At 39.6% G+C, this 63,887-nt stretch overlaps 3 protein-coding genes across 4 annotated transcripts in view; 1 reads left to right on the forward strand and 2 right to left on the reverse strand.

The window, feature by feature from the left end:
* The window catches only part of KIAA0408 (KIAA0408 ortholog), a 23,567-nt gene extending 23,406 nt beyond the window's left edge, over positions 1-161 (reverse strand). For both annotated transcript variants that reach the window (XM_007421002.3, XM_007421001.3), the window contains exon 1: positions 1-161. This exon is cut by the window's left edge and continues 452 nt beyond it. The gene's annotated coding sequence lies outside the window, so the exon portion shown is untranslated.
* Positions 162-12,552: 12,391 nt separating this feature from the next.
* MTCL3 (MTCL family member 3) lies at positions 12,553-22,815 on the reverse strand. Its single transcript, XM_025168903.2, has 6 exons — positions 21,836-22,815; positions 20,187-20,411; positions 17,782-17,940; positions 17,112-17,180; positions 14,684-15,859; positions 12,553-12,663 (listed from the first exon to the last, which is right to left on the reverse strand). Exons 1-6 carry the CDS (start codon positions 22,763-22,765, stop codon positions 12,553-12,555), a joined length of 2,670 nt encoding a protein of 889 aa, XP_025024671.1. The 5' UTR covers positions 22,766-22,815.
* Positions 22,816-40,410: 17,595 nt separating this feature from the next.
* On the forward strand, positions 40,411-57,310 carry CUNH6orf58 (chromosome unknown C6orf58 homolog). Its single transcript, XM_025168900.2, has 6 exons — positions 40,411-40,772; positions 47,687-47,773; positions 49,156-49,340; positions 51,405-51,535; positions 52,372-52,610; positions 56,729-57,310. The coding sequence occupies exons 1-6, from the start codon at positions 40,412-40,414 to the stop codon at positions 56,833-56,835; spliced, it is 1,110 nt and encodes a 369-aa protein (XP_025024668.1). The 5' UTR covers position 40,411; the 3' UTR covers positions 56,836-57,310.
* The last annotated feature ends 6,577 nt before the right edge of the window (positions 57,311-63,887 follow it).

Genomic DNA, 63,887 nt, shown 5'->3' on the forward strand with positions numbered 1-63,887 from the left:
CGCTACAGCATGTATATATAATATGCTTTGTTGAATCAAACTGCACAAATGCTGCTGCTGCCGCTGCTTCCCCAATATTGACAAATATTAGCAAACACCGGCTGACAGAACGATTAGTTTCAAATGAAAATCAAGCCCAGCTTTCTTCTTGCCGCCTATGCAGAATGAATCCTACGTATGCCTCTCTTTAAAGGCAATTCAACAGCTGCAGCTGCACTGGAATGCAGTGACCCCACCTCAGGATGGGGGCGGGGCTTCAGCCAGAACACAGAACTTTTCTGGCTGCCTTTGGCCAGCTGCATCAGCTCAATTTGAAAAGACAGCATCGATACCCAAGGAACCAAGCAGTTAGGCCTCTACTTTACGGGCAATTTGTAGATCTCATTTTGGAACAACAGTTTTATAAGCGAATTACATGCTATCAAGTCAGGACCAACTTCTGGTGATGACAATGACTAAATGCCCTCCATCTTGACCTGTATCTAGTGACAATCACACCTGCTCCAGGGATATCCCTGTGATATCCCTAGTCTTGTCAATCAATCCACGTTATCTGTCATCTTCCTCTTCTCCCCTTAGCCCTGCCAAACTTAGTCATTTATTTTAGTCTATCATCTACTCACAATACATGCCCCAACACATAAATTTCTTTTTCTGATCATTGCCTTTACTTCATTGATTGATTCTTCTTGCAGTCCATAGTATGCTTACTAACCATCAACTATTTTTCTCTTGTTCTCAAAGTCCAGCTTTCGCACTGGGGAAAAACATTTATTTAACCATTCTGATATGTTGTCATGGAAATACCCTTATCCTTCATGCTCTTGTCTAAGTTTGTCATTGCTTTCCTTCCTAAAATTAATTTCTTTACTTCTCCAGCATATTGCCAGTCTTAATATTTTCTCCAGTTTCAGAAAACAAAACTATCTACTACTTTTACTTCTTCACCATTACTTATGAATGCACTAAGCATGCTAATTAACAGTACCTTTGCCTTCTCTGTATTTAACATTAACTGACATTTTACATTCCATTTTTATTTTCCTAATGTGCTATGTCTTATTTTCAGCTAATGAAGTAGTATCATCTGCATACAATTTGCCAGTGTTTCAGCCCCCCTGCTTTAATTCCAGCTGTCATCTCTTCCAATTTTAATCTATTTGCTGTACATTTTAAAAAATATGGAGACAATATACATCCTTATCTCGGATCTTTTCCTATTCAGAATCACTGGTTCTCCAAACTCATTTATTACAGGAGCTTCTTGTTTATTGCAAGGGCTCCTCAAAAGAATAATCAGAGGTTCTGACATACAAATTAACCTTAATATGTTCCACATTCTGGAATGTTTGATACATCAGGCCTTGCTGTAGTCAGTAAAGCAAAGGTAAACTTCATTCTTAAATTCTCTTGCTGTCATCCTTATCCATCATTAACTATATCATCCTGTGTCTTTTTGAAAAACTGCTTGTTCATTTTGCATTTCTCTCTCCATATATAAATCATTCCTTCTTTGTAAACTTTTAAACAAACTTTTGGTTGTGTGAAGAATATGAGAGTTCAGTAAATTGCACATTGTCTTGCATCTTCCTTCTTTATGTATATGCTGATTTTTTCAAATCTTTACGCCACACAGTGTTGTTCCATATTTCTCGACAAAGAACTGTTAGCACCTGCTAAATTCTAACCAGAGAACCTTCCTGATTGTCCTCTATCCACAAAAGGAAGGAAGGAAGGATACAGAGAATATTTTTGTTACTGTTCTTAAGCCCTAGAAATCTCCCTCTCATTATCACTGCAAAGGCCTTGGCATTTTCAACAAGCAGTGTGAAGTTTTTTTTAAGCAAGAAATTATACTGGTCAGGGATAGTTCTGTGTGTGTGAGAGTGAGAATGTGTGTGTAAGAGAGAATCTGTCTATCTATTTCTTATAAGTTGCTGGACTAGAGACTGGGAGCCCATGAGTTCTAGCCCACCTTAAGGCAAGGAAGCTGGCTGAATGTTTTTGGGCCAGTCATTGGGGAGAAAATAGAGGCAGGAACACTATGTACCCCACTTTGAACTGTACAAAATAAAAACACAGTATAAATCTAATAAGCGCTCATTCATTCATTCATTCATTCATTCATTCATTCATTCAATTTCTGCTTTAGATCCAGCAGATTTCCATCCTTTTTCAGCTGCTAAAGAAATCCTAAGCAATGCAGGGCATTGGGAGCACATATTCTAGGATAATAATTCACTTTCTTCAAACTAAGGAAATCTGTTGGACCTTACTCTTGCCATGCACAAATGGGACACTGCCATTTTCTGGTAAATTTATTTGTCAAGAAGGCTATATAACAGAAGTCCTTGGACCTAAATCACAGTTTGAAAATCAAAGTGTTAGTAGAATAATTTCAACCTACATTTTAGTATGCTTTACAGTTTGGCCTTTGAATTATTACTTATCTTCCTATGACAAATAGATAGGTAAATTTGAATAATAATTACCATTTTAACAATACATTGTTTAAATATGCAAAAAAATGTTTGTAGAACAAAGACAACATACATTTATGATTATATAAAGTTGTGGTCTATAACCATTATCTCATGAATGTGATTAAGAAAACTGTACTATAATATTAATATTTAATGGACTATAACACTTTGTCGGTTTTGCTGCCTACCCCCTGAAAATCAACATATAAAGTATGTAATATCTCTACTAGAGGCTCCTCAGGATTTGGGGACTTACTGAAAATTATGGGTCAAAATATCATTTTCTTATTTTTGTGACTCAGTTCTCCTATCTGTTAGTTGCCAGACATTTTGTCAATTATATACCTCTTGGAACAACAACAACAACAACAACAAAGTTGTTAAACTAGCTGGAAATAATTAGAAGACTTGTATTTTTGGTCTGGAAAGTTTTACTTGATTCTCTGCTTCAGAAGAGGGAAAAAGTACATTACAGAATTGTTCTTTCAGTTACTCAAGTCCAAAGAGTATGGAGATAAGAACAGCTCTGCTAAAAATAGCACTTTCCCTTCTACTGATAAAATAATGCCAGTCAATCAAAACAAGTTTTTTTTTTCTCCCGGCACTGTCAGGATTAAGGCAAAAGATGATAAGTGGGATGGCTGTAAACCCATTATCCCCATAAATATCTCCCCATTTGAGGAAATAGGGGAAGAGTGCAAGGATGAGTTTGAGACAAGAAGAGTGTGGGCATAAACAGAAAAGCAGGGTATAAATTCATTAATAACAAAGAATGACTCAAGAGACTGAAACTGGGGGCCTTATATTGGCTTCTCTTCCTTTAAAATAGTAACACTCTGAACATCTAGACTGGCTGGGGAATTCTGGGAGTTGAAGTCCACACAGCTTAAAGCAGCCAAGGTTGAGAAACACTGATCTAGAGGTAGTATGTCACGTAAAAGGGGCTGAAGTCTCTAGGAAAGAAAAAGGGACAACAGACCTTCCAGCTTGGGACTTTCTAGCTCCTTCTGTTCCAAAATGATCAGTCTTTTTGACATACTCATGGGCATTTTGCGGGGGGGGGGGGGGAGGAAGGGGGCAAATTGCAAAATGTACAACTTTACAATGCAAACTCCACTCTTTTCATGAAAATAAGAAAGGGGTGAAATTTGCCTTGTTGCATCACAACACACATTTCATCATTTTGACATTATGGCTAGCTGCAGATGTCTCTGCACTAGAAATCTGCTTTTTCTACAAACATTAAGGATTCCACCTATATTTACCATTTTTTTCTCATACATATCATGTACTATTCTGTGCACTGCATAGCATAAATTGCTTTTTCATAGGCTGACAACCACAGTTTTAATAGTGCCATCTCAGAGTATACAAAACCAAAGTCTATAGCAGCTGAGAAAAGTGTGATACAGACTATCCAGTAATATAATTTTTTAAAATATCTGTGAACTCATTTGAGCTGCCTGCCAATTCACTTCTGGCAACTTCAACAGGGTGGGCAAGCAAGTGACCATCTGGAAGTCTGAGAAATGAACTTTTGCACACAATGCACAGCACCCAAAACCTAGCTTTGTACTAAGAAGAGTGGAAAGGAAAGGATCACCTCAATGCAGGCTGAAGGATCATTTTAATATCAGCAGATTGTAGGCCAGTTTTTTGTCCTGTATTTTCCAAATCTGACATTTCAAAGTTTATGGTGAAAAATCCATGAGCCACAATGCAGCTTCCAAGAATATGGGCTCTTTGGGGAGCATTTTACTCTGCTGGATCCTACTGAAAAGGGATGGCTATTCTTTTCACTTTTGCTCATTTCCAGCCCTTGCAACAGTATCATGTGCTGGTAAATCTTATCTAGATAAAGGATTTAGTCCTACACTTTTTCTCCCTTTGTCATAGCAGCAGCCGAAAGTTAATCATCTCTGTTTCAAGCCAAGGAAAGGAACTGGAGTGTGATGTTCTTAAGGCATTGCGCATATTGTAAACAACTCCTCAAGGTCATCTAGAGTTCAATTTTTTTTTTTGACATATGTTTCTGGATTTTTCCCCCTACTTTTTAGGGACTGATCATATTTCTACTTTAGAGTGGCAGCTATTTTCTTCTGCTCTGGTTCCAAGGGTAGATAGCATATGCCACCAGATCTTGGCATCTGAAACAGAACTTTCACATTGCTCTTTAATTTATGAAATATTATTTCAGCAGTACCTCTATCCTTCAGATTCCCAGTTCCTCTACTGTTGAAATCAGACAGGACTTCCAATGCACGGATGAAGCAAGAATAAGCATAGCTTCCTGTTACTTTGTAATTATTTTGAGATAATACAGTGGTCTAAGCTTGCAAGAAATGGTAGAGAGCCAATGGCTCTGCAGATGTCGCTAAACTACAGCTCCCGGCACTTCTCACCATTAACTGTGTATCCTTGAACTGGAAAGTCTAAAGCTGAGTCAGGCAATGTAATTCTCAAAGGCGCCCAGCTGTCTTCATCCATCTGTGTGTTGCTTCAGTATGAAAAAAAAACAACTTTTCAGCAGCATCTTAAGAGCCACTTAGAAGAAGTATCTTAGGAAGCAAGCAAACATATAATTTTTGGAGGGTGCTACTCCAGATTTGTAGTGACAGGTTTAAGAGCAGCATAGCATGTCTTTAAAACTATCACGAATGTAGCAGTTTTAGACAGAGACTAGACCATAATTGTACTATACAGATATCATAATGCTATATCTTCACAGTAGCCAATAGCTACTGTTGTTTCTGTACAGTAATTTTAATTTGTCAGTAACGTATGTTCCACTTTGCTAGCCACAGTACTTCCTGATAGCTTTTATGAAATGCAGTTTGGCACCATAATACACTTCTCCTTAATGGTTCCCATGCCAATGAGATCCTGAGTGGCCTGCACACTTCCAACTAATGCCAAGTATGCTCTCAAGTATGAGAGGTACCGGGACAAAACTGAGAAGCACAGTCACTTATGACTATGGAGGATCAAGTTCGCCTTTAAAAAGAAGCATGACCACAGAATCTACTTACCAAAATAAATGAAGGTTCCCCACTTTTCTGGCTGATGTTAATGCCCCCAAGGTTTTCTTTCATGTCAGAACCTTCAAATGTACCTCTCAGATGGACTCAAAGGGTATAGATGTTTCGAGGTTAGGAAACATTAGATCATCACATGAAACACTGGTAACTAGTGATTAGAAAGGGAGAAAACCTTGATCATCCAGGAGGACTGAGCCCAGGTGCAGCTGCTTGCCTCTGTAGAATACTGGTTAACCATTATTATCTAACTGTAGAATTTTGTAAATTGTAGAAAATTCCAGAATTCAGTATCATTATGTTCTAGTGTTTCTTTCTCTTGAAGACTAGATTATTTGTTAGCTTTTATTTGTAGCAAGCCATATTGAAGAAAGTATTGCTTTGACCACACAGAGATAGACTGTTCCTCAGCAGCTGTTCCATTCAATCTCTAGATGCAAAGATACAGACACTCCAGATCCAAATGAAGTTCTGGCCCCTGGAATAAAACATCAGATTGTCTTAGCAGACTCCACCAAGGTCCCACATTCAATTCTGATAACTTAGAAGACCGTGGTTGTTGAGGCCCATGAGGAGCTGTCAACCCACTGAGGTAAACCAGGTCAGGAAGCAGACACCACAAGAATTCCTAAAACTCTATTATATTACTCTATAATGACAGAATCTTGAAAGCCTGACAGCATTTCCTCTTCCTTTTCACTTATAACAAAGAGAGTTGCAGGGAGCCATGGAGATGATCTTAGAGAAACTATCCAGAAGCTATTAAGATTCTGTTCCTATAGCTTATCTCAAAAAAATATAGTTCTACTCTTACTATGGAATCAGTTTCCTGATGTGGTCTATCTTGTATGGCTGACAAGAGTCAAGGCAAGGCAACTTTCTCACATGGACTTGTCTTCCTGGACTGAGCTTGTATTTATCATATCTTCTCCAAAGTAATCTCTATTATCTCTCTAGCAGAACTATCAAAATTATCTGGGCCCTCAGTTTTTTCATGCAGACTATATTGCATATATTACAGACTTGGAAGGCAGGGTGACATCAGTGTATCAGTTTCTCAATTGTGTTGTCCTAAAAGAAGTGGGAAGCCCATTTCATGACAACCTCTCAAAAATCTGCAGATGAAGACAGTTGGATACATAACACTGGCTCAGCAAGTTTGCCATGACATTTGAAGTTCCCTTTAGGTATTCTCTGGCAGCACTTAACTGCCTTTGGCTGACCTCAAAAAGTTAAACAAGTGTGTACTTTGATGGGATACCACCAAAAAATCTCAGGGCTGTGCATTAAACTGGGAAGTAAAAATATATCCTAGAAGAATGGAATAGCAGAGCATTTCTGTACTGTTGTCAATGATTGTTGGTGTGCAGATGTCAGCCTTGTGAGGTAGACCAGACAGGAAGCATGGTTAGATGAGCTAATTTTACTTTATTGTAAGGTTACATTAACAGAATCTTGCAAGTCTGAGAGTACATTTCTCCCCCCACCCTTTTACAGCCCAAGAAACTAGGGAGGGTCCCTTCTGAAACACTTGCACTGCCCACATTCTTGCTGTGGGCTAAGCTGCCTTTTATCTGACCATTCCCTTGGCTGTGTCTCTTCTCCCTGTCTCCCAAGGTCATTCCCACATACTGTTACAGTACCTTAAACAAGGATTCCTTGAACTACAGCAAGAGCACAATGAATATGAGATGGCGAGCCTTCAAATTCAGGTGTTTATGGAAAATAGCATCCTGGTGTGATTGCCAGACTTTTAAAGGGTGCTCCCTAGGCAGAAAAAAACCCTGGCATATATAGTGATCTGGGTCCTGTTGGCTCCTTTGGTAGCACATATTGAGACAAGTTGGAGGATATTCGCTACCTCAATAGGGAGGTGGCTTCTGCTACTGATTAAAGATTGAAAAGGAAGAAGCAGCAAACTGAAGTGAAACTGAGCCCATGGGCAATCATCATGTCCTGCAGATAGCCCCATCAGATTTGGCTGTTAATATGAGAGGATGTCTCTGACACATTTCTGTAATTTGATCCATCATTCTTGCAACAGAAATAGTTTCCCCCTCAGACTTGATCAGAACTCCCAAGTGCAGTAGTCATTAGGATGGAACCAAGCAACCCTTGGTCACACTCCCTATAAATCCATACTCCTAGAAACAAAATGGGGTGTGCTGTCCATTGAATAAAAGCTTTGCCTATGGACGGAGCTCTGAACAAGAGACAGTCCAAGTAAGCACACACTCCCTTTGCCCTAGATGTCCTACTAGAGCTGCCAAAACTGTGGTGAAAATCCAGGAATTGAACTGAAACTGACTGTTGTAGACAAATTTAAAATAGCTCCTGTGGAGAGGACAGGTGGTAGCATGGAGATAGTTTTTCCCAGATTGATGGAGGCAAGGAAATGCAATTTCTAGTTGATCTCAGGGTCCATACTATTCTGAGTCTGATGAAATAGCTGAGCGCCATGAGATCCAGGATTACTCTCCAAATGCCATTCTTCTTTGAAACTGGCCTGTCAGAAAGGTCAGTGGGATCTAAACTGCCTCAGCTTCCTCCCTAGTGACTGTTTTTTTTTTTTTTTTAAAGTAAGTAACTCCAGGATACTTGATCTGACAAGAAAAAAGAAAAAAGCAAGTCTAATAAGTTAATGGGTCCTCTTTTGGGAGAACAGATTGGAGGGATTTGGGGTTCTACCTTCTATCTTTCAACTGAAGGAGTTAATACTTTCCTGTTGGTTCCACTTGAACACTGCTGAATGTACCTTTCATAACAGATGCTGCATCAATTAGCTTGTCAAAATTTACAGTAATTGTAAGCCAACCAGTGTTGACATTAGAGATGTTCTACTTGAGCAATTTGTGAATGAAGCTCTAAAACTGCAACACATCTGTCTGCTGGTTTCATGTGACAAAAAGCAACAACTATAACTTCACCGTTTTTCATGTCTCATCAGCCAATGGTGTAACACAAGTACTTCTATTAATCTGCTCCATAATTCTGTCTACAAAATTTGGTATAACCATGATATACATTATTTCACTTTGGATGTATATACTAGTGCATTTGGCATTTTAGGGACCTTTATCACAATTTCTTATAATTGTGACCTTCTGTGGCTAAGAATGAACCAGAACCTGCATCTCATTTGTATAAATCCAACATCTTAACTACTACACACAGTATCAAATGAGGCATTCACCCTCTCTATATCTGACACCTTAATCCAAAATTATGTTAAGGCAATAAGATAGTCAGCATACTATTAGGGTCTTGTACCCATCTGTTTTCATTTCAAAGATATCTACAAGGTGCTAACTGAAATAATTCTCCTGGGGAAGAGAAATTAGATAACAGAAACTAGAGCTCCAAAATTTCAAATGGAGAAGCTCCAGTTTTCCTTTTTAACTGGATTACTCATTAAAATTTTGGAATCTGTCAATTGCAGTTGCCAGAAACTAGCTTAAGCTAAGTTTCATCCAGACATCTCTCAATAAGTAATAAGATGCTAGAAGTCAGTTCAATATCATGCATAATAGTGTTGTAGTAATTAAGACCAATGTACTTCACAAGTGAAGAAGTTTCATGATAACCTCTGTGGGGATCAAAGATCAACATCTCCAGAGGATCAATTCAGAATGAATGTGTCAATGAATTGACACTGGGTATAACACTCCTTCAGGTAAAACATGGATCTGAAGGCCTGAATAAAGTAGTTTCTACATTTTATGCACTGCAGCCTTCAACTCTGTCAGCAACTGCTAAGGAGTTGTATGGAGAACTTCCGGTCAAAAAACACAATAGTGACTCAGACATACTTTCTGGGTAATTGCTCTCAATTAGATCATTACTGAAATCTGATAGTGCTAAAATAACAATAAAGGAAGTTATAGAACTTCTTATGATAGAAAACTATGTGGGGATTTGGGTTTCTGAATCTTGATTTATATCACTATGCATACTTTTCAACTAGTACCAAATTCTAGGCTTCACTTAGTATAAAATTTTCCTTCCTAAGCATGTTTGGAATATTCATATTTAGCACTATTTGGGGTTCAAAATGTCATAGGTCAGATATATCTCTTACTATCATACTGACTTGAACATTGTGATATATTATTTCTGGAAAACTGCATTATGATCCTTTTTCTTATGCAAAATTAATGTGAAGAAATAATCCAGTTCTTAAAATTGGTAAGAATAATTTTTAAAACCTGTTATATGGGAGATTTGGATAGACAATGGAACTTTTACTTTAGATCAACTAGTAGGTGATAATGACGAGTTATCATTTTCTATGTTAAAAGATAAATACCGTTTGTCTGTTGCCACCCAATGGCAGTATTTAGAACTACATTTATTGATGTCTCAATTTGGAGCAGCAACATTTTCAGCTTCAGAGACACAGTATATTACTAGAAGGGATCACTAAATCCCAGAGATGAAAAAGTCCACAATTAATCTTAGTAAACAACTGTTATCAATAATCAATTTGAAATGCTCGTTTTAAAGACTAAATGGAACAAGGAATTGGAGAACCACATTTTATCTACAAATTAGGAAATGGTTTTAATCTCAATAACAAACATCTCAATTTTTGCGGGGGGGGTGTGCCTTCAAGTCAGTTAGGATTCCTGGAAGCTACCTGGATAAATCCATGTAGTTTTTCTGGCAACATTTATCAAAAGTGGTTTGCCCTTGCCTTCTTCCTAGGGCTGAAAGAGAGTGACTGGCCCAAGGTCACCCTGCTGGCTTTGTGCCTAAAAGTCAAGGTCTCCTTATTTCTAGCAAACTATATCAAGCTGGCTTTCTAACAGATCTTCAATTATTCAACAAAAAATAGCATTTCAAGTTTATTGGACCCCATTGCACTTGTACAGAAAAGGAATTAGCAAATGTTTTGGGAGATGCAACAAGAACAATGCTTTGTTAAAACACATTTTTGCAATGTTCTAAAGTTGTTGCACTGTAGGAAGAAGGAATTAGATATATTCACTTGTCTTTGAGATAAAGTTTAATATTTTGGAATGTCCATATTCTTTTAAACTGCATACCTATTACATGAAAATTGACATTTGGACAATAGAAATGGATTCTTTGTGGTCTTTCTTTTGCTAACAGACTAGTCCTTCAAATTGGAAAGACACACTTATGGCCACAATTACTCAGTGGATTGAAAACCGAATGTTATTTGTGACTTATAAATGAGTTGCTTTTAGAGACAGATTATGTATGGACCACTACAATGAAATATGGTCATACTTTATTGAAACTGTTATGCAAAACATTATGTAGGAAGCCCTTATGTATATTACTTTATTAGATTTGTTATGGCTGCCCACTCCAGAATAGTTTTGTTGCTTTTGCTGATTGTTTTCTTTGTTTCTTCATTATTATTTTATGCTTTTTCTCTTTATTCTGATAGATTCATATTTTGTTTCATTGCCTGCCTGCCTGCCTGGAAAATAGGTCTCTGCTGCTGGTGGTTCAATGATAGATAGATAGACAGACAGACAGAAAACCATGCTCTGCTGGTCTGAATGTTGAGTTGAAATCGATATTCAAAAGATAAGTCAGTGTGTTACCAGCAACAATGCCCAGAAGCACTTTTGAGTGATCCTTTGCAATCCCACCTGCACATGGCACTGGATGATGTTTTTGTGTTCCTGCTGGGCTGTATAGGATTGGCTGGCTTTGAGGCTGAACAGCACAGACATGCAACATGTGAGATCAGTAGACTACACAGACAGAACAGGGTGAGAGTGACAGTGACCAACTTTAATTGTCTGCCTGCCTGCTTGCCTGGAAAATAGGTCTCTGCTGCTGGTGGTTTAATTACTGGGGATTTAGTTTGGTCTGTTGACTGAATGAAGTATTATTACTATTACTACTACCATTATTATTACCACACTCTGTTCATGTTTCAGTCTGTATTCAAAAATGCAGGAAGGACCTGCTCAGTTTGGTTAGCCACTGAGTTCCATATAGTTTATTCTACTCAATGTCCTTGCTGTCAGTTTGCATGGCATGACTGATTTCTTTGTCAAGGGCCTATTCTGCCTTAGCACACACCCACATATGCTTACATAATTTGGTCTCTACACTCATCTCAACTTTCTTCCACCTTTAAGAAAGTTGAAGTGAGTGTAGAGTGTAGATAAGTGTAGATGAGTGGACAAAACCCACCATCTTATTGTCAGCATAATTTTATCAATATTTTAAATTGTTATTCATTTTGGTCAGCAATTCTTAAACAGACCTCCTACTCATTATTCCTAATCATAGGAATAAGGGGGAAGGGGGGGGAAAAGCCTTTTGGTTCAGAATTGATACAAGTTTTTTCTATTACTTTTTTGTTTTATTTTGTTTTCCTGCTGGCACACAGAAATCACTAAAAGTACAAGTTGCATGGGGTTGTTGCCAAACTAAACTATAATTAAGAGTTCTCTTGCTTAGCGCACAGTCTGATGTAAAGGCAAGTTCCATGCACGAAGAAGCTAAACGGGTTTTGTGACAAAACCCAGACCATTTCATTAATTATGGATATAAAAAGAGTCTCTGGCGTAGAATGAGCTGATGCTCAAGAAAACAAAGGGGGGCTGAGCATGCTTGTGTTCTACTCCTATGTGGATATCCATCTTCCCAAAGTTAACAATCATACATGGGGAAGAATAGCTCCCCTTCATCTTGCCATCCCACCTGATCCCATGTATTGCAGCATCACACACACGTATCTAAGATGCACATGACTGAAGCATACACATTCTGCAGCAAAAGATTTTACTTGCTTACCTAGCTATTTGGATGACAGTGTTCAGATTCGATTGTGGAGATCTTTTGGTTTGGGCTGCTTGCAACATCTGCATTTTGGCATGTAAAGGTGGTTGGTTTCTCTTCTTCCTATCGAACAGTCTTCAGTGTTTTTATAGCAGTGATTATACTACAGAAACTATAGCTCTTGAACTTCGTAGCTTGGGAAGATGGACAACATAAAACAAACTGAAAATAACTCTATAATGAATGGTAAAACAATTAAAAAATGTCTATAGCACAAAGAACAATGTGAAAAGGAAGACAAGTTTAAATATTGTAGTGTAAGAAAGGGATGAAAACAAGACAAGGATGAGAATAAGTAAAATGATAGGCTGGAACATCTGGGAAAAGTAAATACAAAGACAAGATAATGCTACATTAATGAAACAGCAAACTTGACTTTTCAAGAGGAAAAAAACATCAACAGTTTCCATCTAGTCTTGTGAAAATTGTATATATGAGATCCAAATGCTGGTGCAAAAGAATCTGAGGGAATCTTCACTCCCTGTCTGTTGTAATATTCTCCTGTAATATCTAACAATTTGCCCACCAGGATTGCTTGCCTCTTCCCACCTCCTAGCCCAGCTTTGCTTTTTCTGATGCTGTGTGCCATGTTTCATTTCAAAAGAAAAAGAAAAAGCCAGGCTTTCCTGGGAAATACAAGTGACAGACAAACAATCAGATGCTGCCTTGAAGAGTACAGCAGTGGGCCTAACCTTGGTGCAGTGCTCATTGGATATGAATCTATCCAGGCAGCCTCTGATTGGTTTAGCTGCTTGCCACTTATATGTCTAGGGTCCCCCCCCCCCCAAAATGGTGCACTGCTGTTGCAGTCCTATCCAACTGTTAAGTGCATTAGCTGATTTCTGGAACGTACTCTTGGATCAGTGTTCCCAGTCAGGACCTAAATGTGCCACTGAACATTTAGTAGGACAGAATCTTAAAACAAGCAGTATCATTCCTTTTCTTTCCTGAAAAATAGACATGTATTCATAGGCATGCACATGCTCACCTTGAAGCTAGCCACAGCTACATGATTCTAAAATGACAGCAAAATTTAAAGTTAAAAAATTAGGTTGTTTTCTATTCTTTTTTGGTTAGCCTTTCTCAGAGCTATTTTATGGTTTCATCCACTTTGTTTGCAATAACTATATGGGGGCATGAAAAAGGGCTACTCTTGATGGTTTTTGTGAAGTGATATTTTATATTTTGATGGCTTTAATATAGTTATTTGTCCTGGAAATTATAGGAAGGCAAAGTTTCCCTTGAGTCAAGAGCTACTCCTGAACTACATAGACATGTTATTTTCTTGGCAACAATATACGAGTGGTTCACCCCTGCCTTGTTTTGGGATATTTTTGAGGCTTCCTAGTCTGGTTGCCCATCCCAGAACTAAAGGGTGGGCTATAAATAGAATTGACTGAATATTAAAAAGTGGATTGACTCAAACAGTTGCAAGCTGCCAGTTTTGCTTTTTCTCATCATTCCTAGTTTTGCTTATTTGCCAAAATAAAGATTGACAGGGCAGCAGGCAGGCAGGCAGGCCCTGGCTACAGTTCCTCCCTCTCCCAGCTCTCCTCTTCCCTCTCTTAGCCACAGAAAAAGGGAGGGAAGCAACCCATTCTAAAAGGGGTACCAAAATAAGAAGGGCAGGAAGGGAATCTTGGAAATAAGCCTGAGGTCCCACCACCAACATCGCTGTCATCATCACCCTCATCCTCCCAGGTCTTTGCCCTGGAGTCCCAGCCAAAGAACATAAGATAAGTTGCTACAAAGTCTTCTGAAATTATAGCGCTCTGTTGGCAGAAGGCCCTCCGTTAGGAGATTCACCCAACACCCACTCGGCTATTTCAGAGTCAAGTTAAGGCATTTTCCCAGGCAGCTGGTATTTCAGAATTAAACATTTTAGTTTCATTTGTAAATTTTAAGTGTGTCACATTATGTTGGGATAGTGGCTTTTCTATATTTTATCTTTCCCGTGTTATTTATTGTATATTTTACTTTTTAAATTAGGATTTTTAGCTATGTGTCTTTTTTCCTAGCTATATAAGTTTTATAAACCTATTAATATGGGTGAATGAAAAAAAAACTAGACAGATGACTATCTATTAATCAACTTTTTAACCAACCCAGAGAGCTCTTATTAGTTAAGTATCCAGTAATGTCTTCCTTTTATGTTAGACCTGTACGAACCCTAAGAACCCAATATTGGGTTCAACAATCTGGGAAATTTAAATCGTCATAGAAATTAAACGATGTCCTCTTCATCTCACATAACCACAAGAAATTAGCTTAAGTACCCACCCCTTATCTTGGACTCAAACTCTTTTTCCTCAGTGGCTTTACTAAATAAAAATCTACCTGACTCACTGACAAAGGTTCATCTGTACTTCGATCATCTGAAGACTTTGGAACTTCTAGCCTGTCAATAAAGGCCTGTAGCTCTTTCCTAAATGCCTTCATCTGGGCATTGATCCGATAAAGAAGTTCATGTTCCCGTATCCTACTTCCATCATCTTCACGATCCAGAGGTCCAAACAGGTCCCCATTTGCCACATAAATTCTTGCCTCAGTTATGATAGTGCTGGTGTCAGAAATCAAGCGGTCTATGGTCTTGCTCAGGCGTTCTGCTTCACAGCGGATGTCCTTGGTTTGCTGCCGGTCAGTAAAGCTTTTCTGCCATCCTACTGATGTTGGATAGAAGGATCTTGTGGGGGTCAAGCAACGGATGTTGCGGACCTCCTCTGAGTCACTTTCCCCACCAATGGGCCCTTCTCTTTTGCGGTGGGGGGGACGAGAATCCTCATCACTTTCTTTCTTCCCTGCCTCACTTTCAGCATCGCTGTCCCTGGGACTCCCTCGGATCCCCAAATGAGAGGCCAAATCATAGCGCTGCATGTTGGACATCAGTATCCTGTTCTCATATTGCAGCTGCATGACTTTGCCACTGAGTTCATTAATTTGCATTCGGGCAACCTTCAGTTCTTCCTGAAGTGTTTCTGTCTTGGGACTATCGTGGTGTCTTGAACTATCATGAGCTCCAGTCTTGTATTTGTATTTGTTCAGCTCTGCCGTGACACGTTTGTTTTGTTCTTCTGCATCAGCTAAGTTCCTCCTCAATAATTCAGTCTCATCTTCAACTAACTGCAGATGCTGCCGTAACTCTGAGAGAGATTCATTCTGATCCCCCATGAGGGGGTTGGCTGCTCCTGAGAAATCATCTCCTCTTAAGTCATCAAGCTCTGCTTTCAGCCCTCTGTTTTCTACTTCCAGTTCCACTATTTTCCTTCCGAGGATATTGGCTTCTTCCTCTACTAACCTCAGACGGAGCTTGAGTTCTGCTTCTCTTGTGGTAGGCGGGCCTCCTGCTTCCCCTTTTGGTAGGGGACTGTCTAGATCACCATAAAATGACCGATACTTCTGCAGATCGTGCTCAAATCTGTCCTTTTCCTTGTCAACTTTGGCTAATTTTTTCCTCATTAGAGCAGCCTCCTCTTTGACAAACTGCAACTGGCATTTTAGATCTTCACTGTCCTCCTTAGACAGAGAAAGAATATTCCCTAATTATATTACATACACATAGTGATGCCAACTGATAATTCAGCAGAATAAAACATCAATATATAAAATACCTGCCCCAACAAACTTCGCTGGAATTTCCCCACGATTTTTAAGGGAGAGAAAACTTGAAGCCTTTTTGCAAAGGTCACATATTTGTGCAAAACTTGTAATGCAAAATCTGTCATTAAATTTCTTCAGGATCAGATACATTAGAAATATGACACTTCAAAGCCAAGGCAATCAGTGTGAAATGATGCTCAGCAAAATGAAACAAAGAAACAAGTCATAGTAACATTTCTATGACAAGTTATTACCCCTATTATACTTGCCAATCAATGTTTCAGCAGGTGGCAACACCTGGCTCTTTTTGTCTGGCTCCAAAGCTAAGCAGGGTCTGATCTGAGTATTACTTGGATAGGAGACCACTAGGAAATCCCAAGGCTGTAAACTAGATTGGGAAGTTGAAAAACACATCCCAGAAGAAGGAAATGACAAACCACTTCCACATAATTGACAAAAAACCTACATGGATGTGCCTGTGAAATCACCAGGTGATTTTAAGTCAAAGGAAACTTCATTTATTTTCGTTCAATGAACAGGAGCTATCTGTATTACACATCTGCTTGGATTTGTTGCATTCATGCATTACATTTCAAATGGAAGAAGAGCAACTTTAAAAATGTAATGTGTGAAGGAGCCTTGAGGTTTAGCCATTAGGAACAGTTCAGCCCTCAAGAAAGAGAGTTTGTCTTCTGGCATCATTAAGACAAAGGATGCTATCATAGGAACAAGGCTGGTGACATCTTTTCAGGTAATACAGTAGTGGAAGTATTGATCAGGATAATATTTCAGACATAAAATTTAAAAATGTAGAGACCAGAACTCCTCTGCATTTAACCATGAAACACAAGACACATTGGAGGCATAACATGGGGGTTTGAGAGGGTGTCATGATGTAACAGATGTGATTTCCATACTTGCAACAAAGAGTGTGATTCAAGTGTTAAGTTGCATTCTTTGCCATCTACAGAGACATAATCATTTGGATCCTAGTCTGGTAAATGAGTTTCATAAAAAGAGCCCTGGTTTTCACACTGTTGACTAAGGAAAAGTTTACAATCATGTATTCCATCACTAAAATAGTCATACAGGATAATATTTCAGACATAAAATTTAAAAAATGTAGAGACCAGAACTCCATGGGACCAAGAAAAATATTCTATATCACCTCAGCAGGCATCTGCTGTGACCTTTTTTCTGATTTCTGCAAATCTTTGCTTCCTCTTCTTTTCATGGACTGATATAAAAGAAAGAACAAATTAAGCAAATATTTTACTAAATGCATGCTATCCAAGTTTATTAAACCACCATTCAAGCCACATGAGAATTTCCAGATTTTTTTAAATAACATGTTTGTGTTCCTCATCCACAGATGGTTATTCTGGAACACCATCAGGACAAAGTAATTAAATTAATATAATATAATATCCTTTTTCTTATTGATCTAAATGCAATATCAAGGAACACTCTGAAAATTAAAAACAGTTCACAAATATACCAAATATCCATGCTGAGTCAGGTACTGCCTTCAAACCAGTTCTACTCAATAAAGAGATCAAAATAAAAATAATCTGAAATAATCATCTCCCAGATCTGCAGGTTGTTTACCATGATAAAGCAATAAATGGATTTTCAAACCAGTCTGAAAAGCAAAACTGCTTTTTACCCACAGAGCAGTCCTAACCAGTGTAGTCAGAGAAGAGGGAGGAGACACAGGGAACTAGTGTATTATACCCCTTACTTATTAACGTAACATAATGTAACGTAACATATTATTATTATATCCCTCCTCAGCCAATTCTGCCTGGCCCCCTCCTGAAGAGCTGCTTGGCACTGACCTCCTTCATCTTGTCAAATTCATTCTGGAGAGCGTGTTTAGCAATCTCAGCTTCTATCAGCTGCTGCCTTAACTTTTCATTTTCATCTTCTGTGGTGGAGCGTTTTTCTTCCACATTTTCCAACTCATGGTGAAGTCTTACGGAAACATCTTTTGCAACCTACATAGAAGGACACTTGACATTTTCAAACAGGAAAATAACTTTTATAGTAGAGCTTACTATGCTCATGAGAGTTTAGAGGTGTGTTGTAACAACTTCCATTAAATACTGAATAAACTGTTCTTCCTAATAAGAAAATGAGTGTGATTAGGGTTACTTCAGGCACTCCAGCTTACTCTTGAGGATTTCCAGACAATGTGAACTATTCTAATACTCAGCAATAATATGATGGATAGAACTCCCAATCAAAGACTAATTCTTTGAGCACTAGAATCGTGGGCCCAATCCAACCAAAAACTGGCTTGAAGGCTGGGAAGTCTTATGTGTGATTTTTCTCATTGGAATGATATCCTTACCATTCAAGTTAACATACTGATAATATATTTTAATTGGCCTATTAAAGACACTGGCTGATCAATGATGACCCAGTTAACACTTTCATGCCAGGTCTCAAGTATTGAGCAGTGGTGAATTATTCAAGCTGTTTGAAGAACTATTCTCTGCGTCTCCCTGCTCTCCACCCCCTCACCCCCACCCCCCTAGCTAAGAATCACTGCTGGTATCAATCACAATTTCTCTTGAATCCTGATATAATACACCCACAGCAGCCTTTCCCAGTCCAGAGGTGTAGACTTCAAATCTCAGAATTTTCCAACCAGTATGGACATTCACACATCTGGAAGGTACCCAGGCGTGGCTCCACTGCTCCATCAGGATCCCCAAGGCATTATGGGAAAATGAAAATGATAAGCATTATCATTAAATTGGGGGGGGGGTTGCATTTTCTTATATGTCAGCCCTCATTACAACCCTAGGGAGGGAAAGTTGGGCAAAAATTGAATCAACTATGTACAGTAAATGATAAGGAGACATTTTCATTGGTAAGTCTAGGAAAGCCAAAACCACAGTGGTTTAAAATATTTAGTTAACTGTTGAACCTATTTTTACTTTAGCTGTTATTAAAAATAAAAACTTGTGTTATTATAAAACAATCCAATTATATTTCATACTTTAACCCTTACTTTAATAGAAGCAACTCTTCTATTACAGTCTGGCTACCAGCTCAAACATTAAGTAATTAATTTGTTTTATTTATAGTGCAGCCAAATGCCACATAAACCTCACTTTTAATAGTTCTTTCTCCCAAGTTGGAGTGCAAAAATTTGTGGCTTTAATATCCTTTTTTCTAGATAGTACATCTCAAAGGAAAAAGGACTGGTTGGAAGCAGCCTTATTATTTATTGGAAAGCAACAACGATTGATCCATTCTTATATCTATGAACTCTTAATAAACAGGGTAAGTGCCACCATAAGATCTCCCATAACATAGTCACTCATTATATAATCACAAGATATGATAAAACAGAAGATAATATATCATGCTACCAGGGTAAGTTATTTGTCTCCTACTGTCAGCCCTTCAAGGTAGGTCAGGTCAGGAAATAGACTCCACAAGGTTAACTGGAACTATACTTCATTGATGTAGGCCATAGTAATAGAATCTTGAAAGCCAGATTGTGTTTTCCCTTCCCTCCCTCTTATACCTCATTGGATTAGGATGGAGTTGGTCTGAGCTTCTTTATTATACTTTTATTTCCCAGACCTAAACCATGCTTTTGTTTTTGCAACTATTTATCTTCGTTTCAGAGAGATCCATCTGAAGATCTTTACACCTACACTGAGATTATACATTAACGGGGATGTTATATGCATTTTCCAGTTTCAATTGAAAGACAAAAAAATGATCTGTGGCATTTGTCCTCTAGATATGTTTGCAATAAAATAAAATAATAAAATAAAATAAAAAAGGCCTAAGGTGGTAATTTTATACAGAGGTCAGTGAAACATCTGTCAATCAATGGAATGTAAATCACCTGGAATGTGATCTCTAGTGACTCCCTAGTGACTGGATACTTCTAAATAATTGAATAGGAAAAAAAATATTAAAATTGAGCATTGGGGGTTAGGATCTACATGAGGGACATGTCATTCTGATGACTGCTAGAAATTTTGGACAATGACTCTCACAATCAACAAATCATGTTGGCTCAGATTGATGAGAAATGTCCAAAATGCCAAGAGAGCACCAGTTTGCTTACCTCTGACTTAGGTCATTACATTCCAGTTGTCAAAACCACAAGGCAGCTCAAGCTACCTTTGCCTTCCCTCAAAAGGTTAGGACAACCAACGGTATCACAACCTGATTGTTCTTCTCACTACTTTCCCATCTTCTGGCCCCAAATTACCTTTAAATCCTGTTCCAAGCTACGGAGAAGTTCTCCATCAATTTCCCCAGTCTGTGCATAGCGGAGCTTCTTCCGCTCTGCTTTTCGAAGACGATACTGAAGAATTCTGCAGTTCTTGTTGGCTCTCTCCAACTCATGACGCACTTCCTGAAGCTGGCAAGCGTCCTCTTCAAAAAAGCTGTCCCTCATCTCATCCATTTCAGTTCTAAGTTCATTTATTTCATTCTGACACACATTCAGAAGAAAAACACAAAATTACATCAGGTCACATTGATAAGGAACACAAGATATGGTAATTTACCCATAGTTCTTATATAACTGTGTTGTTATCTTTCAAATGGCAACACATGTACTAATAAATAATCTATTTAGAAAAATCACAAAAATAGACAAAGAGAAGCATAGGGCTTCCCACCTGGCTTCCTTATCCTTGCAGGTATGATAGATGGTAGAAGAAAAAAGTTATGATCTGAAATTAACAATTGATCCATTTATATTTTAAATATTCCTTGAATTGGCCAAGAGAAGACATGTAAAGAAAGCATGTGTACATGCAGCACAATGGAACTGCTTCATAAGCCAGGATAATTCCCACAATACGTCAGCCACATATGTTCTGTGGTGCCTGAGAAGCATGAAGTAGGGAGTGAACATCAGGCAAGTCATATTCAACTATGTACAAGTTTTTTTTTTCTATTACAGATGCAATATTCCTAGAACATTTATTTTGAAAATAATAATTTCTAAAATGTCTGCAACTCAGGGATTCTCAAACTGGGTTGGGACCACCCAGAGTATCAAGAGTAATTTAGAGGGTGGTCATAAATTCTTTAAAAAGCAAACAAAGCAGAAGAACTGTCAAAACCCATTCTGGTTTTTGATCCTCAGTTTGCCTGAGCAAGCCATAGATGGCAGTTGCTATACCACAAAGTCCGAGAACTTTTGAAGTACATAGATAAAAAAGTAATTATTAAAAGTACATGTTGTATTTACTTCTAGTCCAACCCTAACCCCAATGAAATCATTATCTTTATTTATTGATTGATTTATTAGATTTATATCTTGCCTTTATTTTGTGAAACTCAATTTATGGGAAGTCACAGATGATTATTTATCACTCAGTTCTTAACTCCTTTACTTTGTCAGTTTGCTGGACAGGACCACATATTAACTTAGATAACTGCAGAACTTAGGTACAACAGGAAAGACAAATCAGAGGTTATCCTCTAGGACAGTGTTTCTCAACCTTAGCAACTTTAAGATATGTGGACTTCAACTCCCAGAATTCCCCAGCCAGCATGGGGAATTTGGGGAGTTGAAGTCCACATATCTTAAAGTTGCTAAGGTTGAGAAACACTGCTCTAGGATATAAGGTGAAACGTAAGAAAAACCCTCCCTGAGGAGAGAAGTATTTTTGCCAAAGATTATGGCCAAGGATTTATGCACTCCCCCCACCCTTTTCTTAAACCAGGAAGACAAAGCAATAGATATTTTGACAGCCAACTTGGTCTCCTCAAAGCAGAGTTCACCATTAGCATTCCTTCTCCTTTCTTTTGTGGAACAGACTAAAATACCACCAGCATGTGCACTTATACACTGGAACTGAGGCACACCCCCATTATTCCTTCCCTTTTGTATCTTTTGCTCACCTTGAGGTTTTCATTCTCCTCCTCCAGTTTCTCCATTTCCTCCTGCAGCTCCTGCTGCGAGTCCTGGGTCAAGTTGACTTCCAGAGTTCCACCAAGGCCATTGCTACCTTCAGTTCCTGGCAATACTATGGATGAGGATGTTGAGGAGGGCAAAGTGCCCACATTGCCATTAGCCTGGTTGTTACCTTTGTTTTGCATCTGGGTTGCTGCTAACCCTTTCCTGAGATGGAACTGGATGAGCTCACTTTGTAGACATCCTTCTTTCCAGTAGTTGCCATTGCTCATTGATAGAGCCTGGCCTTTCCCTGAACTGCAAGAAGACAAAGAAGCTGAAGTTGCCTCCCCCGTACTCTTTTGCAAAGGCTTGCTTGTTTTACCCCGGTTCCAGCTCTTGGATGGCAGCTGAGAAAGCACAAAACTGCCCACCCTTTCCACCTTCCCACCAGAGACAAGCTGCTGCTCCCCAGCTCTAGGAGTTGTGAGCTCAGCGTCTTTGGGAGGTGCCTCTCGTGCTTCCACTGCAGGCCCTGGATTTGGTCTGGGGCACCCTCCCGCTGAGACTAGGAATGAGGCAGGCTGCGCTTCAGCACCATCTCCAGCATGGACAGTTCCCAACGGCGCTGTGCTCCTTGCTGGCGTAGCCTGCTGGGGCACTTTGTCTCCTTCTGCTCCTCCGCCCTTCACCCGGCTGGTTTTCTGCCCTGCTGGCGGCTGCTGCAGTAGCTGCTGCCGGGCAGAGCTTGCTTTCAAGGCAGGAGCTGCTGCTGCTGCTGCTGTGAAGCGGGATGTATTAGCAGCTGGCAAGGGCTGGCGGACAAGAGACTCCTTGGGTCTGCTCGGAGAGAATGCACGCTGTTGCTTATTTCGACTGCTGCTGCCCTCTGGAAGCAGACGAGTTGCAGCACCACCTCCGCTAGGCGGCTGGCTCATGGCTGTCTCAGAGGTGTTGCTGAAATATTCAGCCCTTTCTGGATCATTGTCTTCCTACCCTCCCTCCTTCCTTCAGCTGGTGAGCGAGGCACACACAGAAGCCTTGTCAACAGCCCTGCCACCCAACACAAAGCAAGCCTATTCACCACTTGGAGAACAATGTGCCTGTAACAAAGGGGGTGGAGTTTGAAATTGCTCCATGAGGTTAGCTCAGAGTCTTAAATGTAAAGGATGCAGGCATTGACTGGAAGCTTGCTTTGAAATCCCTGTAGCAACAAGCATTGCCAAAGCTGTAGTTCTTTTCTCATGCGAATGGACTGAATCCTCTAGCTGAAGCTACTTCTCTTAAAGTGCTACTTCTACAAACCACAGGTTCCAAAGAATTTCCACAGGTCCATGAGGATGGATCCATTCAGTAGTTTCAAAATAGATCAGACTGTGCCTACAAGGTCCAACGTAGTTAAAAGCAGTCTCTCCGAACCGGGAGGAAAAACCTACGATGAGGCCTAAAACAACCCATACTTAAGATCCTGTAAAACAAATCGATAAGAGATCTATTAGAAAACTCTAATTCCACATATACATTATAACTCTAATGCTGGCTTTTAAAGAGTGGAGAGGCAGGTTTCCCCCACCCTCTTCCCATGTTGTACCTATACTTCCTAACAAACTGCTAATATTATGAATATTATTTAGGGGTACTCAGGGACAATGGAAATTCAAATAATCTTGACCAAAAAACCCCCACTTAAATTTATTTAAATAAGAATAATAGTAAAAGGAGGAAGAAGTTGAATAAATTCCTTTCAGTGGGTACATCCTCAAGCTATCAATGTTAAAGTCAAAAGCAACATTAAGCCACTTCAGTCAGAAGCAAGTCCTAATGAATTCAATAGCCTTAATTACAAAGCAAAGTGAATATAACATTGTAGCCTTCATCTAACTCAAGTTCTCATTTTGTTGTTAGCTGTGTAAAACTGTCAATTTACTTTAGAATAGAATCATACCAGCCAAATCTTTCTTTCCAAGTGCTAAAAACAAGGGTGTGAAATATTAAACAATCTTCATTCTTGAACAGGGTTAAGGATGCTTTGATGTGTAAGGCTTAGCTAAATTTGCATATACATCTGTTTGTAAACCTAACTTCTGTTTCACTCCACTTCACATGAACACTAAGATAAAGAAAAAGTATGAAAAAAGTTTCACACATGGCATCATTGTTTGTATCAATGCATGAACACAGTAACAATGCATGAACCACACCTTCCCTAGCCTGATGTTCTCCAGATATTTTTAGAGTCTTGTCCTCATTGTTCTACCTAGCTGATCACTTCTGGCTAGAGATTCTGGGAATTGTATTTCAATACATCCGGAAGGCATCAGGTTAGAGAAGACTGATCTAATTACTAAACTGTGATGAAGGAGGATTTTTCTTCTATTTGTATTTGCATAGAAGTAATAGTTTACATAGCACAAATAGATTCCCAAAGTGGTTTTGTTCAATTAAATATAAAAAAGAGAGCATACAGTTCTTAAAACTTTCTCAAGGTGACCTCTCTTAGCCAATTTTTATTTTATTTTATTTCTTGGATTTATAGGGCCGCCCAATGTAACTCTGGGTAGTGTACAGCAAGAAACAATAACATCTCCCTCAATATACATAAATTAAAAAAACCAAACCAATATATAAAATATAAAATTGTAAACAACCAAAAGGGGATTCCACTCAACTGGACCCAAACATTAGTTTGGAAACCTGCATCATCCTGTCAAATAACAAGAATCAGACCACATATCTGATGCCATAATATGTTTGGCACAATAATAATCTTTACCCAGTCACTGAAGCATTACATTTACTATATTAAAGTCACCATTACTTTACAAATTGTATAAGTACATGCACATTGCTTATCTAGTTAATCTTTTCATGTATAAGCTATCTTCAGAGCCTAACAATTTACAACAAGTTATGAACTAAAGTATATCAGAATGAGACACTGTCCATTTGTGTGCCACTGCTGCAAAGATTATAATAACTGGCTTGCAAAATTCTAATACTAAGTATTTTAAAAGTGCACTAATAGCAATATCTTACAATGCGGGTAATAGTTATCAAAGGATGAGAGAAATTAAAAACGAGAATATTCAATACTCCAGAATCCCAATTTTAACACACACACACACACACAAATCATGAAATGGACAAGATAAACAATAATTCTTCTGAGTTCAGTAGCGGGCAAATAAGTCTATTTGGGACAAAAAGCTTTGCACTTCTCAATTGTCTTTATTTATTTGCAGACAAGCTGTAGAGCTCACACTTAAAAGTCTACCTAGACAGCTCTGACTTTCACTCTATGTTTTTCAAGTACTTTAAAATCTGAACGTCCAAGTTTTACGGGAAAGCCTTTGCAGACATTTAAAACAAAAGGAAAACGACCGATATTATACTTAAGGCTCAGGGGTTCTCTGAACGCCACCCCTCCTTCGTGACGACCGTTTTCGCAATATACCAACCCTTACAGCAACTGATCTACCGCGAACCCTCCACGGTACCGTCTTCCCGCGGTCGCTCAGCGCACCGCCAGGTTCAGCCAGCGCCGGCTCTCAAGGACATCCACTGAGGGAGCCCTGCGCGGCTTCCTTACAAGCACAGGCTGTTCATCCATCCGGGCAAACGGCGCTCGCACCCTACACTGTGTCGTAACAATTACAGACACTGTATCCAACCGAGACCTAACGGTAAGACTCCTCCGCGGCCTCCCCTCCTCGCAACTCCGCATTGGTCTCCCGGGAGCTCGTCACGTGGGGATCAAAGAAGCGGCGGAACGTCGCGACGCTGCCCATTTCCCCGCTGAAAACAGTTGCCAGGAGTGGGGGAGGAGAAGAGGAGAAACAAAAGAGAGGAAGGTCGCGTCGCGCTGGCTAGAACGAGGCATCCTCTCCATCACCCCCCACACCAGAATCTGTTAATGTTATTTGCGTCCCATCGTTAATCGCTTTGCAAAGTCTTTTTTTTTTCTTAATCAATCAATCAATCAATCAATCAATCAACGCCCTTCGCTTTCTTTTCATCTCGAACTGCGCGTGCAGGGCCAAAGGACCACTTTCTCGCTCACTCTAAAAGACTCCAAAACTTGTTCGGCTTTTCGCCTCGCTCAGCAGCGATGCGACGGCCTTTCTCCTCGCTCGGCGCTACTCACCCTGCCCGACTTCGTGGCAGCCACCCAGGGATGCGCGGAGCACCAAGCGGAGTCAGGGCTTCTCGGAAAACTGCAGCGGTTTTATTCCGGCGCTGACCTCATTGGGCTTGCGGGGGGGGCGGTGGGAAGAAGGGAGGGAGAGAAGCAGCGGCGAGGGGAGGGGGAGTGGCGAGGCGAGATGAAAAGCGCAGAGCTGAGCCACGCCTAGGCAGGCCTGGGGGCTCTGGACGGAATTCGATTACGGCCCTCCGTGGCAGGAAGGAAGCGGCGGTGCGGGTGTCTGAGTCTTCGAAATTCAGTTCAGGAAGCAATCGATTCTGATCAAATATTCATTTTCCTGTGAACGGTGTCGACCCTACAGTAGTGTGTGAGGTGCTTCGTGATGCAACGTGATCGCTGTGGGGCTCTCTTTTGTTCTGTAACTTCGATTAAATTGCACTTCAGACCGCCAGGAAACCGTGTGTGTGTATGTGTGTGTGCAACTCGAATACAGAGATTGTAAGAGCAGAGCCATGTTAGTCTATGGTAGCTAAGAGCCAGAAGGAATCTGGGAGCACCTTTTCAGACTAACACATTTTGTTAAAAGGCACAAGCTTTTGTGCCGGATAAGATGCCTATGATTCCTTCTAATGTTCAGATATAGAGACAAATCTTCTTGTGCTGTAGGCAGTGGTTTCCAATTCTTTATGCCCGAGTTGTTTTGTAAAAGAAAAGAGTTGTTTTGTGAAAGAAAAGACTGGACATTTCTGGCAAAGGCCTGATGTACTGCCAAATATAACTTTATTTTCAGTATAAAATTTGCACCCATTTCATTTCATTTTAAAGCTGCTGACATTATCTGATCTGAGATTAGTTTAAAGGAAGTGTCTGCTTCCTACTGCATGAAATCACAGTTCTTTAGAGGCTATAGAAGATTCCATTCCATGAACTTTATTAAACATGCTTAATTACATTTCTATCCCACCTTTCTTCTGGAAATTCAAAGCAACACTTATAGCATTCTTCCCACCCACCCCCGATTTTTCCTAGAACAGCAACCCTCTGATGTTGGGCTGAGAACAAGTGACTGGGCCAAAGTCACCCCATAAGGTTCCATGGCTAAAGATGGCCTGTAATGTTGATCTGCCCAGTTCTAGTCCAATACCTTCACATTTTTTTTTAGATTTTTTATACCACCACCACCACCACCACCATCATCATCATCATCATCATCATCATCATCATCATCATCATCATTATTGTAAATAACTCAAGGTGGTGAATATACCTAATCCTCCTTCCTCCTCCTATTTTCCCCACAACAACAACCCTGTGAGGTGAGTTGGGCTGAGAGAGAGTGACTAGCCCAAAGTCACCCAGGCAATTTCTCATGCCTAAAACGAGACTAGAACCCAGTCTCCTGGATTCTAGCCTGGGGCCTTTGCTACCTTTACACTGTAACATTTCAATCAAAATTTTCACATGGCTGAGACAATTGCTCTGTTACAGCCTGAACTTTTATTTAGGGTGATATGGATGGATGTTGTAGGAGGAGAACCATGTTAGTCCATGGTAGCAAAAAATAGGAGTCTGGTAGTACTTTTTCCAGCTAACAAATTTTATTAAAAGGTCTAAGCTTTTATGACCTGCGGCTTGCTTCAGATGTATAGAGTGGTTAGTCTGATGTAGGATTTAAATTGGGGTAAGGGGCAGGGAGGGAGGGGAAGATAAGTTGGTTATGCATTTGCAGTTTACATGTGAGGCAGTTTGGGGGGGGGGTTGGTGCCTTCAAATCAGTTTTTGACTCCTGGCAACTACCTGGACAAGTCCCTGCAATTTTCTTGGCAGGATTTGGAAGTGATTTGCCATTGCCTCCTTTCTAGGGCTGAGAGAGAGTGACTGGCCCAAGGTCACCCATTTGGCTTTGTGCCTCAGGCGGGACTAGAACTCATGCTCTCCCAGCTTCTAGCTTGATGCCTTAACTGCTACACCAAAGTGGCTCTCCATGAGACAGATTACAAGTACCTTATTAATTAACAATTGTAATGTGTTAAAAACGCATTGTGTTGTGATCTGAGATTGCTTGAAACATTTTGATGTATGTAAGTTCAACAATTTCTCACTCAATGGTGTGGTTAAAGTCTTACTTTTCTAAAACAGTCAGTCTGAACTCTGCCATGGAATGTCCTGGAAGGTTAAAATACTCTGATACTACTTTGTCCTTGTTTTTAGTTCTGATGTCAAATTTGTGTCCATTGATTCTTATGCATAACATTTGTCTTATGAAGAATCAGAGGGGTGTTGCTGGAAGATGATGTCATGTGTCACATTGGAGGAAGAACATGTGAAGGTATCTCTAAAGTGTGTACTTGTGGGGGCCTATGATGATGCTGTTGGTGTAGACGTGGGGGCAAAGTAGACATCTAGGTTTATTGCAGAATCTGGCAATGTTGGCATCATTGTCCTGTCGTTTCTTATTGTTTGTGAGAATCTGCTTCAGGTTGAGTGGTTGTCCATATGCAAGTAAGAGTCTACCACCCAGTGCCTGAGAAAGTGCAGTGTCATTGTCCAATGTGAGCTGTAACTTATTAATAATATGTTTAAGTGGTTTGAGTGGTAAGTGATAACCAGCGGTATTCTGTTCTGTTTCAGTCTGTCTTTTAATAGGTCCTCCCAGCAAATTGATCTGTCTCTATTGATTTGTCTGTTGATCTCATTGGGTGGGTAGTTTAGCCTCCTGCATACCTGGTTTAATTCCATTAGTTGAGCATCTCTGTCAAGTGGGTCAGAACACTTGCTAGACAAAAACTTGCATGTTTAACTCTGTGAAGCAGCCATCTCCAACCGAATGCCCTCCAGAAGGATTATCCATGCTGGGTGGGAAAACTGAGAATTGTACTCCTGCCATTTTTGGAGGTTATAGGCTTGCTGTCTTCAGGCTTTGCATACCAACTGTGGGCAACTGGTAGCATGAAACTGAAAGAATCATAAAACCTGATGGACATTTAATGTGCTGCTCTAGAATTTGCCTTTAGGTCATTCAAGAAGCCATATGGTAGTGATGATGAATGGGAAGTGGGTGTCTATTAAACATTATACTCCTTTCAAGCAATCAGGTGGGGGCTATAAGCCAGGAAAGGTCTGGGCCAGAAACTCAAAAAGGGAGTAACCCCTTTATTACCATTTTCCACTCACTGAACATCTGCATTATTCACTTCTTTTTCTTCCTTTCTCTTTCTTGGTGCCTAAGTGAGTGAATCCCTTACAGAGGCCTTTTGAAAACAGAGTAAGGGGTCAGAAGCTGCTCTCCTCTGCCATATACCCCTCCTTTTTGCAGAGAAAACTGCAGACTCCACTGCTGCAAGAATGATAGAAGCAACAATCTCAGTATCCAGAAAGCTTTTGAATTCCAGTCAGTCTCCACAAACAATAGATCATACAGTAAAAGTGCTTCTGGATTGTACAGACGGAGAGTGGCATGAATGAATGCCTTCTTGAACAACATCGCTGTCATCAGTGATCCCAATAAATCATCTGCGATATTGAGAAGCAGGATGCAGTAAGGTGGCATAGTTTTGAACTGCATTGCTTCAAAGAGCAAATGGTGCAGATGATGACTTTTCCCCAAGTGAGGGGGGGGGGGGGGATCATTGCAAATACCAAAAAAAAAAAAAAAAAGCATATTGAGGGAAAAGAGATTACATTAATATACTTCCTGTATATCCGTCTTTCCTCTGAAAGAGAAAGTATAATTTTACAAATGTTCCCACCTTCATTTGCTGTTTAAAGTAAACTGCTGAAAAGCCATTTTTAACATGATTTGCCATTTGTAATATTTATTTGTTGGTTGGTTCAATTTAGGCACCACCTGACTGCAGATTGACTCTGGGTGGCTCACATTACAAGGCAATATAAAATTAACAATCTACATAAAGCATAAAAAAAGATGGTGAAACTGGTCAACACATACATGTGCACTCCGTCTGGGAGAAGGTCTTAAGGACCCCTGGAATGCCATCGGGTGGCATCAAAGTTTATTTTAACAAAAGTTACTAATGTTACTGAAAAGTCATATCCGAAAAAGTACCATTATAAGATACAGAGAGCTAGCAGTGTTAGACCATTATAGCAAAAATAACTCTGAAAACTAAGCATCTTAATCTAATCAGCCATTCCAGACAAACATCCCACTTGAGGAGTGACCATATAAACAACCTGTAATAGGATACAAACTCATATGTGTGCCAGAGAATAAGTTGTGAGAGAATTAATGTGAGAAAGTTGTTCCAATTGTTCATATTTCTACAAATTCTCAGCCAGTGAGAGAGACAGATTAATGGAGCAGTTTAGGTGGAGAAGATGCTGGATTATCTGACTGTGATTTTACTCACAATTTCAACAAATCAGTGAATCATGGGCTCTTTTACTGAGCAGTTATAAAGGCCTTAAGACTGAAGTCTTCCTAAGTATTCTGCCTTAAACAGCAGTGAAAGGGGAACCTGGGAGAAACAATAAAGCTGCCATAAATTTTTAATTTCTGAGGATCTCATAATGGACAAAATACTGTAGTGAAAGAATGCCAGGAAAAGAAGCTATGAATCAGAATCCATCAATTACTAACTGTAGCTATCTAAACCAGGATTATTTTTTCTACGTGGTTTTATAGATTGTGCAATGACATGCAAAAGTTAGAATGAGGTGGCAAATGGAAAAGCTGAGTTAAAAATAGGAGGCGTTGGCAAGATATTGTATACGAGGTAATAACATTACAAGATCTGTAAACTCAGAATCACCTCCTCCCTCCCCCCCCCACCCCCCCGGAATTGTGCTGCATTGCAGGCCATTACTGTTGCAGGAGGACAAAAGAATGGGATGAAGTAAGTTCCATGCCAGCAGCTGTGATCAAAACTGTAACAATGATTTTAAAAAATGAACAAAAGCTGTTGTTGGCACATGGTCAGTGATGTCCAGGCAGATTATCAGCACATCATTAGTGAGGTCTTCCCATACCATCCCAGATATATATGGGGATGAAGCTCATTCTCCATGACACTGTGATATGACAGTGCAGTAAGAGAGTCAAGAATACCCCTTTGCCAAATAACTGCTATACCTCCACTGTAACTACAGGTGGTCATCACTTACCAACCACTCATTCAGCGACTGTAATGGTATGGGGGGATTGACTTGCAAGAGTGATATCAGCCTTCCCAGGTAGATCAGACAGAAAAAATGACAAGAAGAGCTAATGCTACTTTATTGTAAGGCTACATTAACAGAATCTTGCAGGTCTGAAAGTACAAATCTCCTGCCATCTCTTTTTACAGCCTGATAAGTTAGGGAAGATCCTTTCTTTCTGTGTCTGTTATGCAGCTGTGGGCTCCCCCTACCCCTTAACTGATCATTCCCTCGGCAGCATCTCTTCCCTCAACTCCCAAGGTCATTCCCACATACCATTACAGTAACTGTTCAGAGTTACAAGGGTACTTAAAACTGGTCCTCGGAGTTTTGGCTGTTGCAGCGCCCCCGCAGTCATGTGATCATGATTCAGGTGCTTGGCAACCAGCTTGGTTGCAATGTCCTGCAGTCCAGATGGTTGCAGTGTCCTGCAGTCACGTGATCACCATTTGTGACCTTCCCTGGTGGCTTCACACGAGCAAAGTCAGTGGGGAGGCTGGCAGGGAAGGTTACAGCTTGCTCAGGAGGTTCCCCCCATTGTGTTCCTGTGCACCATGCCACACCCTGCATGCATGCACCCAGCATCCTATTTCTCTGTGCCTCTCTGTGCTTCCATGCACAATCTATGCCTGCAGCACCCTCTTCCCCCAACTTGTGTGGCCTGCACTGGGCCTCCCAGGGCCTCCCCGACCCCCCATGGCTCCCCTGCACTCCTTACCCAGGACTCCTGCTACTTCCCATTTAACATCTTGGGGTTACAGTGGCAACCAGGACTGCCTGGATTGCTGTTGCTAAGCAATGTGGTCACATGACATCACACTTTACGACCACATCACTTAGCAATGGCAATCCTGGTTCCAATTGCCATTGTAACTCAAGGACTAGCCATAGGTGATCCCAGGAATTCTTTATATAGAACATTGTTTAGCTGTAGTTTCGACACAGAAATCAAGTAGGTGAAGAGGGTAGTATTCCCTAAGTGGAAATATTGGAATTATATGATTACTGTTATCTCCTATGATTAATTTCATCGCCTGCTTTTTGGGTTTGTTCCTAAAAGAGACCTGGACTCTCTGATCTTTTATGTAATGTCCCAGATGTGTGTTCTTTTAGTTTTAGGAACATTTACTTTTGCTCTCTTTGGGTCTTCACGGCTGCTAGGAGTTTACATAGTTTTTGCTTATATTTATCATAAGGCCATAAACCAAGAACATCCATGAACACTGAAATGCTACCAGGGTGTTGTAGAAGGGCAGACATTTCCCATTAAAAATTTTGAGACCACTCGAAATCCCCAAGAGTAACTTTTTAATGAAGTATTAAATGGAGTTAATTTGCTACAATCTGGGTCTAACTGGATCTGCCGAAAATTATGGACAGTGAGAATATTCAAACAGCTGCAAGACTTGGAAAAATATAATCTATGATAGGATGGAAGTGTCACCCACTTTTCACAGCCTTGTTCAGCTGTTTCACACCTACACATATGCAAAATGTTCCATTTTTGTTGGTCCTAGAATCAGTGATGCACATCAGTTGGTTCATTGCAATGTTATTGGTTTGAATTTATTAGATTTAGAAGCTGCCCAACTCTAGAATGACTGGCCAGCTTACACTGACAAAAGAAAAAGATAAAAAGACCTACGCATCCAGACAAACTACCCAACACACCACCCAGGGCTCCCCAGAACCCCTACCCCAAGAGTCGATTCCAAAAATGTGCACCTCTCTGTACCTCCTTAAAGCAGTCAGCTATGCCATTCCTGGGATGGATGGCAGTTGAGGAGAACAGCTGCATGATCCCACAACAACAAGACCCAACTGTTTTTAGAGCTGCATGTGATGGTGTATTCCCATGCCCTCTGCAACTCCTTTCATGGAACAGAATCTGAAGCATTGCAATGCATACTTTTTTTTTGGTATGCGTCACTTTGTTGAGTTGGATGGCCATATACAGTGGTACCTCGGGTCACGAACGCTTCTGTTCACGAACAATTCGGGTCACGAATAGCACCGTTCGCAAAATTTTGCTTCCGTTCACGAACTCCGCATCGGGTGACGAACAGGATCCGCGGCCATTTTCCCTGCTCTGACACGTGGTCGTGGCTTCCTGTAGGGAGGGGGACTCTCCCTCCAAACAATAACCGCCTCCCCACCCGCCTTCCTGTCCTCCACGCCAGAAGTTGCCTCGAGCAAGGATAGCGTTCTCTCTCTTCGTACTGTACTATACTGTACTTTGTTTCATATTTTTGTGGTTTAAAAAAAAATACATATGGTTCAGAACGGATTAACCATATTTACATTGAACCTTATGGGAAAATTTGATTTGGGTCGCAACCAAAATCGGTTGGCGACCAAATTCGTAGGGGTCAGAATGGATTAACTGTATTTACATTGAACCTTATGGGAAAATTTGATTCGGGTCGCGACCAATTTGGGTCGCGACCAGAGTTGCGGAACAAATTAAGTTCGTGACCCGAGGTACCACTGTAGATGCAATAAATAAATAAATTCTCATTGTTATTTGTCTGTTACCAATCTGGAGAGACTTCTTGGAAATTGTGAGTTGTTAAATAAAGATGATATTGATGATGATGTACATTTAAACATAAAATATAAATTAGTTTTGTTTCGTAATGCAAATATAAAGGTTAATAATGCAAATCTAAAGCTTGTACTATTGCTCCTGATGATATTGTTAAAGTCACGTGTGGAAATAGTTTAAAGTATGTGTGCTTTGTAGATTAATGCTTTCCAGGGCAAATCTTTCTGTAAAATGTTTCAAGATGTGTACTTTCTTTTAATTAATTTTCATGTAGGCAAAAGCCAACATTGGCACTCATGTGCAAAGCCCCTCACTTGCTTTAAGGTGTTCCCTAAGGCTCTAGAATGCAAGGGGAAGACACTCCTCATTGTATTGACAATAAACATTCCTTAGGTGAGGGGTTAATTTTATGCTATTCTCTGTATTTGATGGTAAGGGATCGTGTGATTCTTTGGTCTAATGTTAAGGCAGATACATTGTACCAAGTGGAAGAGCTAGGAAAATTCCCCTTTCTTAAACCAAATGTTATCACTATGCTAGCTGTACAGTAAGGTGACTGTGTGGATAAAAGAGAGCATTCTTAAATAAACTGTAAATTAACTGGTTAAATCCAGAGGATATTTTGATAAACCCAGTGTAACAAAAATACTCATTGCATTCTTGCTGTCTTACTGATACATACATGCACTATTTGGATTGCATGGGAAGCACATTTTGTGGCATCTGTCTGGAGTCCTGGGTTCCATGGATACTTAAGTAACATGTCATTTTATCAACAAGGCCCAACTTCTCACTGGATGCTTGGTATTCATTTTATAAGTTCTATTACAGAGGAGGGAGAATGAACTTTGGGGAGTTTTCCTTTTTTCTGAGCAGAATGAAAACATCTGTACTTATTATTGAGGAAGATGAAACAGGCTGAAGATCCCTGCCCACAGAGAAACATTAGTGCTTTCTGATCAGCAAGGGGTATTCTCTGCCCTACTAAAAAAAATGTGCTTGCTTTACTATATTTAGGATAATAAATCTCATTGGCCTTTTTCAGACCGTGTTTTTCCTCTGGAATTGTATGTGAAGAAATATCAGGAACGGGCCTCAAGGTTGGATACTACCTTCAAGACGATGCTATTTCACTTAGCCCCTGCCTGTTTGTCACTTTCAACTGAATGTTGAAAATCACTATAGCTGCCATACAACATCAGTTGTGAGTGGGAGGGAGGGAAGGGAAGACTTTTCTATCTATGTAGGAAGGAGCTGTCCTGAGATACACAGATGCAGTTGTCTTCTGACCCCACAGATAATGTGAATGGTGGGGAGATGGCTGATTTTCCAGCTAGTGTGTTAATGATCTGGCATCTATTGCAGGAACTATATCCCAGATGGATATAAGCATGTGCATTCCTGAAATACAGTGTGGTGGAGGTGGAATAAACAGCTGCTTTTAGTTTAAATTTAAATAGACTTGCTGATTAGGATTGAATAATAAGTTTTTATACTTTGATTCTTGATAAGGGATGAGATATGGAAGAAGAGATCTCTTTTTCTTTTTTCTACTGAAATACTAAAGAAGGTGTTAAATTACTGAAATTGTATATACTTGTCCAGAGGGATGGGGTGGGGGTGGGGATAATCTTTTATATATTCCCCTTTCTTTCTTTCTTTCTTTCTTTCTTTCTTTCTTTTTCTTTCTCTTTGCACTTTGCTTTTTTCCCTTACTTTTTATATTTTCTTTAGTTTGCATTAACCTTTTAGCTTTGTATTTGTAAACTCTAATAAAATTATTATTAAAAAAAAGGAATAGTCCTTCAAGGTAGGCAAGGTCAGCAAACTGTAAGAATTACAGGAATGGTACTTCATTATTATAGAACATAGTAACAGAATATTGAAAGCCTATCAGATTTTCCAAGAGTGGCAGAGATAAATAGAATCACAATAAACATACAAAACTTCAAAATTCTACTGCATGTGGCATAAGATACGATTTAAAGTAAAAAGCAAGAGACTTCAGGGTATTGACCTTCCCTTTGATATAGCTGGACAAAGTCATACCTATAATCTTTTTTTTTTTTGGTCAAAACTTTTATTAAGATATATAAGAAGTACAATTAAAATACAAATCAGAAAGTATAGAAGAAAGAGAAGATAAAACTAAAAGAAAAAGACAAAAATTAAAAAAGAGATCAAGTAGAAAGATGAAACAGAAAGTGACTTCCGACTATCTCCAACACAGATATAAGTACACATTTTAAAAAAGTTAATCTCTTACCACTATTTAATCCTAATTCACATTATTTCTATCAACACAAACCATCTAATCATTAAATCCCACAATCAAAGCTTCATTTTTTCCCAACCCAAGCACGTAATCTAGGAAGGGTTGCCATGAGGAGACAAATTTAGAAACAGTATTATTTCTTATTAAGGCTGTTAGCTTCGCCATTTGAGCCAAGTCCATTAGTTTAATAATCCACTCTTCTAATGTAGGTATTTGTGAGTCTTTCCATCTTTGCACATATAATAGTTTTGCAGCTGTGATCATACATAAAAGCAAAGATCCATATTGTTTCTCCAATCCTTTCTCCATCAGACCCAATAGGAACAATTCTGGTTTGTTTGTTTTTTTAATATTCACGTTAAGAATTTTTTGAATAACAATGCATATCTGGTCCCAAAATTTTTTAGCCTTTTCACAAGTCCCCCAAAGATGATAAAAGGTTCCTTCTCCCTGTGAACATTTCCAACAAACATTTGTTATACCAGTATACAGTTTTGATAACTTATCAGGAGTTAAATACCAGTGGTACATCATTTTATAAAAATTCTCTTAAGTTATAATTCAATGTAAATTTCAAACCTTTGTTCCACATATTTTCCCATTGTTTCAACATGATACTGTATCCAAAATTTTTAGCCCATTTAATCATACAATCCTTGACTTGTTCATCTTCTAAGTTCATCTGTAACAACATCTTATACATTTTAGCAATAACATGCTCATCATTTATACAGAGTTGAGTCTCAAAATAAGATATTTCATTAACAAATCTATAGTTCTTTTTATCCAACTTAAAACATTCAAACAATTGCATATGAGTAAACCAGTGACATGTAAAACATTCTAACTGTTCTCTTGTTTTAAAACTTGGTTCACCCTCCTCAAAATTTAATAAATCTTTACATTTTAACCACTTCCTTTCTCCCACATTTTCTCTTCTAGTAAATGCTTCCTGAGGTGACAACCACAAAGGTACATTAGGAGACAGTCCTACCTTATATTTATTCCAGATACGCAGTAAGGCATTCCTAATATAATGGTTCTTAAAATCCTTATTAACTTTAACTTTATCATACCACAAACAGGCATGCCACCTGAATCTTAATTCATGAACCTCAAGTAGTAATAATTCTTTATTCTCCAAGATTATCCACTCCTTCATCCAAAGCAAATAACAAGCATCAAAATACAGTTTTAAATTAGGCAGACCCAAACCTCCTCGTTCCTTGGCATCTTGTAACAATTTATATTTAATTCTTGGTTTTTTGCCTTGTCAAATGAACTTAGATATATCTCTTTGCCACTGTTTAAATGGTAAATATGCAGTCAAAATCGGTATAGTCTGAAAAAGAAACAACTTCTTAGGCAAAACATTCATTTTAATCGCTGAAATTCTCCCCATGAGAGACAATTGTAATCTTTCCCATCTTACCAAATATTTTTTCATTTCATTCCAAATTTTGCCATCATTATTCTGGAATAACACACTATTTTTAGTAGATAGAATCATCCCCAAATATCTCACCTTTTTTTTCAGTCCTGAAACCCGTCTTGCTCATCAGCAAATCTTGATCAGGCTGGGTCATGTTTTTAATTAGCATTTCTGTTTTTTGTTTATTTCTTTTAAGACCCACCAGTGAGCCAAATTCCTTCAGTTTCTTCATCAAGTGCTCGGCAGATACCAGAGATCTTGTAGTATCAAAACTAAATCATCAGCAAAAGCCCTCATTTTAAAAACCTCTTGTTTAATCTTTAAGCCCTTTATTTGTTCATCCCTTCTAATGTCTCTATTAAGAACTTCGAGAACCAAAATAAAGAGCAAAGGTGACAAAGGGCAACCTTGTCTTGTTCCTTTTTGTATATAACATGATTTAGTTAATTCTTGATTCACAATATTACAGTACTAGCCTTCTGAGGCGTATATATTGACTTTATTCCCTGTATAAAATGTTCTCCAAAGTCCATACTTTCCAAAACTTTAAATGTAAACAGCCAATTCAAATTATCAAAAGCTTTCTCTGCATCCAAAAAAATAAGAGCCTTTTTACATTCATTATGATATTGTAAATATTCTATAATATCCAGCACGACCCTAACATTATCTCTTAATTGTCTTTTAGGCAAAAATCCACACTGATCGTGATGAATAAATTCCTGCAATTTTTTTTTTAACCTTTCTCCCAACACTGAAGCAAATATTTTATAATCATTGTTCAACAATGAAATTGGTCTATAATTCTTAATTAAAAGAGGATCCTGTCCTTTAGGTAGAAGCGCAGTGTTGGCTTCCTTCCATGACTCATACCTACAATCTTACAAATCTGATGAGGGATTTGAAAACATTCTGAAGAGTACAGAAGTTGGCAGATCTTCAGAATTTTGGTTGAGCACTAAGTTTGTAACTCTATGGGTTCTAAGCTCTTCAAAAATTTAATTTGCAAAAGATATATTGCAGTGCTTAAATTTTACTTTACTTTTTCCTTAGATATTTTTAACAGAGAACATAATTTTGACACGCAACAGAGGTGAGAATGCAGATCAAGGTATAACAAAGTACTGCTTCTCTCTCCCAGTATAGCACCTACTGCCATTAAACAAAACTCTCTTCTTTACTAGACCAAGATTATTCTAACTTGCTACACTAATGGATGAAACCAACCAGAATGCATCTCAAGAGCTGCATTTAAGAGCAGAAGGGGTTACAATGGAGAAAAGATGAAAAAACTCCTCTCCTTTACGACATCTTTACTGACTGCTTGCAATTATTACATAATCACATGAAATACGGTGACTATGTCCTAAATACAGAAAATGTGTTGACTGTGCATATTAAAATCAGCCTGCACTCAACTCTTACCTGAAACAAAAAGGAACTTAAAATACTACAAGGAATGTATCATTACTCCTCATAACATGGGTAGGTTCAACTTTTAGTAAATATTAATTTCCTCACCATTTTACCCTTACTCTGTCTTTCATTCTGCAACATCAAATATATTACAAGCATTCACATCCTAGGAAAAAACATTATTTTATAGCTTAAACTTTTAATTGCTACATTTAGTTTTTCCATGTGTAACACCCAAGGTATTTTATAACTATAAAATGCACAATAAGATCCCAGTAAATAATTAAGATAACAAATAAATGACAATAAAATACTAAAAAGACAGTGGTCCATTAAAATGTTGTCAGAATGCAATTAAGAGGAAAACTGTTCAGCAAAGCAAATTTGTTTTCACTCTCATGCAGAAGTATGGAAATTCCAATGCAGCTTTTCCTGGAGTTAGCATTGTTTGGAGGAGAGAACTGAACATGTTTTGTTCTTTGAAATAAAAATCCCGCACAGACATTTTTAAAACTAGTAACCGTTTAAAATTAAACTTCACTCCATTATTGCTGCTTTATCATTTCCCACTGAAAAGGGAGGAAAAGTTGGACCTGTAGCACCATCAAGTGGCAGAATTGCTGCACAGGAAGCTTTGTTAAATCACCTTGAGTAAACGCCGCTAAACTATTCAGCTGCATGAAAAATTAAAGTAGAACTCAGTCAGTAGGCTGCGTATGGACTTAAAGTCTATTTCTTAGAAAGTAAACAGAACCACCCTCTATCCTATCGCCTTGATTGGAATACACTCCTCTTCAAAATAAATAAATAAAAATGAAACAATCTGCATCCTTCTCTGAATAATGAGATCCTCTTGTGCAGTTTTCTCTTGGGCTGATCCCTTCTTGATGGATTGACAGTAGATTTGATTCCTGCTGGAAAAGTTGGATTTGACTCTGTTTGCCTTGGGATTTCACTGACGTGTCCCTAGAGCACTGCAATGTTTCTCACGCCTTCTGCCTTATCACCTGGGTAAGCTACCACTGGAGACTGCTTATGCCTCAGCCAGGCAGATTGGTAGAAAATACATTCCTGAAAGTGAGAGTGAATGATCTGGAGTGATCCGAAGATAATTATGGGTTATTAGTTCGTATCTGTATGTCACAGCATGTTCAGTTGCACCTTGCCCATACAGAAGGCTGTGGTGCAAGGACACATCATAGAAGACACTCTCCTAGTTGTACAAACCTATTATTTAGAATAGCCTGGACGCAGTTATAGGGTTAATAACACCAGCTCCTTATTTGTTTATCTTGTGAGGTTATTAGTGAGGTTATTAGTTACATTAACATTAACACATTGTTAATCCTTTCCTAAGAAATGACTTGGATAGAGAGAGTGATTGTTGATGCTAGTCACAGAATTCCTCAGAGATATCTAATTTGTCAGTGTAATCTGCATTTGCATAACCAGCTTGACTTCTCCACCTATCCCCTTGCCTCACCTAAATTTAAATCCTCCATCAGTCTACCCCCTCCCCCCATGCATCCATTGAAGTGTGCTGCAACTCACAAAAGCGGATGCCTAAGAAGTAGGAGTGGCCTGTAGCTTTTAAAAGCAGCTTCCACACACTGTGATGTCTAGAAGCATAATGATGCCATCTGTCATGGGAGATATTTTCCTGAGAAGACACTTTTGCTGTCTCACCCTCTTCCTTCTTGCCACAAAGGGGGCGAGTCCAGCTCATCTAGAAATACAACCCCAAGAATCTGAAAACACTTTCCCTCCACTCTGGCAGGTAGCGCCTGAAAACTTTGAAGATTATCCCATCCAAGACCACAAGACTGTCATTGATCCCTGGAACTATTTAGAGAGATTGGGAATGTATAAGATCTTGCTTAAATTCTCAACTAATTATTTCAGGGGACTCGGACCTAACAACACCAACAATATTTTATGGGGATTGCCATTACAGCACGGCTGGCAATATGGATCAGGTAGGAGCAATTTCTTTTACTGTAATATTAGAGCTCATGAGAGCAAAGTTAGGTTGATTCCAGGCCATGAAAAGGATGACACTTTTCTCTTTCAACCAAGCTATCATCTTAAACTGTTTGTAAGTTTGAAGGAAAGATACAGATTCTTTCACATCATGAAGGAATGCAGTGCAGCAACCACATGACAAACTAGATTGACCAATGTCTGTGAAATTGCTACTTGTGATATGAACACTGAAACAAATAGTGTTTGTTTCTGATAATGATAATCAGTCATATCAACAGAGACTCTTAATAAGCATTTTATATGGAAATGCTGCATGAATTAATAGGGCAATAATAGTTACAAAGAGAAATGTTTTCCACCTTGTTTCTTTAGCTCAGGGCTATAATACTCACTTGATGCTTACTAGGGTTCTTGCCTCATTTTATTTTATTTTTTCAAGGAGAACTGATATGCTGCAAAGAAAACAATAGCTTCCACCATCACTTGCCTTAGTTGCTACAATGCCCTTGGGCCCAGCAAATGATTCATAGACATGATTAGCTTTCAGGACCACCTGTGAGGGTTAGGAAAAGAAGGCCCTGTTTTGACCTTCATGAGTGAGTGATTCCAAATGATAGCAATCTGGGATAAGTGAGCAAGCCATATCATTCTTTCTCCAACACTGTTAATATACATGATGTCGTTCAGCAGGAAGTAGTATCAATGCATTAAGGATGCCCAGTTATATATCCCCACCACCAGAAATGCAGGGCATGTTCTTACCCAATGTCTGGAGGCAGTCAGGGACTGAAAAAAACAATTTGAAAATGAATCCTAGCAAGATGGAATTGCTGTTTGTTCCGAAGGTGTCAGCAGTGGTCCTTCTGATGGCCCTGGACAAGGTCACACTCACCTGAAAGAGCAGGCATGAGATTTGGAGTTCTCTTGGATTCATGGTTTCTACTTTATCTAGTGATGGATAATATGGCTAGGGTAGCCTTTGCCTAGCTTTGGCTGATGTGACAACTGTGACCCTTCACACAACAGAGGCCTGGGTAGCAGTCATTCATGCCCTCATTATCTTGAGATTGGATTACTGCAATGCATTCTTTTGGGGGTCTATCCAGAAATTCAGCTGGTACAGACAACAGTGCACATGCTGGTGGGCGAGAGCTACTTCAGCAGTGTTACATTTATATTGTAACCTTTGCATTGCTCACCAAGATGTTTCTGGGGACCATTTAGAGTGCTGTTTTTGACCCATAACGCCCTATATGGCTGTGGTCTGTTATTTATGGGACCATCTTCTCCAAACAGAGCTGGCCAGCCTGTGCAATCAACCCAGGAAATGAACAGTTCTTTCCCCCTTGTGGTAGCCCTGTCATCCTGGAATGCCCTATCCCCAAAGCTGGATAGCCCTAAAGTTTTAGAGTTAAGAAGTCAGTGAAGATACCACTATTCCATCAGGATTTGGGGGGGGGCTGAGAAATCTGAAACATGATGTTTTTATGATGTCTGATGTTTTAAATTGGTTGCTTTTAATATATTTTATATTTATGATATTTTAACTGACCCATCTTGCATTTGTGCAATTGGGACACAAATTATTCAGATAGATATAGAACAAAAATGGATCTGTGTGTCTGTAACAGAATTTATAAACTGATCACAAAAGATACAAAGACTATCACCACCACCTGGCAGAATTGGTCCAGCCAATTTTGCAATGTGTTTCTTCAAATGCAAATTTAACAAGAAATAAATGCACTCAGATCATAATCATTTTTTCTAGTCCTTCAGTCACTTCCATTACATACCCAAAGTATGTAGGTTTCTGCTTGCTGATCTTCACTGCAGCCATCCTTTATGCAGTCCAGGACTAATGGAGTGGTTCTGCTTGCAGTCTATGATACTCTTAGTAACTATTTCCAGTCCATAATACAAAGGGACCTGTCTTCTTTTTCTCACTCTTAGAGTATCCAGCTTTCATGCTGTGCCTTACCTATGGAAGTTGTGAGTTCTCCATCTCTGGAATTTTTTTAAGAGACTAGACAGCCACCTCTGATGGATGGTTGCAATGGTTTTCTTCCATAGCACAGAATTGGACTAGATGATCCTTGTGGTTCTTTACAACTCTATAATTCTAAGATCCAGTACATTGACCTTTGCTTTAATTATTCTGATCTTTGTTATAAAAGAAATATCCTTATCCTTCATGACTTTGTTACTCATTGTCTTTTTGTCTAGAATTAATCTCTTCTTTATTTCTCCAATACATGATATTCTTGAACCCAAGACAATAAAACTATCACCTTCTATTTTTAACAGCCAATTGTAAATTCACTAAGCTTGCATGTTACTTTACCTTTGTGTTATAATTTAAGATTAACCCAGATTTGTCAATTTCCAGTTTTTGCTTTTTTAATGAGCTCTTTTAAATTTTCTTTACTTTCACCTAACAAAGTTGTATTATTTGCATATCTCACATGGTTAAAATTTTAGCCTCCAATTTTGATTCTTGTTTTCTTGTTATATCCCTCTATTTTCTAACTTCCTTGGTTGAGGTATCTTTCTTATATACATAGTTTTATTTACAGCCAAAAGAGCCAAATAGTGAAGTACAAATATAACCTAAAATTTGACAATAGATAAAACAGTTTAACAAATAAAATAAATTGATAAATATTACACAAGACATTTAAAACTCAAGCTTATTGATGTGTTACTAAAGGCCTTGTTTTTATAGCCATTCTAGTGCATATTTTTCTTCGTCCTTTCTTTGTCCTTCTTCGCTTGCTGTTGGAAATCTGCAATCAGTTGTCATATGTCCTCCTTGTTTTCAGAGAGTTGCATTTTCCATCTTTCTTCAGCTATTGTGATAACATTTTTTCTGAAAGCCATGTGGAGCTATTCCTCTTTGAAATGTTGGGAATAGTTTTTCTGCTTCAGTTTCCACAGTGTTGCTTATCTCTTCATATAGCTTTGCCAATTCCCTTTTACAGAATGTAAGTATACTAAAGTATACTAAATCTGTTCCTTACACTGACCCTCTATTGACCTTATATGAGTAAATATGTCTGGGACTGCAACATCAGAAGAATCTTTTTTCCATAGCACCTAATCCATTTATGACTGTCCTTTGCTATTTTTCTAATATTGCCCTTCCAGTATCTTTGTTCTATATGATTTCATGCATCTCCTGTTTCTTCACCAGTGCTATCTCATCTAAATTCTTTTTATTTATTTGTTCTGTTCATGTATCTCATTTATAAAGATCAGTGTAGCAGCTGATTGCATAATCAAGTACATCCTAGAGTTGTTAATAATTCTAACCCTAGAGCTGTTCTCTAAAAAGGCATTTATCTGAAGACTCTCAGTAAGAGTATAGCCATCGTGATGAAATAATAGTATGTTGTGAAGCCCATATATCACTATTTGTTAGCTAGAGTTGTATGAAAATGCCTGTAATATACGGTGTAGGACAATAATATGAATCTTAAGACTGCAGCCAATAAGAATCTTTTATCTGGTACTCTCTCTGAATACTTTTTAAGCCATCAAGGTTGCTTATTCTCATTGTCGGCTAAAGAAATCAGTATTTTCTGATATGCTATAGGCAAACGTATTATACACATACACATCTTAGGTCAATAAACAGGTTTTCTTTACTTTCCATGCATGTCATTTAAATGCTGTTGACTGCAGCATGTTTAAAATATTGAAAAGAGCAAACTAAAAGTAGCTCCTCACTGAGAACTATAACCACAATGCTATATTTCTTCACTAACAGTTATCCCGGTTTGGCATTCCAGCTCCTTGGCCTCAGCCCCTGTACCCAGTCAGCATACCTTCAGAGGCCCTAGCTTTCAGCTGCTGCTTCTAAATGCCAGGTCGGTCTGTAATAAGACCTCCCTCATTTATGATTTAATCATCAATGAGAGGGATGACCTGGCATGTATCACCGAGACCTGGCTGGGTCTGGAAGTGGGAGGGGGAGTGGCCCTTTCAGAGATATGCCCAGCTGGGTTTTGGGTGCGGCATTGGCGGAGATTCCAGGACAGGGGTGGAGGAGTGGCAGTCATCATCTGGGAATCCCTTACGTCTTTCAGGAATGCTGCACCACAGGTTACCAAATGTGAGACCCTACTCATTGAGTTGGGCTCTAGGGATCAGTTGGGAAGGTTGCCTCCCTGCTGCATCGCAACCTCCCTGCCTGAGCTTTTTGATTCCATTTCTGGGTTGGCAGTGGAGTTCCCCAGACTTACGGTCTTGAGGGACTTCAGTCTGCCTTCTCTGGGAGTGGAGCCGGAGGTGGCTCAGGAGTTCATGGCCACGATTACAGCCATGGGCCTATCCCAGGTCATCCAGAGCCCAACACGGGACCGTGGACACACACTGGATCTGGTGTTCCTGTCAGAACAGCAACGGTATGTTCTGAAATTGGAGGAGCTCTTTGTGTCTCCCTTGTCATGGTCATATCATGCCCTAATTAGCATGGGATTCTTCAGTGCAGTGCATTCTTCTTCTATTCACTGCAGGCAGGCTAGACCCATTAGATCAGTCCACCTCTGGTGACTGATGGACCCAAATGGGTTTCAGAGGAAGCTGGGGGCTTTTCCAACTGGTCCATTGTACCATCCATCTGAAGCTCTGGTCGCTGCTTGGAATGGTGGGTGGCTGAGGCTTTGGATCAGATCATGCCTATGTGACCTCTCCCCTCTCATGGATTCTGTCACTCCCCATGGTTCATGGAAGAGTAGAGGGAGATGAAATGAGAAAAGAGATGTCTAGAGCATCTCTGGCATTCAACAGAGAATGAACTAGACTGAACATGGGTTAAAACCGCTATTAAGGCCTACCTTGTGGTGGTAAGGGCAGCAAAGCATCAGTATTTCTCTGCTGTTATTGCATCTGTGGATAGCCATCCTGCAGCCCTGTTTTGGGTGACACGTGCCCTCTTGGTTAAGAGGGCTCAGAGAACCCCTTGCAGAGGCATACAGAAGAATTTTTCAGCATCTGTCAGACAAAGTCGCTCAAATTGGATGCTAGCCTTGTTGCAGGTCTGGAGGAGATGCCTAGGGAGGAGTTTTGCCCAGTTATCTGGGAATGGTTTGAACCTGTTGAGTCTGAGAAAGTGGACAGGGTCCTTAGGACTGTGAGCTCAGCCACGTGCTCTTTAGATCCATGCCCCTCCTAGGTTATTAAAGCAGCCAGGAGGGTGTCATGTGAGGGGTTCTAATGGCGGTGAATTCTTCTTTGAGTAAGGGGGTTGTTCCTTTACCTCTTAAGAAGGACTTGTTCATTCCCTCCTCAAGAAGCCATCGCTGGACCCCACTATACTGGACAATTTTCATCCAGTATCTAACCTTCCCTTTTTGGGGAAGGTGGTTGAGAAGGTGGTTGCATAGAAGCTTCAGATGACCTTGGATGAAGCAGATTATCTGGATCCCTTTCAGTCAGGATTCAGTCCCAGGTATGGGATGGAAACAGGATTGGTCATGCTTTTGGATGACCAATGTATACCCATCCTTGTCTACTTGACCTCTCTGTGGCTTTTGATACCATCAACCATGGTATCCTTCTGGATCGGATCAGAGGATTGGGGGTGGGTGGCAATGTGTTGTGCTGGTTCACCTCCTTTCTCCAGGGTTGATTCCAGTGGATTGTGATTGTGGGGAAGAGATCCCACCCTCAGCCCCTATTGTGTGGGGTGCTGCAGGGTTCAGTGCACTCTCTGCTCCTATTCAACATCTAAGTGAGGCCGCTGGGTGAGCTCATCTGTCACCATCTGCTGTGATGATACCCAGTTATACTTCTTTGGCCCTGACAAATTAAACAATGCCGTGGATTTCTTATCCCACTGCCTGGAGGTTGTGAGGGTCTGGATGGGGAACAACAGGCTTCAGCTGAATCCTGACAATACTGAGTGGCCTGCCAGTTCTAGGACTCTGCCATTTTTGATGTTGGACGGGGTTGCACTGCCCCAAGCAGACCCAGTACACAACTTGTGGGTCCTCCTGGACTCATGACTCCTGCTTGAAGAGCAGGTGGCAGTCATGGCTAGGAGGACCTTTCCACAGCTTCGTATTGTGCGCTAGTTGCACCCATTCCTAGATTATGGGGCTCTGCTCAGGGCCATTTCCCAATTGGATTACTGTAATAAGCTCTACATGGAGCTGTCCTTGAAGAGTATCTGGAAGCTTCAGCTGGTGCAACATGCAGCGGTGCAAGTGGTTATGTGTGCCTCTAGAACAACACACATTACACCTCTGTTCTGCAAGCTGCATTGGTTGCCAGTCTGCTTCTGGTTCCAATTCAAGGTGCTAGTTTTGACTTAAGCCCTTCATGGCATGGGGCCGGGTTATATGAATGACTGCGTCTCCCCGATATCTGCCCATCCCATCAGGCTGGCAGAAGAGACATGCTACGGGTTCCATCTGCTTGGGAGCTACAGTTGGTGGGACTCAGGAGGCAGGCCTTCTCTGCTGTGGTGCCCGCCTTATGGAACATCCTCCCCCCTGAAGTGAGATTGGCTCCACCCCTGTTGATTTGCCAGAAGCCCCTCAAAACCTGGTTATGCCATCAGGCATGGGGGCCCCAGGGGACTGATGAGGTATCGAGGTGCCTCCATTGTTGGCATCTGCTGCCCTCTCTTAGCCTTTAATTGTGATTTTTAATTTTTTTCTGAATAATAATTGTTTTTTTTATATGTTAACTGTTTTATAGTTTTATCATACACTGCCCAGAGTCACTTTTTCATGAGATGGGCAGCCTTATAAATTTGATGAATGAATGAATAAATAAAAGCAGTCAAGATAAAACAGTCTGCTGACCAGCACTACTTATATTCTCCTCACAAAAGGCTGGGTCAATCTTGACACTTCTAAAAATCCAAGGAGGTACAATACTTTATTTCATTTTCTTCCAGGCAGATTAGCAGATCCCTTAAATGCTACAGGGTGCGGCCATATGGATGGAGACAATCTGTGTGTATCTGTATTCAGCTGGTGGGCTTGTAAGTATATATTCTTGCTTAGGAATTACTTGTTTTTATACTTAATGGAGAAAGCTTCTAACACGTAAAACCAATTGCACCAAGCTATGAATTCTTCATTTGTTTTGATGTCTTCTAACAGTAGTAAGATTTGCTGAGTGCTAATATTTGGAGGGCTCCACCATGAGCAGTACCAAACCTTATAGAATTGGTCAGTAGAAATCCTTCCTCTACCGTAAGCTTTCAGAACCTGAAATGACTGTCCTTGGACAGATGAACTGTCAGTGGTACATCTGCTAACTGCTTTTATGGAAGTATTCCATACAAAGAAGTCACCTCCCATTTTCAGGTTTCATTTTTACAGCATCTTCTCTGCAAAACTACATACTTCTCATGTTCTTCTGTAGGATTGTGTGGCCTCATAAAGATTCACAGACTGAGTAACATTGTAGAAGTACTCTCGCTAATTACTATGTTATACTGTAGACTTTTTCTGTGGAACTTTTTCTCAAATACCTGAATGTCTGAAATGATGGAAATTAGAATAGACAAAGTGTGAAATTTAATGTAAAGTCGCAATGTCAGGAAAAAAGAAACTATTTCAGAAAAAATAAAATATTGCCAAACATATAAAAAATGACTGATTTTAAAATGTGTCTTATCTAATAGTTCCATAGGAATTGTCCAGAAGGTACTCTGATAATCACATAATTATCTCCCAGCAAGACTGATACATAAAAGCAATTACAGCCATGTTTAATAATTAACATTGAGTTGTGATATGAATCCTGGTTAATGGTTAGTCTTCAATGACATTAGAGTTGTACACAAATAATGCTCGCAGCTGAAGATTTCTCAAAAAGCCATGTGGGATCCCAGTTAAACTTTAAGAACCTTTTAACATTCTAACAATTAAAGTTAATCAGATATTATGTTGTCCTATTATTCAGGAATCAGTTACATGCATTTTTACTTGACTCTTTTTTTCCCCATAAAAATTATTTCTGTGTAAATCAGGCCACACTACAGTTGTCTGGGTGCAGTCCCCTAGACATGTATTTGAACAAATTGGGTCTTGGTAGAGGCCCATACAGATAGTCCTTGTTTAGTGACTGCCCCGTTTAGCGACTGTTCACAATTACAGTAGTGATGAAAAAGTAACTTTATGACCAATCCTCACATTTATTGCCTTTGCAGGTCAGTAAAGCAAAGAAAAACTGAAGTGAGATCATAAGCACAGTCATGGTTTCACTTAGTGACCACTTCATTTAGCAACCGTGTTGCCGGTCCCAGTTGTGGTCACTAAACGAAGACTACCTGTATTTTTTCCATTAAGCTTATTTTGCTTTGACTAGATTTTTTTTTCCCTACTAAACCATATTCACTACTCTTAATTGCCCTAGGTATGAATTACTATCTGGCAGCTATTCCCTTTCTTGGGGCACTGGATAGCGGCTTCTTTGGAGAGCTACCATATGAGGTAGAACTAATACCACCAGATGAGCAAAGTACAGATTTCTGCCACAGCATTGCTGAATGCAATACCCAGATGCCAAAAGTCATGTCTGCCTGGAGGGATTTCTTCAAGGTATATCTACTGATTTTTTACTAACCAAATGGATATCTTCCTAGTATACACTCTTTCTTCCCTAAATCATGCATGCAAATACCGAGAATTGGGGGGGAAATACCTCTAATTTTAGAAAAAAGCTAAGCTTTCTTTTCTTCATATTTGGGGGCAAAGATAGACCTCTGTGTATGAACTAACCTTTGAGTAATGTGCCAGGGCTTACACTCTAAAAGCTAGGGGAGGTCAAGACAAACAAATGGCCTAGCCAAAGACAAAGTCTTTTGGAGTTGCTTGAGACACAATCTTGTTTAGTTATCTGGGAGGAATTTGAGCCTGTTAATCCTAGTGAAGTGGACAAGTCCTTGGAGCTGTGGGTTCAGCCATCTGTGTTTCAGATCCATGTCCTTCATGATTGGTTAAAGCTTCCCAGAAGATGATGTGTGGTTGAATCCATGCAATGATTAGTGCTTCCTTGAGAGAGGGGGTGGTCTGGCCTCTTCTCAAGAAGCTGTCACTGGATCCAGTGGAACTAGACAATTTTTGATGAGTTTTCAACCTTCCCTTTTTTAAAGAAAGGTTGTAGGGAGAGTGGTCAGCTTGCAGCTCCAGAGGGCCCTGAAGGAAAAAGATTATTTGGAACCCTTTCATTTGGGTTTCAAACCTGGCTATAGCACTGATCACAGTTAATGAACTTTGGCAGGACCTGGGGGGGTGGGGGTGGCAAGGGGAGTACCTCCATCCTGGTTCTTCTTGATGTCTCAGCAACTTTCAGTATTATCAGTTATGGTATCCTTCTGGACTGGCTCAGGGGTTTGGGAAGCATGGCAGTTCTCCTCCTTTCACCAGGGCCAGTTTGAGCTACTGTTGGACAGGGGAGAGGTCTAGTTCTAGATCCCTGCTTTACAGGATACCATTGGGCTCTATTTTCTTCCTACTCCTATTTAAAATCTACATGAAGCTGCAGTGTGGGGTCATCTGTTGGTGTGTGAATGGCCTCACGTGCCCTCAGACAGAGTTTGTGTGTAATTTGATGATCATCCTAGACTCACAACTCCTACCCAAGGAGCAGGTAGCAGCTGTTTCTAGGAAGGTCTTTGAACAAATACACCTTGTGTACCAATTGTATCTGTTTCTGGATTGCCAGTCCTTATTCATAATCACTCACACCTTAGTCACCTCCTGTTCGGACTTTTGTAATGTGCTGTCCATGGAACTCCCCTTGAAAAGTATTCAGGAGCTGCAACTGGTCCAGAATGCAACAGCATGGGCAGTGTTGGGTTGTTAAGATGCAACTGTGTAACTCTATTGCTCCATGAACAGCACTGGCTCTTGGTGAACTTCTAGATGCAATGTAATGTACTTGTCACCTATAAAGCTCAACATAGCACTGGGCCAGGTTATGAGAAAGACAGATGACGAGTGGATGGACAGTTTGTTGAAGGAGCTTGGTGTGGATATTGTTTTTTGTTTGTGACAACTGTGTTTTGTCCCTGTAACAACTGTGGCTGTGTTGGGTACCCTCTGACATTGAGGGGGGAGAGCTGGGAGGCCACTGTGATACTTAACTAGCTCTCTAGCATGTTGCAAATCCTTGGGGATGCCTGGAGTCTCAACCGTTGTTGGAGGATGGTGCCTGGGGCACAGTCTGGTCATGTGATCTGGGGTGAGTTTGAGCCAGTGACTCCTGAGGAAGCAGACAGGGTTCTCTGTACCGTCAGCTCGGCCACCTGTTTATTGGATCCGATACCCTCCTGGGTTGCAAAAACAGACAGTGAAATGACCTGTGGTTGGGTCCACGCTGGTATTGGTATTGGCTTCCTTGACAAAGAGGGTAGTGCTTCATAGGGTCAGGCCTGGTTAATAATTGGATGGGAGACCTCCAGGGAATTCCAAAGCAATAGGCAAGACTGAAAAGTCAACATACACCCACATGTGTCTTCATTTTCAAGAAAGTTTGAAGTAAGCAGAGACTTATTATATCTATATATGGGCATGGTTGCATAACTTTTATGAGTAACTGAATTGTTTTATTTATCCTATCTATATCTACATCTACTTATTTTTCTATATATTTATTTTTAGTATCTCCTATCTACTGCACCAAACTCTGAAACAACTACAAGTCTTCTTTTCTCAGAAGACAAAGCCCTAAGTTACATATGGAAAGCTCATTGTCTCTCCATTGATTTTGCATTTCCAAAGTTTAAAAAAAGGTAAGCTTATCACAAGCATCCTGAGAAGTGCTGGTGTGAGACACCTTTCTTCTCAATCTTCCTTAGATCTTTCTTAAAATGCAGTAGCCCTATCATAGCAAATAGATAACTCTGAACAGGCACGATTGCTTCTGGATTGTGGAAGGATTATCCTGTGTTCTGCCCACAGTTTCTTTCAGCCTCCTTAACCAGACAGCAACATGAGTTGTTTTAGCTTTTTCCTCTGGTTAGTAGCAAGTAGAAGCTGTTGGTAGATGTAGGGAGTAAGGAAAATGACCTTGAGGCAGGATCTGTTGTCTAGGCAAAAGGGGCTGAAGCATTTCTTAAGTTCACAATGGTGAGATAACATTCAGAAGTGGCTGGGGCAAACACTTCCCTAATTCACTGGAGTATAAGAAGGAGGAGGAGGTACAATCAGGTTTGCAAGATCCTGCTATTATAGCCAATCTCAATAAAAGTAATTTTAGTCTTCCTGTGGAGTTGATTTCCTGGTCTGGTCTACCTAGTGGGGCTGATAGTAGATGACATAACAGTTCAACAATTACTGATATCAGTGGGAGGATCTTGGAAGTCCACTGGACATATTTATAGTTAGGCACAACTATGAGCAATTATGCTATCTGACTGCTCACCATACTGTAGGAAGAATGTATGTTTGACTGGTTGAGGTTTATCACATGTATGATTACTGTGTTATTCTGAAGCACTGTCTGGCCAGGGAGCTGCAAGTCAATTACAATTAAAAATGTCTCAGCAACCTCTCTCCTATCTGATTCCAAAACACAATAAATATTATACAAATATTCATGACCTCCTTTTCCCTTCTTACATTTCAGACTCCCGTACCTCAATGGACCTGAAAGCAGTTTTGGAGAGGCTTGGTCTACTGTGGTTCATTTCCTTGCAGCCATGCATTTTCCTACAAATCTTAATGTTATAAATCATTTCCAGACTGGATTACCACCTCGAATACTTTTGGAAGGAGACAAAGTACCCTTCATTCATGACTTCACTCTTCTGCAGAATAAAGTGCTATTTCTTCTTGAGATTATTCATGCCACAAATAAGAATACAGGTAGGAGTTTGAGACCAACACATGGTCCATATTTAATTACAGACCTACAGAAGACACTTCCATGTGGCACTGTTTCTGCTCCCTGATCCCTCTAAAGTATTTTGAAGCCAATTGTTTGATTGTCTTCACTCTGGCCAATCTTGGAACCCCAAGAGCAGTCAGAGAACACCATGAGCCAATGAATTCTCCCTCCAGCAGCCAATGGGAGATTGTAAAATTGTCATTAAGGCTGTGCTATTCCCCCTGAACTAAGGAAGTCCCTGGAATAACAAATGTTCCCAACCTAGGCAGGAAGGGAAAAAAATTCCTAGTGTCCTCCTCCTGCAGCTTTCAGTACATATTTTGTAAAAAGTTTGATCTAGGGGTGTGTGAAAAAAAAGAGGCACCTGGTTGTCAAAGCATCATTCTTTCTGCATATAAATTCCCATTGAAAATTGTGAAGATGACATGATATCATAGTTTTGCATCCAGACACTTTGTCTAAGAACTGCAAGCATCATTGTAGATTACAATATGTACCCTTTATGTATATGGGTGTATGTTAATGCTCATTTGAGCCCAGTGACTGGGAGTCAAGGGGAGGCAAGTATTGCACACATACTGTCTATATAAGCAGAAAAATTTAAGCCTGGTATGATTTTTACAAAGATTGTGAAGCTGATTAAAAACTAGCTAGAAGGGTTAAGACTGCTTGATCAGATTTCTTGTGAAATCTGCTAGCAAGCTTTAGTTCATGCAGGATGGGTTGGAGTGAAATGAAAATTCCCACAAATGGGAGAACAGCCTGTCTCCAACTCCTGTGACTCTCTAAGGTCACAAATTGCAAAATACAAGGTTTTCAGTTGGAGCTGTGCTGCAGTCATGTCAATGCCAGATCAATAAAATGCTGAGCGTGGAGGGGCCTGGAGTTGTTAATATGTGTCTATGTATTTATTTAGTTTGGTGGGATGAGCCCAATGTCTTCCTTCTACCTTTGCAATGCTGTTTTCTAGATATGATGGATTACAGTCCCATTTTCTATAACCAGATATAGATGTTGCAAATCAAACATCGGTCCAGTTGTCAGATTTTCCCATCCTACTCTAGTGCTTCAGGCAATCCATTTTACAAGAAAGCCTTTTAAAGTAATTACACATATGTATTCATTTAAATTATATAAACATTACCTAAAAAAAACAAAGGAAACCAATACAGGAGAATATATGTAGCTGAGGGTTGAATTGTGGAGTTCTTGGGGTTCTCTGAATTTGGTTGTTTTCCTGCAAATGTTTCGTTACCCGGCTAGGTAACATCTTCAGTGCTAGAATGGGATGGGGTTTGCTCTCAGTTTATACAATATACTGTGGCATGCCCTGCCAGTGTTGGTGGGGGTGGGTTTTTGTGGTTTTTTTCCCTTCCTGGTAGTTCCTCTGTTAGGGTATTGCTTACTGCTTGATTGTCTGATGATAATCTTGGTGTTAATCTCTGCTTATCTGGGTGATACTATTCAAAAGAGGCAATAAAAAGGAAAAAAAAAAGACCAGAATACCTCCTCACTAGCAATCATCACTGAGATAAGTAGACAAGATTATCACTAGACAATCAAGCAGTAAAAAATAGCCTAATCAAAATCTGGGAATTGAAGCTTGGGAGTGGATTAAGAATCTCTGAGGGGACAGTTGTCAACATCCCATTTAAACTAGGATTCCCAGAATTCTTGGAAGAAAGAATTATATACTGTATATTTGCTATACAATAGGGCTATAAGGACAGAATCTAAATAAAAGGTAAAAAAAAAAAAAAAACCCAAAATGTCCTGAGTTGAACTTGATTCCTGGTGACTGTATACCTGCAGGTTTTGGGCACTGTTATGAACGTTTTTTGGTTTTTTCCCCCCAACTTCCCAGCCTAGCAAACAGCTCTGGAACATCCAGATGATCCTTCATCATCTACTAACTAATGGTAACACTGCTTAGTTTCTGAAATTAGCCAAAGTCAAGGGTTTGTGCAAATACCGACAAGGAAATCTTGTGAGCAATGTTCAGAAAGTGCTTTCCTGATTCCTGAGCAAATATGAGAAGAAGCTATGATGGTTTGGTAGGCATAACTGGAATTAGCTCTGTGGAAGCCCAGCTGGTCTCCATGAACACAAAGCCTATTTCACTAGTTTTGGCTTATGGGGTAGCTATGTGCCATCCTGTGATAAAACATGTTATTTCTAGTGTTGTCCCTTCCTTAGTATCATGCAATGTATCCTACCAAAATTCATTGTGTAAATGCTTTGAAAAGCATCAAGAGATTTAGAAGGTTTCTAACTAGGAACTACAATGATGACAATTATCTTTTGCAGTTACTCATTTAAAAGACATCTGTTGTTTTCCAGTTTGTTTCCAAATATAATTTAAAATACCACCATTTGTCTACAAAGCCCTGAGTAGCCTAAACCAAAGTACTTGGTCCATCTTTGAAAAATCAAGTAGAAACTGATTAAATAAATACATTCAGTAAGCCAAATGCCTCATTCTCATTGCAAGATAGATAGATAGATAGATAGATAGATAGATAGATAGATAGATAGATAGATAGATAGATAGCAATATATATAACATTATTCTCAGCTAGTGATGATGATGGCAAAATGATGAAAGGGACATTATGACATCATTATAGAAGCTCCATCTTTTGTACATGTTTCACACAAGGACATAAGGGGCAGAGTTTGACATAGGTATCGGCAGTTATCCACAATAATACCAAAGTAATCTGACTTGTGATGTCACAATGGAAGCTCAACCTTTTGTATTTGCATTGTAAGATTTCATGCAAATACACAAAAGGCAAAGGATATGTTACTTTATCACTTCCCCCTCCCCCAGTTACCCATGTATAATATAATAGAAAAAAAGAACTAGGATAAGCTGAGGTTAAAAGTAACAATCCTAGCTGCTTTACTTAGTCATCATTCTAGTATTCTACAGGAAAAGATAGAATCCACCCAAATCTCATTTAGGACCTCAGACTTTATCCTGGTGAAATTAATCTTAACAAAGTTTAAATTGTTAAAAGTGTTTCCTGTTAAAGGAGTTTCTTCTTTAAATGAGTGGATGTGAAGTGTAGATAGCTGGATCTATCCATCTTCCTTACAAAACTTCTTTCTGTCAGAAGATAGCAACCCTCTACATGACATGGATGAAAACTCTGGAATAAATACCCCCCCCCAGCAATATTCCTTGTTGTCTTACGTATTAATTATGCCCTGGTGAATAATTTACACTGAAAAATAGATTAAGGGTGGAGAGTACACTCCTGCTAGTTTTACTGGCTCTCTCAATGGCCTTGGATATATCAGCTTTCTTTGCACCCCCAGCAATTAACTGGGGTGAATCTAGGAAGTTATCATGTAAAAGCTTTTACAGTAGAATTGGTAAACTATTCTACTCCATAGATCTTGGCTCCATCCTCTCTCTGGATGTTTAAGCTGTATTTTTAAAACCTGAGGTTACCCTACTGAAATGGTAGGAATTTGAAAACTGAAATTACATCTGGGGAGGCAGAATCACCCTTTCCCCCTGTTGTCACACCTGTTTTTAGCTGCTTTCAGATGTGGCAGACACTGCTGTGTTTGCATTCTCACATGCTCCAAAGCACCTTTTGGAGATCGACTCGGAAGAGTACTGCCCTGCTGACTGTTAGTAACTGATATCAGATAGGAGTTCTGGGAAGTAAAATGTAAATTTGCCATTCTTATTTCCTCTTTTTGCAAGTTCAAAATTAGAAACATAATTATAAATAATGAGACCTGCAGCATCAGCTGGGCTTGATAGGTATGTGATGTACAATTATATCAAAACAAATGTTCCCCAAATCAAAGCCATAGGCCCATTCCTTTCTGTGTGTATGTTGGTATGTGTCTGTATGTTATATCTTTAATTAACTTGGCATGGAATGTAATGTTTTCCACAAGTACTTCTCACAGGATAATTAGTATTGTCTTTAACAGCTAATACTGTTGCTTCAATTCTCTTTTGCTCTTAAATGTTTTAATGAGTATCTTTTGGTTTTTAAATAGTGTTCAATGCTTTAAGATTCCACTGAAGTGAAAAGGAGATAAATACATTATTTTGTATGTGTGTGTGCAGGGAATATTCTACTGCTGTTATGGAAAGGAGCCATGTCCACTGAAGAAGGAAGACGTTTTGGTCGCAGTCTTGTTGAAAAGATTTTTTCTACCCGTTCTGTGAAATAGCTCGGCTTTACCCAACAGAAATAATGAGTTTCACTATTTGCCCAGTGGTGTATCACTTCGTAGATTCTCTAGATTAAGGCTAGATGAGGCATTTCATGATGTCAAAGGGACACGGTTCCTGTTGAGTTCTCCTTGAAGAGAATTTTGCCTTGCCTTGAAACCTTAACTGGCAGTCACTCAAAAGCCTCTTCTGACTCTGGAACTGTTCAGTCAAGGACTTTGGAGAAAGGCCAAAGAAAGCTACACTTATGCAACTGCTTTACTCTTAGTAGTTGTAGGGTGGGGGTGGAGGGTTCCCTTGCTTTTGATGCAGCTTCAGAGTTTTCACTCAAGGCAACCTTCTTTGCAGTGAAGCGTCCCTTCAAAAAGCTGCATAACTCTTCTATTTACTGCCTTCTATTTGGTTCAGTGTTGTTTGGAAGACTTTAGCTTTGTCATAAATAAATTTTAAAAATTAAAATTGAAACTAACCACATTACAGTATTTTATGTATTTATTTACTAGGTTGCATACAAGCTTAATATAATCAAAAACAAAATACATAAGAAATATATATCAAAATACCTCAGGTGCCACATCCATCCTGCACAACATCCATCCTGCAAGAGGGATCAAAGAAATATTTCAGGCTCCTCAGACCCCACAGGCACGCTGGAAAATCCATATCTTAAAAGCTTTTCAACTACTCAGGAGGGTAGAGGCCAATGTGACCCCTGGGGTCAGAGAAGGAGGGAAGTGACCCTATTCCACACTCCCTGCAGATGATACTCCTTCAGGGAAAGGATCTTCAGGGAACCTTCTCTGGGAGTAGGTGCTCCTGAAGTTACCTCTATCCCAATAAGCACCTTGAATTGTACCAAAAAACAAAATGGTAAGTAGTACAGCTCTCAAAGCAGTAGCAGTACATGGGTAAACTGAATGATACCCATCACTACCCAAGCCATTGCATTCTGGACCAACCAAAGCTTTATATAGTACATTATAGTAGTCCATGTGAGAGGTGACCTAAACTTGAGTAATGGTGAGTAGAATCTCCTGCTCCAACAAAGGTAATAAATGATGCATAAGATGGAGCTGTGTGAAGACCCTCCTAGCTACAGTTGCCACCTGCTCTTTGAGCTGAAGCTGTAAATCCAGGAGAACTCCTAGATTAAGAACCACTTTTGTCCAGGGAAGCACAACCCCATCCAGAACTGAAGGTGAAATTTCCCTGGAATCAGGAGGCTTCTGCACCCAAAAAATATTTATCTTGCCATACTGAGCCTAAGCCTGTTTGTCCTGATCCAGCTTCCAGACAAGGATATCCAGCTTCCAGGCAAGGGCTAGACTGCATATCCTGTTTGGTTTGCAGTTGAGATGTAAAGCTGTATATCATCAGCATACAGTGCTGGTGAATGGCCAAGGGGCATGACTTTTTCCCCCAAAAGCAGAAAGAATGGGACTGAATAAAACTCCAAAGGGAGTGTATTCCCTAGCTTGGAATAAGCATAGAATTCCCTGTCTCTCAGCTGAGCCCTAAGATTTTTAGTTCTTTAAAACAAACACTTTAAATTGTGTTTGAAAAAGCAACTGGCCCCGAGTCCAAATCTTTCAACAGTTTTCATCAGAATTGGTAAATATGGTAATATTTACTCAATAGACTCCCCCCCCCCCGATAATTTCTGTATTTGTGAAATGGGGTGGGATGGAATGGGAAGTGGGGAATACATCTTATGTGCACTGATACGTTTAGGAGAAGTTGTTGAACACAAAGGCAGCATCAAAAAGTCTAGATGGCTGTAAACATTCCTGAGGCCAAGGATGAATGTCTTGAAGGTTAGCTATTGTTTGGGAGGTGAGCCTAAACAAAGCTTCTTGTGAGATTTATTGATTTTTAAGTCCATGTAAAAGATTGATATAGAACAAGAGAAGAGTCTCTTGTTGTTAAAAGAATTGAAGGTATTTTGCTCTGGAGGGAGTGATGCTTCAGACCTAGCATGGGTATTCTTGCTGGATGCTCCTTAAAGAAGCCACACCTTTTCCTAGGCTTACACAATAGTCATGTGATCCCAGAGAAATCAGTGTTTGACTTAAGAAGGTGATGATTAGGTAAGGTAGTGACAAATGATCACACACCGTCATTGTCTCCTTAACACCCCCTAATCTCAAACAGTTATTTTCAAAGGCCCAGCCTCTCCAGGCAGTCTAAGATACTGTGATTAATAGTATCAAAAGGCCACCAAGAGGATCATGACAAGTAGAGCTGTCCCACCCAATTCCCATTTTGTTCCCAGCAAAAGCACCCACCAAATCTATCAGTCATGTCAGACCTATGTTCCATCCCAGAGCCTAACTGGAATGGATCCAAATAATTAGTATCCTCCAGATGTGTTAGAACTTGAAGTCTACCATCTTCTCAATCAACAAAACCAGAGGTGATACATTTGAGACCAGATGATAGCTTGTTAGTTTGTCAGTTCTTCTTCGGCAAAGAAAGATGTTGCTAATAAGGGCTTTATCACTGCTTCCTTTCAGCAAGGCAGGATACACCTCTCCTTCAAGAAAGCATTAATTATTGTCCTTAATGAACTCAGTCCATCCTTGACTGATTTAATCAGCCAGGAGAGGAAAGAAGCAAGAAAGCAGATATTAGCCCATTTCTCTCTAGACACTTGAATCTACAAACAGAAAAGAATCCAAAACAACAAAACAAGTAGTTGTCATGGTTACATTGCACATTATTATAAACCACTAAGATATCTGTAGAGAATAATTACACAGAGAAACCTGCAGCCTGCTCTGGTTTCACCTCTTCAGCATCCTGGGGGAAGAGAAGGTGGTGTACAGGACAGGAAAGCAACACTAGCCAAAAATGGAAGAAGAGAAGTAAGCATTCTTTGTGACCTCTACCACAACAGAACAGCTGTCCAAAGGGCTAGCTGTGCTTGGCCAAATTCACTTCATTTGCATGCAAGTGGTGATTCCAACTGCTTCATTGTCCTTGGTTCCTCATTGAACCAATTGATTGTCTTGGCTCTGCAAAAGTGGAGTTAAGCACAACAATATCAATTGCCAGGGCTGTTTCCATATTCCACAGATTTACAGAGCTTCAACAGTGTCAGTGACAGGGAAGTCAGGAAGTTCTCCAAGACATTCAGGAAAAAGTTTGGACCCATTAAGCATCTTAGCCAGATCATATTAATCATCTACTGTTTCCCCAATTGTAAATGCAGATGTAAATGCCCTCCAGGGGCCAATATCCATGAGTGATTTCCAAGAAAGAGGAGCTGAAAGCTAGTGTGATCTTCACAAGCTTTATTAAAGGTAAATACATACAGGAGTAAACATGCAAGGCTCCCTGGGATGGACACCAAGTATGTATGCAATGTTCAGCCATGGTATGTCTGTGCCAGGGGGTGGGTTTGTAAAGCTTTTATATCAAACACACTGAACATTCGCTAGTCATGGGTGCAAAACAAGCTGTCAATTAAAAATGTGGGAGAAACTAATATACCTTTGTGGTTGTCACCTCAGGAAGCATTTACTAGAAGAGAAAATGTGGGAGAAAGGAAGTGGTTAAAATATAAAGATTTATTAAATTTTGAAGAGGGTGAACCAAGTTTTAAAACAAGAGAACAGTTAGAATTAGAAGATTTTACATGTCACTGGTTTACTCATATGCAATTGTTTGAATGTTTTAAGTTGGATAAAAAGAACTATAGATTTGTTAATGAAATATCTTATTTTGAGACTCAACTCTGTATAAATGATGAGCATGTTATTGCTAAAATGTATAAGATGTTGTTACAGATGAACTTAGAAGATGAGCAAGTCAAGGATTGTATAATTAAATGGGCTAAAAAATTTGGATACAATATCATATTGGAACAATGGGAAAATATGTGGAACAAAGGTTTGAAATTTATGTTGAATTATAACTTAAAAGAGAATTTTTATAAAATAATGTACCGCTGGTATTTAACTCCTGATAAGTTATCAAAAATGTATACTGGTATAACAAATGTTTGTTGGAAATGTTCACAGGGAGAAGGAACCTTTTATCATCTTTGGTGGACTTGTGAAAAGGCTAAGAAATTTTGGGACCAGATATGCATTGTTATTCAAAAAATTCTTAACATGAATATTTAAAAACAAACAAAGCAGAATTGTTCCTACTGGATGGAGAAAGGACTGGAGAAACAATATGGACCTTTGCTTCTGTATATGATCACAGCTGCAAGACTGTTATATGTGCAAAGATGGAAAGACTCACAAATACCTACAGTGGAAGAGTGGACGATTAAATTAATGGATTTGGCTCAATACCCTTAATAAGAGATAATACTGTTTTTAATTTGTCTCCTCATGGCAACCCTTCCTAGATTACATGCTTGGGTTGGGAAAAAATGAAGCTTTGATTGTGGGATTTAATGATTAGATGGTTTGTGTTGATAGAAATAATGTGAATTAGGATTAAATAGTGGTAAGAGATTAACTTTTTTAAAATGTGTACTTATATCTGTGTTGGAGATAGTCGGAAGTCACTTTCTGTTTCATCTTTCTATTTGATCTCACTCTTTTAGTTTTTGTCTTTTTCTTTTAGTTCTATCTTCTCTCTTTTCTATATCTTCTGATTTGTATTTTAATTGTACTTTTTATATATCTTAATAAAAGTTTTGACCAAAAAAATGTGTGAGAAACTAAATTACCAGCCTGTGAAATGCCTTTCTGGTGAACACCTCAGGAACTCTGCACCTGGCATTTCCCCCATGTATATTCCCAGGCCATGCTATGCATCTACAATTTTTTATACTAAAAGTTCATGCAGTAGTGAAATATGGTGTTAGCTTGGTTCAGAGTATATATATTTACCACCACTCATTCAGACCAGTGACCAGCTAAGTATGGTGAGAAAGTGATCATGACAATGAAATTACATAGATATCTACCTTCAGATTGCCAACTGCAATTGAACAAATCTAAGGTTATTTCTGTTATAGTTGCACTGCAGACAAGAACTCCTAGGCTACTCCTGAGAAAACAGTCTCATTGTAAATCATGACATTTTCTAAGACAAGATATTTGGAGCAGTTAAATGCCACCCCCCAGACTGTCTCTGCTAGCTCATGAAGACTGCTAGGCAATGGAGTGGACAGTACATCAACAACATTCCTTAAACACAGAAAAATTGGCAGGTTATCAAATAAAGCATCTGGCCCACTCTACCTCTTGCCCTCTATTTATAGGAGTGTCCAAATTTTGATCATGTGACCACAGGGCACTGCAATGGCCATAACTTGAGACCAGTCATAAATACTATTCGTTCAGTGCTGTCATACTTTTGAATGGTTGCTGAATGAATGGTCATTAAGTGACAACTACCAGTATGATGTCGTCAGCCTTTTGAGATAGTCCCGACCAGGAGACCAAACCTATGAATGCTAATATTACTTTTATTACAAGTATGAATGTGCCTCTCCTCTCCCTGCCTTTATCTACTGGAGGACTAGGGAGGGTCAAGTCTGAGATACTTTTTCAAAATACATTCCTGCTTGGGACTCAGATTTCTCTTACATGACCATTGTCTTCATTGCAGCTCTTCTCCCTGTTGCTCAAGGTTATTCTCACAGCCCATTACAGCCATGGACTAGCATCCTGACTTTTGACACCTTGTATGTGTGCATTTAATCTTTGGCATGCCGAGGGCCTTGATCCAAAAGGTAGGTGAGTCTGGAACAAAAATGAAGTTTGATTTTATTTGCTTACATTTAGCTGGAATTGAATTAATAAAATATGTTTGCATCTCATGTATTTAATTATTTTCTTCTTCTGTCCAATAAAAACTTGTAATCTGATGGCAAGATCTGAAGGGGTAATGGGGGCTACATCTAAGGTTTGGACATCTCTGGTTTATAGTGTTCTGCTTTTGGGGGGTGAAAAAAGATGCTGGTAAAGTCATAATATAGTAACGAATGATATTCCTTCACCAATGCTCAGAGAAGGTTCAAGAGAATTCCCTGGAACCATTGAGGTCTTGCCAAACTTCAACTTCCAGCACTCCTCATTTTTTATGATACCAGCTGGAGCGTCTTAGAATTGTCATTCAATAACATCTGGAGATCCACAGGTTCCTGACAGCTGTCTTACAGGAGCAGGGCAAGTTGGAAGCCATGCTCAGCTGTGCCCTTCAGTACTTTGCAGTTTTTTCCTATTTACCCCCTCCACCACCACCACCCCCTCCCACACCAATTTGCTATCTTTGGCAGCTCTCAGTCTGCCTAATGGGAGGAATGGCTTTACAAACATAAATAATATTGAGCTGTAGACCACATAATTTGTAGAACTATAATTTCCCTTAATAATGTGAACCAAGTTCATATCACTCCTCTTGCATCATCTGCATATGTTATCTATCATTATCACTGTGGCTTTTGGTATTAATGTAAAGATGTTTACTGAGCTCTTTCCTAACTCAGTGACTTCTAATCACACTAGGAGTTCAGAGCCAGCATGGCTAATAGCTGAAGGACTCCAGTCTGGAACAGCCTGCAACAGACATTGTTATATACTTTATAACTATTATGGCTGCAAGGTTTCAGCTCCACCCTGAGAAAGTAGATTTGTGATGCCTGCAATCAAAGCAGCAGCCGAAAGCTACGTTTGCTTTCGTGGGCTGATATATGACTGAGTATTTCAGGCACACGTCCATCCTCATACCTGGCTTTCTGCCTGTGTTAATTTAGTTGAGGATTTTTTCCCCCAAGGCCAATATTAGGGCAGATTGAGAGGCTAGGTGAGCAATGCCTCTAAAATAGTGTTTCCCCAAAGCTGGCTGGGGAATTCTGGGAGTTGAAGTCCACCCATCTTAAAGTTGCCAAGGTTGAGAAACACCACTCTAGAAAGAGAATGATGGGGAAGCAACTTGCCCCATTTTGCCATTACTCTCCTACAACATAGCAGCACAGTGTGAATTTCTTTGGAGGGGGGAAAGTGCTTGCCTAAATACACTTAGTTTTGAGTACAGATAGTCTTAATGACTGCCCTGTTTAGCAACCATTCAAAGTTACAACAGC

The sequence above is a fragment of the Python bivittatus genome, unplaced genomic scaffold (assembly GCF_059951505.1).
Source record: "Python bivittatus isolate LINGU-HERP-01145 unplaced genomic scaffold, Pbiv_v1 ctg000020_np1212, whole genome shotgun sequence".
Lineage (NCBI taxonomy): Eukaryota > Metazoa > Chordata > Lepidosauria > Squamata > Pythonidae > Python > Python bivittatus.

Excerpts from the sequence above, each read along its gene's own strand:
- CUNH6orf58 (XM_025168900.2), top strand. The coding sequence starts at position 40,412 with ATGTCTAGAAGCATAATGATGCCATCTGTCATGGGAGATATTTTCCTG. Across the intron at positions 47,774-49,155 it reads TGTATTCAGCTGGTGGGCTT|GTATGAATTACTATCTGGCA; the intron begins GTAAGTATATAT and ends TAATTGCCCTAG. Across the intron at positions 51,536-52,371 it reads TTTCCAAAGTTTAAAAAAAG|ACTCCCGTACCTCAATGGAC; the intron begins GTAAGCTTATCA and ends CTTACATTTCAG.
- MTCL3 (XM_025168903.2), bottom strand. The coding sequence starts at position 22,765 with ATGAGCCAGCCGCCTAGCGGAGGTGGTGCTGCAACTCGTCTGCTTCCA. Across the intron at positions 15,860-17,111 it reads CACAGCAGATGCCTGCTGAG|GAGGACAGTGAAGATCTAAA; the intron begins GTGATATAGAAT and ends TCTCTGTCTAAG. Across the intron at positions 12,664-14,683 it reads AACCTTTGTCAGTGAGTCAG|ATGTTCCAGCCTATCATTTT; the intron begins GTAGATTTTTAT and ends TACTTTTCCCAG.